We start from the raw sequence: 72,089 nt of genomic DNA on the forward strand, positions 1-72,089 counted from the left end.
TCATTAATCGATAACTAAAACTTGAAATGTAGCTCTTCTTCCTGGCCGATTGCATCAACGTAGATTCTTATTCTGTGTTCTAGTGTGCTGCTTGTACTGTGTCTGCATACCGCATCACGCGACAAGGGCTTGCAGACGATAAATGTAACCGTTTCAGAGAGAAAAGCGACCACTGTGACGATCTGGCGTTATGTCGATTCGATAGTAAATGACGGAAACGGGAGATTTTCTTAGGTTTTTACTACATATTAACACTTTACACAATTTCTCGTGTTACCCGGCTGCCAGTCCTCGGTTCATGCAAAATCTTAAGGTCCTCGGTCTGGTCCAAGGCTCCAAACCACCCAATAATTCATTAATCGATAACTAAAACTTGAAATGTAGCTCTTCTTCCTGGCCGATTTCATCAACGTAGATTCTTATTCTGTGCTCTAGTGTGCTGCTTGTACTGTGTCTGCATACCGCATCACGCGACAAGGGCTTGCAGACTATAAATGTAACCGTTTCAGAGAGAAAAGCGACCATTGTGACGATCTGGCGTTATGTCAATTCGATAGTAAATGAAGGAAACGGGAGATTTTCTTAGGTTTTTACTACATATTAACACTTTACACAATTTCTCGTGTTACCTGGCTGCCAGTCCTCGGTTCATGCAAAATCTTAAGGTCCTCGGTATGGTCCAAGGCACCAAACCGCCCAATAATTCATTAATCGATAACTAAAACTTGAAATGTAGCTCTTCTTCCTGGCCGATTGCATCAACGTAGATTCTTATTCTGTGTTCTAGTGTGCTGCTTGTACTGTGTCTGCATACCGCATCACGCGACAAGGGCTTGCAGACGATAAATGTAACCGTTTCAGAGAGAAAAGCGACCACTGTGACGATCTGGCGTTATGTCGATTCGATAGTAAATGACGGAAACGGGAGATTTTCTTAGGTTTTTACTACATATTAACACTTTACACAATTTCTCGTGTTACCTGGCTGCCAGTCCTCGGTTCATGCAAAATCTTAAGATCCTCGGTCTGGTCCAAGGCACCAAACCGCCCAATAATTCATTAATCGATAACTAAAACTTGAAATGTAGCTCTTCTTACTGGCCGATTGCATCAACGTAGATTCTTATTCTGTGTTCTAGTGTGCTGCTTGTACTGTGTCTGCATACCGCATCACGCGACAAGGGCTTGCAGACGATAAATGTAACCGTTTCAGAGAGAAAAACGACCACTGTGACGATCTGGCGTTATGTCGATTCGATAGTAAATGACGGAAACGGGATATTTTCTTAGGTTTTTACTACATATTAACACTTTACACAATTTCTCGTGTTACCTGGCTGCCAGTCCTCGGTTCATGCAAAATCTTAAGGTCCTCGGTCTGGTCCAAGGCACCAAACCGCCCAATAATTCATTAATCGATAACTAAAACTTGAAATGTAGCTCTTCTTACTGGGCGATTGCATAAACTTAGGTGCTTCTTCAGTGTTCTACTTTGCCGCTTGTAGTTACTCTGCATACCGCATCACGCGACAAGGGCTTGCAGACGATAAATGTAACCGTTTCAGAGAGAAAAGCGACCACTGTGACGATCTGGCGTTATGTCGATTCGATAGTAAATGACGGAAACGGGAGATTTTCTTAGGTTTTTACTACATATTAACACTTTACACAATTTCTCGTGTTACCTGGCTGCCAGTCCTTGGTTCATGCAAAATCTTAAGGTCCTCGGTCTGGTCCAAGGCACCAAACCGCCCAATAATTCATTAATCGATAACTAAAACTTGAAATGTAGCTCTTCTTACTGGGCGATTGCATAAACTTAGATGCTTCTTCAGTGTTCTACTATGCCGCTTGTAGTGACTCTGCATACCGCATCACGCGACAAGGGCTTGCAGACGATAAATGTAACCGTTTCAGAGAGAAAAGCGACCAATGTTACGATCTGGCGTTATGTCCATTCGATAGTAAATGACGGAAACGGGAGATTTTCTTAGGTTTTTACTACATATTAACACTTTACACAATTTCTCGTGTTACCTGGCTGCCAGTCCTCGGTTCATGCAAAATCTTAAGGTCCTCGGTCTGGTCCAAGGCACCAAACCGCCCAATAATTCATTAATCGATAACTAAAACTTGAAATGTAGCTCTTCTTCCTGGCCGATTGCATCAACGTAGATTCTTATTCTGTGTTCTAGTGTGCTGCTTGTACTGTGTCTGCATACCGCATCACGCGACACGGGCTTGCAGACGATAAATGTAACCGTTTCAGAGAGAAAAGCGACCACTGTGACGATCTGGCGTTATGTCGATTCGATAGTAAATGACGGAAACGGGAGATTTTCTTAGGTTTTTACTACATATTAACACTTAACACAATTTCTCGTGTTACCTGGCTGCCAGTCCTCGGTTCATGCAAAATCTTAAGGTCCTCGGTCTGGTCCAAGGCACCAAACCGCCCAATAATTCATTAATCGATAACCAAAACTTGAAATGTAGCTCTTCTTACTGGGCGATTGCATAAACTTAGATGCTTCTTCAGTGTTCTACTATGCCGCTTGTAGTGACTCTGCATACCGCATCACGCGACAAGGGCTTGCAGACGATAAATGTAACCGTTTCAGAGAGAAAAGCGACCACTGTGACGATCTGGCGTTATGTCGATTCGATAGTAAATGACGGAAACGGGAGATTTTCTTAGGTTTTTACTACATATTAACACTTTACACAATTTCTCGTGTTACCTGGCTGCCAGTCCTCGGTTCATGCAAAATCTTAAGGTCCTCGGTCTGGTCCAAGGCACCAAACCGCCCAATAATTCATTAATCGATAGCTAAAACTTGAAATGTAGCTCTTCTTACTGGCCGATTGCATCAACGTAGATTCTTATTCTGTGTTCTAGTGTGCTGCTTGTACTGTGTCTGCATACCGCATCACGCGACAAGGGCTTGCAGACGATAAATGTAACCGTTTCAGAGAGAAAAGCGACCACTGTGACGATCTGGCGTTATGTCGATTCGATAGTAAATGACGGAAACGGGAGATTTTCTTAGGTTTTTACTACATATTAACACTTTACACAATTTCTCGTGTTACCTGGCTGCCAGTCCTCGGTTCATGCAAAATCTTAAGGTCCTCGGTCTGGTCCAAGGCACCAAACCGCCCAATAATTCATTAATCGATAACTAAAACTTGAAATGTAGCTCTTCTTCCTGGCCGATTGCATCAACGTAGATTCTTATTCTGTGTTCTAGTGTGCTGCTTGTACTGTGTCTGCATACCGCATCACGCGACACGGGCTTGCAGACGATAAATGTAACCGTTTCAGAGAGAAAAGCGACCACTGTGACGATCTGGCGTTATGTCGATTCGATAGTAAATGACGGAAACGGGGATTTTCTTAGGTTTTTACTACATATTAACACTTAACACAATTTCTCGTGTTACCTGGCTGCCAGTCCTCGGTTCATGCAAAATCTTAAGGTCCTCGGTCTGGTCCAAGGCACCAAACCGCCCAATAATTCATTAATCGATAACTAAAACTTGAAATGTAGCTCTTCTTACTGGGCGATTGCATAAACTTAGATGCTTCTTCAGTGTTCTACTATGCCGCTTGTAGTGACTCTGCATACCGCATCACGCGACAAGGGCTTGCAGACGATAAATGTAACCGTTTCAGAGAGAAAAGCGACCACTGTGACGATCTGGCGTTATGTCGATTCGATAGTAAATGACGGAAACGGGAGATTTTCTTAGGTTTTTACTACATATTAACACTTTACACAATTTCTCGTGTTACCTGGCTGCCAGTCCTCGGTTCATGCAAAATCTTAAGGTCCTCGGTCTGGTCCAAGGCACCAAACCGCCCAATAATTCATTAATCGATAACTAAAACTTGAAATGTAGCTCTTCTTACTGGCCGATTGCATCAACGTAGATTCTTATTCTGTGTTCTAGTGTGCTGCTTGTACTGTGGTTGCATACCGCATCACGCGACAAGGGCTTGCAGACGATAAATGTAACCGTTTCAGAGAGAAAAACGACCACTGTGACGATCTGGCGTTATGTCGATTCGATAGTAAATGACGGAAACGGGAGATTTTCTTAGGTTTTTACTACATATTAACACTTTACACAATTTCTCGTGTTACCTGGCTGCCAGTCCTCGGTTCATGCAAAATCTTAAGGTCCTCGGTCTGGTCCAAGGCACCAAACCGCCCAATAATTCATTAATCGATAACTAAAACTTGAAATGTAGCTCTTCTTACTGGGCGATTGCATAAACTTAGGTGCTTCTTCAGTGTTCTACTTTGCCGCTTGTAGTTACTCTGCATACCGCATCACGCGACAAGGGCTTGCAGACGATAAATGTAACCGTTTCAGAGAGAAAAGCGACCACTGTGACGATCTGGCGTTATGTCGATTCGATAGTAAATGACGGAAACGGGAGATTTTCTTAGGTTTTTACTACATATTAACACTTTACACAATTTCTCGTGTTACCTGGCTGCCAGTCCTTGGTTCATGCAAAATCTTAAGGTCCTCGGTCTGGTCCAAGGCACCAAACCGCCCAATAATTCATTAATCGATAACTAAAACTTGAAATGTAGCTCTTCTTACTGGGCGATTGCATAAACTTAGATGCTTCTTCAGTGTTCTACTATGCCGCTTGTAGTGACTCTGCATACCGCATCACGCGACAAGGGCTTGCAGACGATAAATGTAACCGTTTCAGAGAGAAAAGCGACCAATGTTACGATCTGGCGTTATGTCGATTCGATAGTAAATGACGGAAACGGGAGATTTTCTTAGGTTTTTACTACATATTAACACTTTACACAATTTCTCGTGTTACCTGGCTGCCAGTCCTCGGTTCATGCAAAATCTTAAGGTCCTCGGTCTGGTCCAAGGCACCAAACCGCCCAATAATTCATTAATCGATAACTAAAACTTGAAATGTAGCTCTTCTTCCTGGCCGATTGCATCAACGTAGATTCTTATTCTGTGTTCTAGTGTGCTGCTTGTACTGTGTCTGCATACCGCATCACGCGACACGGGCTTGCAGACGATAAATGTAACCGTTTCAGAGAGAAAAGCGACCACTGTGACGATCTGGCGTTATGTCGATTCGATAGTAAATGACGGAAACGGGAGATTTTCTTAGGTTTTTACTACATATTAACACTTAACACAATTTCTCGTGTTACCTGGCTGCCAGTCCTCGGTTCATGCAAAATCTTAAGGTCCTCGGTCTGGTCCAAGGCACCAAACCGCCCAATAATTCATTAATCGATAACTAAAACTTGAAATGTAGCTCTTCTTACTGGGCGATTGCATAAACTTAGATGCTTCTTCAGTGTTCTACTATGCCGCTTGTAGTGACTCTGCATACCGCATCACGCGACAAGGGCTTGCAGACGATAAATGTAACCGTTTCAGAGAGAAAAGCGACCACTGTGACGATCTGGCGTTATGTCGATTCGATAGTAAATGACGGAAACGGGAGATTTTCTTAGGTTTTTACTACATATTAACACTTTACACAATTTCTCGTGTTACCTGGCTGCCAGTCCTCGGTTCATGCAAAATCTTAAGGTCCTCGGTCTGGTCCAAGGCACCAAACCGCCCAATAATTCATTAATCGATAGCTAAAACTTGAAATGTAGCTCTTCTTACTGGCCGATTGCATCAACGTAGATTCTTATTCTGTGTTCTAGTGTGCTGCTTGTACTGTGTCTGCATACCGCATCACGCGACAAGGGCTTGCAGACGATAAATGTAACCGTTTCAGAGAGAAAAGCGACCACTGTTACGATCTGGCGTTATGTCGATTCGATAGTGAATGACGGAAACGGGAGATTTTCTTAGGTTTTTACTACATATTAACACTTTACACAATTTCTCGTGTTACCTGGCTGCCAGTCCTCGGTTCATGCAAAATCTTAAGGTCCTCGGTCTGGTCCAAGGCACCAAACCGCCCAATAATTCATTAATCGATAACTAAAACTTGAAATGTAGCTCTTCTTCCTGGCCGATTGCATCAACGTAGATTCTTATTCTGTGTTCTAGTGTGCTGCTTGTACTGTGTCTGCATACCGCATCACGCGACACGGGCTTGCAGACGATAAATGTAACCGTTTCAGAGAGAAAAGCGACCACTGTGACGATCTGGCGTTATGTCGATTCGATAGTAAATGACGGAAACGGGAGATTTTCTTAGGTTTTTACTACATATTAACACTTTACACAATTTCTCGTCTTACCTGGCTGCCAGTCCTCGGTTCATGCAAAATCTTAAGGTCCTCGGTCTGGTCCAAGGCACCAAACCGCCCAATAATTCATTAATCGATAACTAAAACTTGAAATGTAGCTCTTCTTACTGGGCGAGTGCATAAACTTAGATGCTTCTTCAGTGTTCTACTATGCCGCTTGTAGTGACTCTGCATACCGTATCATGCGACAAGGGCTTGCAGACGATAAATGTAACCGTTTCAGAGAGAAAAGCGACCACTGTGACGATCTGGCGTTATGTCGATTCGATAGTAAATGAGGGAAACGGGAGATTTTCTTAGGTTTTTACTACATATTAACACTTTACACAATTTCTCGTGTTACCTGGCTGCCAGTCCTCGGTTCATGCAAAATCTTAAGGTCCTCGGTCTGGTCCAAGGCACCAAACCGCCCAATTATTCATTAATCGATAACTAAAACTTGAAATGTAGCTCTTCTTACTGGCCGATTGCATCAACGTAGATTCTTATTCTGTGTTCTAGTGTGCTGCTTGTACTGTGTCTGCATACCGCATCACGCGACAAGGGCTTGCAGACGATAAATGTAACCGTTTCAGAGAGAAAAACGACCACTGTGACGATCTGGCGTTATGTCGATTCGATAGTAAATGACGGAAACGGGAGATTTTCTTAGGTTTTTACTACATATTAACACTTTACACAATTTCTCGTGTTACCTGGCTGCCAGTCCTTGGTTCATGCAAAATCTTAAGGTCCTCGGTCTGGTCCAAGGCACCAAACCGCCCAATATTTCATTATTCGATAACCAAAACTTGAAATGTAGCTCTTCTTCCTGGCCGATTGCATCAACGTAGATTCTTATTCTGTGTTCTAGTGTGCTGCTTGTACTGTGTCTGCATACCGCATCACGCGACAAGGGCTTGCAGACGATAAATGTAACCGTTTCAGAAAGAAAAGCGACCACTGTGACAATCTGGCGTTATGTCGATTCGATAGTAAATGACGGAAACGGGAGATTTTCTTAGGTTTTTACTACATATTAACACTTTACACAATTTCTCGTGTTACCTGGCTGCCAGTCCTCGGTTCATGCAAAATCTTAAGGTCCTCGGTCTGGTCCAAGGCACCAAACCGCCCAATAATTCATTAATCGATAACTAAAACTTGAAATGTAGCTCTTCTTACTGGGCGATTGCATAAACTTAGGTGCTTCTTCAGTGTTCTACTATGCCGCTTGTAGTGACTCTGCATACCGCATCACGCGACAAGGGCTTGCAGACGATAAATGTAACCGTTTCAGAGAGAAAAGCGACCACTGTGACGATCTGGCGTTATGTCGATTCGATAGTAATTGACGGAAACGGGAGATTTTCTTAGGTTTTTACTACATATTAACACTTTACACAATTTCTCGTGTTACCTGGCTGCCAGTCCTCGGTTCATGCAAAATCTTAAGGTCCTCGGTCTGGTCCAAGGCACCAAACCGCCCAATAATTCATTAATCGATAACTAAAACTTGATATGTAGCTATTCTTACTGGCCGATTGCATCAACGTAGATTCTTATTCTGTGTTCTAGTGTGCTGCTTGTACTGTGTCTGCATACCGCATCACGCGACAAGGGCTTGCAGACGATAAATGTAACCGTTACAGAGAGAAAAGCGACCACTGTGACGATCTGGCGTTATGTCGATTCGATAGTAAATGACGGAAACGGGAGATTTTCTTAGGTTTTTACTACATATTAACACTTTACACAATTTCTCGTGTCACCTGGCTGCCAGTCCTCGGTTCATGCAAAATCTTAAGGTCCTCGGTCTGGTCCAAGGCACCAAACGGCCCAATAATTCATTAATCGATAACTAAAACTTGAAATGTAGCTCTTCTTACTGGCCGATTGCATCAACGTATATTCTTATTCTGTGTTCTAGTGTGCTGCTTGTACTGTGTCTGCATACCGCATCACGCGACAAGGGCTTGCAGACGATAAATGTAACCGTTTCAGAGAGAAAAACGACCACTGTGACGATCTGGCGTTATGTCGATTCGATAGTAAATGACGGAAACGGGAGATTTTCTTAGGTTTTTACTACATATTAACACTTTACACAATTTCTCGTGTTACCTGGCTGCCAGTCCTCGGTTCATGCAAAATCTTAAGGTCCTCGGTCTGGTCCAAGGCACCATACCGCCCAATAATTCATTAATCGATAACTAAAACTTGAAATGTAGCTCTTCTTACTGGCCGATTGCATCAACGTAAATTCTTATTTTGTGGTCTAGTGTGCTGCTTGTACTGTGTCTGCATACCGCATCACGCGACAAGGGCTTGCAGACGATAAATGTAACCGTTTCAGAGAGAAAAGCGACCACTGTGACGATCTGGCGTTATGTCGATTCGATAGTAAATGACGGAAACGGGAGATTTTCTTAGGTTTTTACTACATATTAACACTTTACACAATTTCTCGTGTTACCTGGCTGCCAGTCCTCGGTTCATGCAAAATCTTAAGGTCCTCGGTCTGGTCCAAGGCACCAAACCGCCCAATAATTCATTAATCGATAACTAAAACTTGAAATGTAGCTCTTCTTACTGGCCGATTGCATCAACGTAGATTCTTATTCTGTGTTCCAGTGTGCTGCTTGTACTGTGTCTGCATACCGCATCACGCGACAAAGGCTTGCAGACAATAAATGTAACCGTTTCAGAGAGAAAAGCGACCACTGTGACGATCTGGCGTTATGTCGATTCGATAGTAAATGACGGAAACGGGAGATTTTCTTAGGTTTTTACTACATATTAACACTTTACTCAATTTCTCGTGTTACCTGGCTGCCAGTCCTCGGTTCATGCAAAATCTTAAGGTCCTCGGTCTTTTCCAAGGCACCAAACCGCCCAATAATTCATTAATCGATAACTAAAACTTGAAATGTAGCTCTTCTTACTGGGCGATTGCATAAACTTAGATGCTTCTTCAGTGTTCTACTATGCCGCTTGTAGTGACTCTGCATACCGCATCACGCGACAAGGGCTTGCAGACGATAAATGTAACCGTTTCAGAGAGAAAAGCGACCACTGTGACGATCTGGCGTTATGTCGATTCGATAGTAAATGACGGAAACGGGAGATTTTCTTAGGTTTTTACTACATATTAACACTTAACACAATTTCTCGTGTTACCTGGCTGCCAGTCCTCGGTTCATGCAAAATCTTAAGGTCCTCGGTCTGGTCCAAGGCACCAAACCGCCCAATAATTCATTAATCGATAACTAAAACTTGAAATGTAGCTCTTCTTCCTGGCCGATTGCATCAACGTAGATTCTTATTCTGTGTTCTAGTGTGCTGCTTGTACTGTGTCTGCATACCGCATCACGCGACAAGGGCTTGCAGACGATAAATGTAACCGTTTCAGAGAGAAAAGCGACCACTGTGACGATCTGGCGTTATGTCGATTCGATAGTAAATGACGGAAACGGGAGATTTTCTTAGGTTTTTACTACATATTAACACTTTACACAATTTCTCGTGTTACCTGGCTGCCAGTCCTCGGTTCATGCAAAATCTTAAGGTCCTCGGTCTGGTCCAAGGCACCAAACCGCCCAATAATTCATTAATCGATAACTAAAACTTGAAATGTAGCTCTTCTTCCTGGCCGATTGCATCAACGTAGATTCTTATTCTGTGTTCTAGTGTGCTGCTTGTACTGTGTCTGCATACCGCATCAGGCGACAAGGGCTTGCAGACGATAAATGTAACCGTTTCAGAGAGAAAAGCGACCACTGTGACGATCTGGCGTTATGTCGATTCGATAGTAAATGACGGAAACGGGAGATTTTCTTAGGTTTTTATACATATTAACACTTTACACAATTTCTCGTGTTACCTGGCTGCCAGTCCTCGGTTCATGCAAAATCTTAAGGTCCTCGGTCCGGTCCAAGGCACCAAACCGCCCAATAATTCATTAATCGATAACTAAAACTTGAAATGTAGCTCTTCTTACTGGGCGATTGCATAAACTTAGATGCTTCTTCAGTGTTCTACTATGCCGCTTGTAGTGACTCTGCATACCGCATCACGCGACAAGGGCTTGCAGACGATAAATGTAACCGTTTCAGAGAGAAAAGCGACCACTGTGACGATCTGGCGTTATGTCGATTCGATAGTAAATGACGGAAACGGGAGATTTTCTTAGGTTTTTACTACATATTAACACTTTACACAATTTCTCGTGTTACCTGGCTGCCAGTCCTCGGTTCATGCAAAATCTTAAGGTCCTCGGTCTGGTCCAAGGCACCAAACCGCCCAATAATTCATTAATCGATAACTAAAACTTGAAATGTAGCTCTTCTTACTGGCCGATTGCATCAACGTAGATTCTTATTCTGTGTTCCAGTGTGCTGCTTGTACTGTGTCTGCATACCGCATCACGCGACAAAGGCTTGCAGACAATAAATGTAACCGTTTCAGAGAGAAAAGCGACCACTGTGACGATCTGGCGTTATGTCGATTCGATAGTAAATGACGGAAACGGGAGATTTTCTTAGGTTTTTACTACATATTAACACTTTACTCAATTTCTCGTGTTACCTGGCTGCCAGTCCTCGGTTCATGCAAAATCTTAAGGTCCTCGGTCTTTTCCAAGGCACCAAACCGCCCAATAATTCATTAATCGATAACTAAAACTTGAAATGTAGCTCTTCTTACTGGGCGATTGCATAAACTTAGATGCTTCTTCAGTGTTCTACTATGCCGCTTGTAGTGACTCTGCATACCGCATCACGCGACAAGGGCTTGCAGACGATAAATGTAACCGTTTCAGAGAGAAAAGCGACCACTGTGACGATCTGGCGTTATGTCGATTCGATAGTAAATGACGGAAACGGGAGATTTTCTTAGGTTTTTACTACATATTAACACTTTACACAATTTCTCGTGTTACCTGGCTGCCAGTCCTCGGTTCATGCAAAATCTTAAGGTCCTCGGTCTGGTCCAAGGCACCAAACCGCCCAATAATTCATTAATCGATAACTAAAACTTGAAATGTAGCTCTTCTTCCTGGCCGATTGCATCAACGTAGATTCTTATTCTGTGTTCTAGTGTGCTGCTTGTACTGTGTCTGCATACCGCATCACGCGACAAGGGCTTGCAGACGATAAATGTAACCGTTTCAGAGAGAAAAGCGACCACTGTGACGATCTGGCGTTATGTCGATTCGATAGTAAATGAGGGAAACGGGAGATTTTCTTAGGTTTTTACTACATATTAACACTTTACACAATTTCTCGTGTTACCTGGCTGCCAGTCCTCGGTTCATGCAAAATCTTAAGGTCCTCGGTCTGGTCCAAGGCACCAAACCGCCCAATAATTCATTAATCGATAACTAAAACTTGAAATGTAGCTCTTCTTACTGGCCGATTGCATCAACGTAGATTCTTATTCTGTGTTCTAGTGTGCTGCTTGTACTGTGTCTGCATACCGCATCACGCGACAAGGGCTTGCAGACGATAAATGTAACCGTTTCAGAGAGAAAAGCGACCACTGTGACGATCTGGCGTTATGTCGATTCGATAGTAAATGACGGAAACGGGAGATTTTCTTAGGTTTTTACTACATATTAACACTTTACACAATTTCTCGTGTTACCTGGCTGCCAGTCCTCGGTTCATGCAAAATCTTAAGGTCCTCGGTCTGGTCCAAGGCACCAAACCGCCCAATAATTCATTAATCGATAACTAAAACTTGAAATGTAGCTCTTCTTCCTGGCCGATTGCATCAACGTAGATTCTTATTCTGTGTTCTAGTGTGCTGCTTGTACTGTGTCTGCATACCGCATCAGGCGACAAGGGCTTGCAGACGATAAATGTAACCGTTTCAGAGAGAAAATCGACCACTGTGACGATCTGGCGTTATGTCGATTCGATAGTAAATGACGGAAACGGGAGATTTTCTTAGGTTTTTATACATATTAACACTTTACACAATTTCTCGTGTTACCTGGCTGCCAGTCCTCGGTTCATGCAAAATCTTAAGGTCCTCGGTCCGGTCCAAGGCACCAAACCGCCCAATAATTCATTAATCGATAACTAAAACTTGAAATGTAGCTCTTCTTACTGGGCGATTGCATAAACTTAGATGCTTCTTCAGTGTTCTACTATGCCGCTTGTAGTGACTCTGCATACCGCATCACGCGACAAGGGCTTGCAGACGATAAATGTAACCGTTTCAGAGAGAAAAGCGACCACTGTGACGATCTGGCGTTATGTCGATTCGATAGTAAATGACGGAAACGGGAGATTTTCTTAGGTTTTTACTACATATTAACACTTTACACAATTTCTCGTGTTACCTGGCTGCCAGTCCTCGGTTCATGCAAAATCTTAAGGTCCTCGGTCTGGTCCAAGGCACCATACCGCCCAATAATTCATTAACCGATAACTAAAACTTGAAATGTAGCTCTTCTTACTGGCCGGTTGCATCAACGTAGATTCTTATTTTGTGTTCTAGTGTGCTGCTTGTACTGTGTCTGCATACCGCATCACGCGACAAGGGCTTGCAGACGATAAATGTAACCGTTTCAGAGAGAAAAGCGACCACTGTGACGATCTGGCGTTATGTCGATTCGATAGTAAATGACGGAAACGGGAGATTTTCTTAGGTTTTTACTACATATTAACACTTAACACAATTTCTCGTGTTACCTGGCTGCCAGTCCTCGGTTCATGCAAAATCTTAAGGTCCTCGGTCTGGTCCAAGGCACCAAACCGCCCAATAATTCATTAATCGATAACTAAAACTTGAAATGTAGCTCTTCTTACTGGCCGATTGCATCAACGTAGATTCTTATTCTGTGATCCAGTGTGCTGCTTGTACTGTGTCTGTATACCGCATCACGCGACAAAGGCTTGCAGACGACAAATTAAACCGTTTCAGAGAGAAAAGCGACCACTGTGACGATCTGGCGTAATGTCGATTCGATAGTAAATGACGGAAACGGGACATTTTCTTGGGTTTTTACTACATATTAACACTTTACACAATTTCTCGTGTTACCTGGCTGCCAGTCCTCGGTTCATGCAAAATCTTAAGGTCCTCGGTCTGGTCCAAGGCACCAAACCGCCCAATAATTCATTAATCGATAACTAAAACTTGAAATGTAGCTCTTCTTACTGGGCGATTGCATAAACTTAGATGCTTCTTCAGTGTTCTACTATGCCGCTTGTAGTGACTCTGCATACCGCTTCACGCGACAAGGGCTTGCAGACGATAAATGTAACCGTTTCAGAGAGAAAAGCGACCACTGTGACGATCTGGCGTTATGTCGATTCGATAGTAAATGACGGAAACGGGAGATTTTCTTAGGTTTTTACTACATATTAACACTTTACACAATCTCTCGTGTTACCTGGCTGCCAGTCCTCGGTTCATGCAAAATCTTAAGGTCCTCGGTCTGGTCCAAGGCACCAAACCGCCCAATAATTCATTAATCGATAACTAAAACTTGAAATGTAGCTCTTCTTCCTGGCCGATTGCATCAACGTAGATTCTTATTCTGTGTTCTAGTGTGCTGCTTGTACTGTGTCTGCATACCGCATCACGCGACAAGGGCTTGCAGACGATAAATGTAACCGTTTCAGAGAGAAAAGCGACCACTGTGACGATCTGGCGTTATGTCGATTCGATAGTAAATGACGGAAACGGGAGATTTTCTTAGGTTTTTACTACATATTAACACTTTACACAATTTCTCGTGTTACCTGGCTGCCAGTCCTCGGTTCATGCAAAATCTTAAGGTCCTCGGTCTGGTCCAAGGCACCAAACCGCCCAATAATTCATTAATCGATAACTAAAACTTGAAATGTAGCTCTTCTTCCTGGCCGATTGCATCAACGTAGATTCTTATTCTGTGTTCTAGTGTGCTGCTTGTACTGTGTCTGCATACCGCATCAGGCGACAAGGGCTTGCAGACGATAAATGTAACCGTTTCAGAGAGAAAAGCGACCACTGTGACGATCTGGCGTTATGTCGATTCGATAGTAAATGACGGAAACGGGAGATTTTCTTAGGTTTTTACTACATATTAACACTTAACACAATTTCTCGTGTTACCTGGCTGCCAGTCCTCGGTTCATGCAAAATCTTAAGGTCCTCGGTCTGGTCCAAGGCACCAAACCGCCCAATAATTCATTAATCGATAACTAAAACTTGAAATGTAGCTCTTCGTACTGGCCGATTGCATCAACGTAGATTTTTATTCTGTGTTCTAGTGTGCTGCTTGTACTGTGTCTGCATACCGCATCACGCGACAAGGGCTTGCAGACGATAAATGTAACCGTTTCAGAGAGAAAAACGACCACTGTGACGATCTGGCGTTATGTCGATTCGATAGTAAATGACGGAAACGGGAGATTTTCTTAGGTTTTTACTACATATTAACACTTTACACAATTTCTCGTGTTACCTGGCTGCCAGTCCTCGGTTCATGCAAAATCTTAAGGTCCTCGGTCTGGTCCAAGGCACCAAACCGCCCAATAATTCATTAATCGATAACTAAAACTTGAAATGTAGCTCTTCTTACTGGCCGATTGCATCAACGTAGATTCTTATTTTGTGTTCTAGTGTGCTGCTTGTACTGTGTCTGCATACCGCATCACGCGACAAGGGCTTGCAGACGATAAATGTAACCGTTTCAGAGAGAAAAACGACCACTGTGACGATCTGGCGTTATGTCGATTCGATAGTAAATGACGGAAACGGGAGATTTTCTTAGGTTTTTACTACATATTAACACTTTACACAATTTCTCGTGTTACCTGGCTGCCAGTCCTCGGTTCATGCAAAATCTTAAGGTCCTCGGTCTGGTCCAAGGCACCAAACCGCCCAATAATTCATTAATCGATAACTAAAACTTGAAATGTAGCTCTTCTTACTGGCCGATTGCATCAACGTAGATTCTTATTTTGTGTTCTAGTGTGCTGCTTGTACTGTGTCTGCATACCGCATCACGCGACAAGGGCTTGCAGACGATAAATGTAACCGTTTCAGAGAGAAAAGCGACCACTGTGACGATCTGGCGTTATGTCGATTCGATAGTAAATGACGGAAACGGTAGATTTTCTTAGGTTTTTACTACATATTAACACTTAACACAATTTCTCGTGTTACCTGGCTGCCAGTCCTCGGTTCATGCAAAATCTGAAGGTCCTCGGTCTGGTCCAAGGCACCAAACCGCCCAATTATTCATTAATCGATAACTAAAACTTGAAATGTAGCTCTTCTTCCTGGCCGATTGCATCAACGTAGATTCTTATTCTGTGTTCTAGTGTGCTGCTTGTACTGTGTCTGCATACCGCATCACGCGACAAGGGCTTGCAGACGATAAATGTAACCGTTTCAGAGAGAAAAACGACCACTGTGACGATCTGGCGTTATGTCGATTCGATAGTAAATGACGGAAACGGGAGATTTTCTTAGGTTTTTACTACATATTAACACTTTACACAATTTCTCGTGTTACCTGGCTGCCAGTCCTCGGTTCATGCAAAATCTTAAGGTCCTCGGTCTGGTCCAAGGCACCATACCGCCCAATAATTCATTAATCGATAACTAAAACTTGAAATGTAGCTCTTCTTACTGGCCGATTGCATCAACGTAGATTCTTATTTTGTGTTCTAGTGTGCTGCTTGTACTGTGTCTGCATACCGCATCACGCGACAAGGGCTTGCAGACGATAAATGTAACCGTTTCAGAGAGAAAAGCGACCACTGTGACGATCTGGCGTTATGTCGATTCGATAGTAAATGACGGAAACGGGAGATTTTCTTAGGTTTTTACTACATATTAACACTTAACACAATTTCTCGTGTTACCTGGCTGCCAGTCCTCGGTTCATGCAAAATCTTAAGGTCCTCGGTCTGGTCCAAGGCACCAAACCGCCCAATAATTCATTAATCGATAACTAAAACTTGAAATGTAGCTCTTCTTACTGGGCGATTGCATAAACTTAGATGCTTCTTCAGTGTTCTACTATGCCGCTTGTAGTGACTCTGCATACCGCATCACGCGACAAGGGCTTGCAGACGATAAATGTAACCGTTTCAGAGAGAAAAGCGACCACTGTGACGATCTGGCGTTATGTCGATTCGATAGTAAATGACGGAAACGGGAGATTTTCTTAGGTTTTTACTACATATTAACACTTTACACAAATTCTCGTGTTACCTGGCTGCCAGTCCTCGGTTCATGCAAAATCTTAAGGTCCTCGGTCTGGTCCAAGGCACCAAACCGCCCAATAATTCATTAATCGATAACTAAAACTTGAAATGTAGCTCTTCTTCCTGGCCGATTGCATCAACGTAGATTCTTATTCTGTGTTCTAGTGTGCTGCTTGTACTGTGTCTGCATACCGCATCACGCGACAAGGGCTTGCAGACGATAAATGTAACCGTTTCAGAGAGAAAAACGACCACTGTGACGATCTGGCGTTATGTCGATTCGATAGTAAATGACGGAAACGGGAGATTTTCTTAGGTTTTTACTACATATTAACACTTTACACAATTTCTCGTGTTACCTGGCTGCCAGTCCTCGGTTCATGCAAAATCTTAAGGTCCTCGGTCTGGTCCAAGGCACCAAACCGCCCAATAATTCATTAATCGATAACTAAAACTTGAAATGTAGCTCTTCTTACTGGCCGATTGCATCAACGTAGATTCTTATTTTGTGTTCTAGTGTGCTGCTTGTACTGTGTCTGCATACCGCATCACGCGACAAGGGCTTGCAGACGATAAATGTAACCGTTTCAGAGAGAAAAGCGACCACTGTGACGATCTGGCGTTATGTCGATTCGATAGTAAATGACGGAAACGGTAGATTTTCTTAGGTTTTTACTACATATTAACACTTAACACAATTTCTCGTGTTACCTGGCTGCCAGTCCTCGGTTCATGCAAAATCTGAAGGTCCTCGGTCTGGTCCAAGGCACCAAACCGCCCAATTATTCATTAATCGATAACTAAAACTTGAAATGTAGCTCTTCTTCCTGGCCGATTGCATCAACGTAGATTCTTATTCTGTGTTCTAGTGTGCTGCTTGTACTGTGTCTGCATACCGCATCACGCGACAAGGGCTTGCAGACGATAAATGTAACCGTTTCAGAGAGAAAAACGACCACTGTGACGATCTGGCGTTATGTCGATTCGATAGTAAATGACGGAAACGGGAGATTTTCTTAGGTTTTTACTACATATTAACACTTTACACAATTTCTCGTGTTACCTGGCTGCCAGTCCTCGGTTCATGCAAAATCTTAAGGTCCTCGGTCTGGTCCAAGGCACCATACCGCCCAATAATTCATTAATCGATAACTAAAACTTGAAATGTAGCTCTTCTTACTGGCCGATTGCATCAACGTAGATTCTTATTTTGTGTTCTAGTGTGCTGCTTGTACTGTGTCTGCATACCGCATCACGCGACAAGGGCTTGCAGACGATAAATGTAACCGTTTCAGAGAGAAAAGCGACCACTGTGACGATCTGGCGTTATGTCGATTCGATAGTAAATGACGGAAACGGGAGATTTTCTTAGGTTTTTACTACATATTAACACTTAACACAATTTCTCGTGTTACCTGGCTGCCAGTCCTCGGTTCATGCAAAATCTTAAGGTCCTCGGTCTGGTCCAAGGCACCAAACCGCCCAATAATTCATTAATCGATAACTAAAACTTGAAATGTAGCTCTTCTTACTGGGCGATTGCATAAACTTAGATGCTTCTTCAGTGTTCTACTATGCCGCTTGTAGTGACTCTGCATACCGCATCACGCGACAAGGGCTTGCAGACGATAAATGTAACCGTTTCAGAGAGAAAAGCGACCACTGTGACGATCTGGCGTTATGTCGATTCGATAGTAAATGACGGAAACGGGAGATTTTCTTAGGTTTTTACTACATATTAACACTTTACACAAATTCTCGTGTTACCTGGCTGCCAGTCCTCGGTTCATGCAAAATCTTAAGGTCCTCGGTCTGGTCCAAGGCACCAAACCGCCCAATAATTCATTAATCGATAACTAAAACTTGAAATGTAGCTCTTCTTCCTGGCCGATTGCATCAACGTAGATTCTTATTCTGTGTTCTAGTGTGCTGCTTGTACTGTGTCTGCATACCGCATCACGCGACAAGGGCTTGCAGACGATAAATGTAACCGTTTCAGAGAGAAAAGCGACCACTGTGACGATCTGGCGTTATGTCGATTCGATAGTAAATGACGGAAACGGGAGATTTTCTTAGGTTTTTACTACATATTAACACTTTACACAATTTCTCGTGTTACCTGGCTGCCAGTCCTCGGTTCATGCAAAATCTTAAGGTCCTCGGTCTGGTCCAAGGCACCAAACCGCCCAATAATTCATTAATCGATAACTAAAACTTGAAATGTAGCTCTTCTTACTGGTCGATTGCATCAACGTAGATTCTTATTCTGTGTTCTAGTGTGCTGCTTGTACTGTGTCTGCATACCGCATCACGCGACAAGGGCTTGCAGACGATAAATGTAACCGTTTCAGAGAGAAAAACGACCACTGTGACGATCTGGCGTTATGTCGATTCGATAGTAAATGACGGAAACGGGAGATTTTCTTAGGTTTTTACTACATATTAACACTTTACACAATTTCTCGTGTTACCTGGCTGCCAGTCCTCGGTTCATGCAAAATCTTAAGGTCCTCGGTCATGTCAAAGGCATTAAACCGGCCAATAATTCAATTTTCGATAACTAAAATTTGAAGTGTAGCTCTCCTTTTTGGCCGATTGCATCAACGTAGATTCTTATTCTGTGTTCTAGTGTGCTGCTTGTACTGTGTCTGCATACCGCATCACGCGACAAGGGCTTGCAGACGATAAATGTAACCGTTTCAGAGAGAAAAGCGACCACTGTGACGATCTGGTGTTATGTCGATTCAATAGTAAATGACGAAAACGGGAGATTTTCTTAGGTTTTTACTACATATTAACACTTTACACAATTTCTCGTGTTACCTGGCGGCCAGTCCTCGGTTCATGCAAAATCTTAAGGTCCTCGGTCTGGTCCAAGGCACCATACCGCCCAATAATTCATTAATCGATAACTAAAACTTGAAATGTAGCTCTTCTTACTGGCCGATTGCATCAACGTAGATTCTTATTTTGTGTTCTAGTGTGCTGCTTGTACTGTGTCTGCATACCGCATCACGCGACAAGGGCTTGCAGACGATAAATGTAACCGTTTCAGAGAGAAAAGCGACCACTGTGACGATCTGGCGTTATGTCGATTCGATAGTAAATGACGGAAACGGGAGATTTTCTTAGGTTTTTACTACATATTAACACTTAACACAATTTCTCGTGTTACCTGGCTGCCAGTCCTCGGTTCATGCAAAATCTTAAGGTCCTCGGTCTGGTCCAAGGCACCAAACCGCCCAATAATTCATTAATCGATAACTAAAACTTGAAATGTAGCTCTTCTTACTGGCCGATTGCATCAACGTAGATTCTTATTCTGTGATCCAGTGTGCTGCTTGTACTGTGTCTGTATACCGCATCACGCGACAAAGGCTTGCAGACGATAAATGTAACCGTTTCAGAGAGAAAAGCGACCACTGTGACGATCTGGCGTAATGTCGATTCGATAGTAAATGACGGAAACGGGACATTTTCTTGGGTTTTTACTACATATTAACACTTTACACAATTTCTCGTGTTACCTGGCGGCCAGTCCTCGGTTCATGCAAAATCTTAAGGTCCTCGGTCTGGTCCAAGGCACCAAACCGCCCAATAATTCATTAATCGATAACTAAAACTTGAAATGTAGCTCTTCTTACTGGGCGATTGCATAAACTTAGATGCTTCTTCAGTGTTCTACTATGCCGCTTGTAGTGACTCTGCATACCGCATCACGCGACAAGGGCTTGCAGACGATAAATGTAACCGTTTCAGAGAGAAAAGCGACCACTGTGACGATCTGGCGTTATGTCGATTCGATAGTAAATGACGGAAACGGGAGATTTTCTTAGGTTTTTACTACATATTAACACTTTACACAATTTCTCGTGTTACCTGGCTGCCAGTCCTCGGTTCATGCAAAATCTTAAGGTCCTCGGTCTGGTCCAAGGCACCAAACCGCCCAATAATTCATTAATCGATAACTAAAACTTGAAATGTAGCTCTTCTTCCTGGCCGATTGCATCAACGTAGATTCTTATTCTGTGTTCTAGTGTGCTGCTTGTACTGTGTCTGCATACCGCATCACGCGACAAGGGCTTGCAGACGATAAATGTAACCGTTTCAGAGAGAAAAGCGACCACTGTGACGATCTGGCGTTATGTCGATTCGATAGTAAATGCAGGAAACGGGAGATTTTCTTAGGTTTTTACTACATATTAACACTTTACACAATTTCTCGTGTTACCTGGCTGCCAGTCCTCGGTTCATGCAAAATCTTAAGGTCCTCGGTCTGGTCCAAGGCACCAAACCGCCCAATAATTCATTAATCGGTAACTAAAACTTGAAATGTAGCTCTTCTTCCTGGCCGATTGCATCAACGTAGATTCTTATTCTGTGTTCTAGTGTGCTGCTTGTAGTGACTCTGCATACCGCATCAGGCGACAAGGGCTTGCAGACGATAAATGTAACCGTTTCAGAGAGAAAAGCGACCACTGTGACGATCTGGCGTTATGTCGATTCGATAGTAAATGACGGAAACGGGAGATTTTCTTAGGTTTTTACTACATATTAACACTTTACACAATTTCTCGTGTTACCTGGCTGCCAGTCCTCGGTTCATGCAAAATCTTAAGGTCCTCGGTCTGGTCCAAGGCACCAAACCGCCCAATAATTCATTAATCGATAACTAAAACTTGAAATGTAGCTCTTCTTACTGGGCGATTGCATAAACTTAGGTGCTTCTTCAGTGTTCTACTATGACGCTTGTAGTGACTCTGCATACCGCATCACGCGACAAGGGCTTGCAGACGGTAAATGTAACCGTTGCAGAGAGAAAAGCGACCACTGTGACGATCTGGCGTTATGTCGATTCGATAGTAAATGACGGAAACGGGAGATTTTCTTAGGTTTTTGCTACATATTAACACTTTACACAATTTCTCGTGTCACCTGGCTGGCAGTCCTCGGTTCATGCAAAATCTTAAGGTCCTCGGTCTGGTCCAAGGCACCAAACCGCCCAATAATTCATTAATCGATAACAAAACTTGAAATGTAGCTCTTCTTACTGGCCGATTGCATCAACGTAGATTCTTATTCTGTGTTCTAGTGTGCTGCTTGTACTGTGTCTGCATACCGCATCACGCGACAAGGGCTTGCAGACGATAAATGTAACCGTTTCAGAGAGAAAAGCGACCACTGTGACGATCTGGCGTTATGTCGATTCGATAGTAAATGACGGAAACGGGAGATATTCTTAGGTTTTTACTACATATTAACACTTTACACAATATCTCGTGTTACCTGGCTGCCAGTCCTCGGTTCATGCAAAATCTTAAGGTCCTCGGTCTGGTCCAAGGCACCAAACCGCCCAATAATTCATTAATCGATAACTAAAACTTGAAATGTAGCTCTTCTTACTGGCCGATTGCATCAACGTAGATTCTTATTTTGTGTTCTAGTGTGCTGCTTGTACTGTGTCTGCATACCGCATCACGCGACAAGGGCTTGCAGACGATAAATGTAACCGTTTCAGAGAGAAAAGCGACCACTGTGACGATCTGGCGTTATGTCGATTCGATAGTAAATGACGGAAACGGTAGATTTTCTTAGGTTTTTACTACATATTAACACTTAACACAATTTCTCGTGTTACCTGGCTGCCAGTCCTCGGTTCATGCAAAATCTGAAGGTCCTCGGTCTGGTCCAAGGCACCAAACCGCCCAATTATTCATTAATCGATAACTAAAACTTGAAATGTAGCTCTTCTTCCTGGCCGATTGCATCAACGTAGATTCTTATTCTGTGTTCTAGTGTGCTGCTTGTACTGTGTCTGCATACCGCATCACGCGACAAGGGCTTGCAGACGATAAATGTAACCGTTTCAGAGAGAAAAACGACCACTGTGACGATCTGGCGTTATGTCGATTCGATAGTAAATGACGGAAACGGGAGATTTTCTTAGGTTTTTACTACATATTAACACTTTACACAATTTCTCGTGTTACCTGGCTGCCAGTCCTCGGTTCATGCAAAATCTTAAGGTCCTCGGTCTGGTCCAAGGCACCATACCGCCCAATAATTCATTAATCGATAACTAAAACTTGAAATGTAGCTCTTCTTACTGGCCGATTGCATCAACGTAGATTCTTATTTTGTGTTCTAGTGTGCTGCTTGTACTGTGTCTGCATACCGCATCACGCGACAAGGGCTTGCAGACGATAAATGTAACCGTTTCAGAGAGAAAAGCGACCACTGTGACGATCTGGCGTTATGTCGATTCGATAGTAAATGACGGAAACGGGAGATTTTCTTAGGTTTTTACTACATATTAACACTTAACACAATTTCTCGTGTTACCTGGCTGCCAGTCCTCGGTTCATGCAAAATCTTAAGGTCCTCGGTCTGGTCCAAGGCACCAAACCGCCCAATAATTCATTAATCGATAACTAAAACTTGAAATGTAGCTCTTCTTACTGGGCGATTGCATAAACTTAGATGCTTCTTCAGTGTTCTACTATGCCGCTTGTAGTGACTCTGCATACCGCATCACGCGACAAGGGCTTGCAGACGATAAATGTAACCGTTTCAGAGAGAAAAGCGACCACTGTGACGATCTGGCGTTATGTCGATTCGATAGTAAATGACGGAAACGGGAGATTTTCTTAGGTTTTTACTACATATTAACACTTTACACAAATTCTCGTGTTACCTGGCTGCCAGTCCTCGGTTCATGCAAAATCTTAAGGTCCTCGGTCTGGTCCAAGGCACCAAACCGCCCAATAATTCATTAATCGATAACTAAAACTTGAAATGTAGCTCTTCTTCCTGGCCGATTGCATCAACGTAGATTCTTATTCTGTGTTCTAGTGTGCTGCTTGTACTGTGTCTGCATACCGCATCACGCGACAAGGGCTTGCAGACGATAAATGTAACCGTTTCAGAGAGAAAAGCGACCACTGTGACGATCTGGCGTTATGTCGATTCGATAGTAAATGACGGAAACGGGAGATTTTCTTAGGTTTTTACTACATATTAACACTTTACACAATTTCTCGTGTTACCTGGCTGCCAGTCCTCGGTTCATGCAAAATCTTAAGGTCCTCGGTCTGGTCCAAGGCACCAAACCGCCCAATAATTCATTAATCGATAACTAAAACTTGAAATGTAGCTCTTCTTACTGGTCGATTGCATCAACGTAGATTCTTATTCTGTGTTCTAGTGTGCTGCTTGTACTGTGTCTGCATACCGCATCACGCGACAAGGGCTTGCAGACGATAAATGTAACCGTTTCAGAGAGAAAAACGACCACTGTGACGATCTGGCGTTATGTCGATTCGATAGTAAATGACGGAAACGGGAGATTTTCTTAGGTTTTTACTACATATTAACACTTTACACAATTTCTCGTGTTACCTGGCTGCCAGTCCTCGGTTCATGCAAAATCTTAAGGTCCTCGGTCATGTCAAAGGCATTAAACCGGCCAATAATTCAATTTTCGATAACTAAAATTTGAAGTGTAGCTCTCCTTTTTGGCCGATTGCATCAACGTAGATTCTTATTCTGTGTTCTAGTGTGCTGCTTGTACTGTGTCTGCATACCGCATCACGCGACAAGGGCTTGCAGACGATAAATGTAACCGTTTCAGAGAGAAAAGCGACCACTGTGACGATCTGGTGTTATGTCGATTCAATAGTAAATGACGAAAACGGGAGATTTTCTTAGGTTTTTACTACATATTAACACTTTACACAATTTCTCGTGTTACCTGGCGGCCAGTCCTCGGTTCATGCAAAATCTTAAGGTCCTCGGTCTGGTCCAAGGCACCATACCGCCCAATAATTCATTAATCGATAACTAAAACTTGAAATGTAGCTCTTCTTACTGGCCGATTGCATCAACGTAGATTCTTATTTTGTGTTCTAGTGTGCTGCTTGTACTGTGTCTGCATACCGCATCACGCGACAAGGGCTTGCAGACGATAAATGTAACCGTTTCAGAGAGAAAAGCGACCACTGTGACGATCTGGCGTTATGTCGATTCGATAGTAAATGACGGAAACGGGAGATTTTCTTAGGTTTTTACTACATATTAACACTTAACACAATTTCTCGTGTTACCTGGCTGCCAGTCCTCGGTTCATGCAAAATCTTAAGGTCCTCGGTCTGGTCCAAGGCACCAAACCGCCCAATAATTCATTAATCGATAACTAAAACTTGAAATGTAGCTCTTCTTACTGGCCGATTGCATCAACGTAGATTCTTATTCTGTGATCCAGTGTGCTGCTTGTACTGTGTCTGTATACCGCATCACGCGACAAAGGCTTGCAGACGATAAATGTAACCGTTTCAGAGAGAAAAGCGACCACTGTGACGATCTGGCGTAATGTCGATTCGATAGTAAATGACGGAAACGGGACATTTTCTTGGGTTTTTACTACATATTAACACTTTACACAATTTCTCGTGTTACCTGGCGGCCAGTCCTCGGTTCATGCAAAATCTTAAGGTCCTCGGTCTGGTCCAAGGCACCAAACCGCCCAATAATTCATTAATCGATAACTAAAACTTGAAATGTAGCTCTTCTTACTGGGCGATTGCATAAACTTAGATGCTTCTTCAGTGTTCTACTATGCCGCTTGTAGTGACTCTGCATACCGCATCACGCGACAAGGGCTTGCAGACGATAAATGAAACCGTTTCAGAGAGAAAAGCGACCACTGTGACGATCTGGCGTTATGTCGATTCGATAGTAAATGACGGAAACGGGAGATTTTCTTAGGTTTTTACTACATATTAACACTTTACACAATTTCTCGTGTTACCTGGCTGCCAGTCCTCGGTTCATGCAAAATCTTAAGGTCCTCGGTCTGGTCCAAGGCACCAAACCGCCCAATAATTCATTAATCGATAACTAAAACTTGAAATGTAGCTCTTCTTCCTGGCCGATTGCATCAACGTAGATTCTTATTCTGTGTTCTAGTGTGCTGCTTGTACTGTGTCTGCATACCGCATCACGCGACAAGGGCTTGCAGACGATAAATGTAACCGTTTCAGAGAGAAAAGCGACCACTGTGACGATCTGGCGTTATGTCGATTCGATAGTAAATGCAGGAAACGGGAGATTTTCTTAGGTTTTTACTACATATTAACACTTTACACAATTTCTCGTGTTACCTGGCTGCCAGTCCTCGGTTCATGCAAAATCTTAAGGTCCTCGGTCTGGTCCAAGGCACCAAACCGCCCAATAATTCATTAATCGGTAACTAAAACTTGAAATGTAGCTCTTCTTCCTGGCCGATTGCATCAACGTAGATTCTTATTCTGTGTTCTAGTGTGCTGCTTGTAGTGACTCTGCATACCGCATCAGGCGACAAGGGCTTGCAGACGATAAATGTAACCGTTTCAGAGAGAAAAGCGACCACTGTGACGATCTGGCGTTATGTCGATTCGATAGTAAATGACGGAAACGGGAGATTTTCTTAGGTTTTTACTACATATTAACACTTTACACAATTTCTCGTGTTACCTGGCTGCCAGTCCTCGGTTCATGCAAAATCTTAAGGTCCTCGGTCTGGTCCAAGGCACCAAACCGCCCAATAATTCATTAATCGATAACTAAAACTTGAAATGTAGCTCTTCTTACTGGGCGATTGCATAAACTTAGGTGCTTCTTCAGTGTTCTACTATGACGCTTGTAGTGACTCTGCATACCGCATCACGCGACAAGGGCTTGCAGACGGTAAATGTAACCGTTGCAGAGAGAAAAGCGACCACTGTGACGATCTGGCGTTATGTCGATTCGATAGTAAATGACGGAAACGGGAGATTTTCTTAGGTTTTTGCTACATATTAACACTTTACACAATTTCTCGTGTCACCTGGCTGGCAGTCCTCGGTTCATGCAAAATCTTAAGGTCCTCGGTCTGGTCCAAGGCACCAAACCGCCCAATAATTCATTAATCGATAACAAAACTTGAAATGTAGCTCTTCTTACTGGCCGATTGCATCAACGTAGATTCTTATTCTGTGTTCTAGTGTGCTGCTTGTACTGTGTCTGCATACCGCATCACGCGACAAGGGCTTGCAGACGATAAATGTAACCGTTTCAGAGAGAAAAGCGACCACTGTGACGATCTGGCGTTATGTCGATTCGATAGTAAATGACGGAAACGGGAGATATTCTTAGGTTTTTACTACATATTAACACTTTACACAATATCTCGTGTTACCTGGCTGCCAGTCCTCGGTTCATGCAAAATCTTAAGGTCCTCGGTCTGGTCCAAGGCACCATACCGCCCAATAATTCGTTAATCGATAACTAAAACTTGAAATGTAGCTCTTCTTACTGGCCGATTGCATCAACGTAGATTCTTATTCTGTGTTCTAGTGTGCTGCTTGTACTGTGTCTGCATACCGCATCACGCGACAAGGGCTTGCAGACGATAAATGTAACCGTTTCAGAGAGAAAAGCGACCACTGTGACGATCTGGCGTTATGTCGATTCGATAGTAAATGACGGAAACGGGAGATTTTCTTAGGTTTTTACACCATATTAACACTTTACACAATTTCTCGTGTTACCTGGCTGCCAGTCCTCGGTTCATGCAAAATCTTAAGGTCCTCGGTCTGGTCCAAGGCACCAAACCGCCCAATAATTCATTAATCGATAACTAAAACTTGAAATCTAGCTCTTCTTACTGGCCGATTGCATCAACGTAGATTCTTATTCTGTGTTCTAGTGTGCTGCTTGTACTGTGTCTGCATACCGCATCACGCGACAAGGGCTTGCAGACGATAAATGTAACCGTTTCAGAGAGAAAAGCGACCACTGTGACGATCTGGCGTTATGTCGATTCGATAGTAAATGACGGAAACGGGAGATTTTCTTAGATTTTTACTACATATTAACACTTTACACAATTTCTCGTGTTACCTGGCTGCCAGTCCTCGGTTCATGCAAAATCTTAAGGTCCTCGGTCTGGTCCAAGGCACCAAACCGCCCAATAATTCATTAATCGATAACTAAAACTTGAAATGTAGCTCTTCTTACTGGCCGATTGCATCAACGTAGATTCTTATTCTGTGTTCTAGTGTGCTGCTTGTACTGTGTCTGCATACCGCATCACGCGACAAGGGCTTGCAGACGATAAATGTAACCGTTTCAGAGAGAAAAGCGACCACTGTGACGATCTGGCGTTATGTCGATTCGATAGTAAATGACGGAAACGGGAGATTTTCTTAGGTTTTTACTACATATTAACACTTTACACAATTTCTCGTGTTACCTGGCTGCCAGTCCTCGGTTCATGCAAAATCTTAAGGTCCTCGGTCTGGTCCAAGGCACCAAACCGCCCAATAATTCATTAATCGATAACTAAAACTTGAAATGTAGCTCTTCTTACTGGCCGATTGCATCAACGTAGATTCTTATTCTGTGTTCTAGTGTGCTGCTTGTACTGTGTCTGCATACCGCATCACGCGACAAGGGCTTGCAGACGATAAATGTAACCGTTTCAGAGAGAAAAACGACCACTGTGACGATCTGGCGTTATGTCGATTCGATAGTAAATGACGGAAACGGGAGATTTTCTTAGGTTTTTACTACATATTAACACTTTACACAATTTCTCGTGTTACCTGGCTGCCAGTCCTCGGTTCATGCAAAATCTTAAGGTCCTCGGTCTGGTCCAAGGCACCAAACCGCCCAATAATTCATTAATCGATAACTAAAACTTGAAATGTAGCTCTTCTTCCTGGCCGATTGCATCAACGTAGATTCTTATTCTGTGTTCTAGTGTGCTGCTTGTACTGTGTCTGCATAACGCATCACGCGACAAGGGCTTGCAGACGATAAATGTAACCGTTTCAGAGAGAAAAGCGACCACTGTGACGATCTGGCGTTATGTCGATTCGATAGTAAATGACGGAAACGGGAGATTTTCTTAGGTTTTTACTACATATTAACACTTTACACAATTTCTCGTGTTACCTGGCTGCCAGTCCTCGGTTCATGCAAAATCTTAAGGTCCTCGGTCTGGTCCAAGGCACCAAACCGCCCAATAATTCATTAATCGATAACTAAAACTTGAAATGTAGCTCTTCTTACTGGCCGATTGCATCAACGTAGATTCTTATTCTGTGTTCTAGTGTGCTGCTTGTACTGTGTCTGCATACCGCATCACGCGACAAGGGCTTGCAGACGATAAATGTAACCGTTTCAGAGAGAAAAACGACCACTGTGACGATCTGGCGTTATGTCGATTCGATAGTAAATGACGGAAACGGGAGATTTTCTTAGGTTTTTAGTACATATTAACACTTTACACAATTTCTCGTGTTACCTGGCTGCCAGTCCTCGGTTCATGCAAAATCTTAAGGTCCTCGGTCTGGTCCAAGGCACCAAACCGCCCAATAATTCATTAATCGATAACTAAAACTTGAAATGTAGCTCTTCTTCCTGGCCGATTGCATTAACGTAGATTCTTATTCTGTGTTCAAGTGTGCTGCTTGTACTGTGTCTGCATACCGCATCACGCGACAAGGGCTTGCAGACGATAAATGTAACCGTTTCAGAGAGAAAAGCGACCACTGTGACGATCTGGCGTTATGTCGATTCGATAGTAAATGACGGAAACGGGAGATGTTCTTAGGTTTTTACTACATATTAACACTTTACACAATTTCTCGTGTTACCTGGCTGCCAGTCCTCGGTTCATGCAAAATCTTAAGGTCCTCGGTCTGGTCCAAGGCACCAAACCGCCCAATAATTCATTAATCGATAACTAAAACTTGAAATGTAGCTGTTCTTACTGGGCGATTGCATAAACTTAGATGCTTCTTCAGTGTTCTACTATGCCGCTTGTAGTGACTCTGCATACCGCATCACGCGACAAGGGCTTGCAGACGATAAATGTAACCGTTTCAGAGAGAAAAGCGACCACTGTGACGATCTGGCGTTATGTCGATTCGATAGTAAATGACGGAAACGGGAGATTTTCTTAGGTTTTTACTACATATTAACACTTTACACAATTTCTCGTGTTACCTGGCTGCCAGTCCTCGGTTCATGCAAAATCTTAAGGTCCTCGGTCTGGTCCAAGGCACCAAACCGCCCAATAATTCATTAATCGATAACTAAAACTTGAAATGTAGCTCTTCTTACTGGGCGATTGCATAAACTTAGATGCTTCTTCAGTGTTCTGCTATGCCGCTTGTAGAGACTCTGCATACCGCATCACGCGACAAGGGCTTGCAGACGATAAATGTAACCGTTTCAGAGAGAAAAGCGACCACTGTGACGATCTGGCGTTATGTCGATTCGATAGTAAATGACGGAAACGGGAGATTTTCTTAGGTTTTTACTACATATTAACACTTTACACAATTGCTCGTGTTACCTGGCTGCCAGTCCTCGGTTCATGCAAAATCTTAAGGTCCTCGGTCTGGTCCAAGGCACCATACCGCCCAATAATTCATTAATCGATAACTAAAACTTGAAATGTAGCTCTTCTTACTGGCCGATTGCATCAACGTAGATTCTTATTCTGTGTTCTAGTGTGCTGCTTGTACTGTGTCTGCATACCGCATCACGCGACAAGGGCTTGCAGACGATAAATGTAACCGTTTCAGAGAGAAAAGCGACCAATGTGACGATCTGGCGTTATGTCGATTCGATAGTAAATGACGGAAACGGGAGATTTTCTTAGGTTTTTACTACATATTAACACTTTACACAATTTCTCGTGTTACCTGGCTGCCAGTCCTCGGTTCATGCAAAATCTTAAGGTCCTCGGTCTGGTCCAAGGCACCAAACCGCCCAATAATTCATTAATCGATAACTATAACTTGAAATGTAGCTCTTCTTACTGGCCGATTGCATCAACGTAGATTCTTATTCTGTGTTCTAGTGTGCTGCTTGTACTGTGTCTGCATACCGCATCACGCGACAAGGTCTTGCAGACGATAAATGTAACCGTTTCAGAGAGAAAAGCGACCACTGTGACGATCTGGCGTTATGTCGATTCGATAGTAAATGACGGAAACGGGAGATTTTCTTAGGTTTTTACTACATATTAACACTTTACACAATTTCTCGTGTTACCTGGCTGCCAGTCCTCGGTTCATGCAAAATCTTAAGGTCCTCGGTCTGGTCCAAGGCACCAAACCGCCCAATAATTCATTAATCGATAACTAAAACTTGAAATTTAGCTCTTCTTACTGGCCGATTGCATCAACGTAGAATCTTATTCTGTGTTCTAGTGTGCTGCTTGTACTGTGTCTGCATACCGCATCACGCGACAAGGGCTTGCAGACGATAAATGTAACCGTTTCAGAGAGAAAAGCGACCACTGTGACGATCTGGCGTTATGTCGATTCGATAGTAAATGACGGAAACGGAGGATTTTCTTAGGTTTTTACTCCATATTAACACTTTACACAATTTCTCGTGTTACCTGGCTGCCAGTCCTCGGTTCATGCAAAATCTTAAGGTCCTCGGTCTGGTCCAAGGCACCAAACCGCCCAATAATTCATTAATCGATAACTAAAACTTGAAATGTAGCTCTTCTTACTGGCCGATTGCATCAACGTAGATTCTTATTCTGTGTTCTAGTGTGCTGCTTGTACTGTGTCTGCATACCGCAACACGCGACAAGGGCTTGCAGACGATAAATGTAACCGTTTCAGAGAGAAAAGCGACCACTGTGACGATCTGGCGTTATGTCGATTCGATAGTAAATGACGGAAACGGGAGATTTTCTTAGGTTTTTACTACATATTAACACTTTACACAATTTCTCGTGTTACCTGGCTGCCAGTCCTCGGTTCATGCAAAATCTTAAGGTCCTCGGTCTGGTCCAAGGCACCAAACCGCCCAATAATTCATTAATCGATAACTAAAACTTGAAATGTAGCTCTTCTTCCTGGCCGGTTGCATCAACGTAGATTCTTATTCTGTGTTCTAGTGTGCTGCTTGTACTGTGTCTGCATACCGCATCACGCGACAAGGGCTTGCAGACGATAAATGTAACCGTTTCAGAGAGAAAAGCGACCACTGTGACGATCTGGCGTTATGTCGATTCGATAGTAAATGACGGAAACGGGAGATTTTCTTAGGTTTTTACTACATATTAACACTTTACACAATTTCTCGTGTTACCTGGCTGCCAGTCCTCGGTTCATGCAAAATCTTAAGGTCCTCGGTCTGGTCCAAGGCACCAAACCGCCCAATAATTCATTAATCGATAACTTAAACTTGAAATGTAGCTCTTCTTACTGGGCGATTGCATAAACTTAGATGCTTCTTCAGTGTTCTACTATGCCGCTTGTAGTGACTCTGCATACCGCATCACGCGACAAGGGCTTGCAGACGATAAATGTAACCGTTTCAGAGAGAAAAGCGACCACTGTGACGATCTGGCGTTATGTCGATTCGATAGTAAATGACGGAAACGGGTGATTTTCGTAGGTTTTTACTACATATTAACACTTTACACAATTTCTCGTGTTACCTGGCTGCCAGTCCTCGGTTCATGCAAAATCTTAAGGTCCTCGGTCTGTTCCAAGGCACCAAACCGCCCAATAATTCATTAATCGATAACTAAAACTTGAAATGTAGCTCTTTTTACTGGGCGATTGCATAAACTTAGATGCTTCTTCAGTGTTCTACTATGCCGCTTGTAGTGACTCTGCATACCGCATCACGCGACAAGGGCTTGCAGACGATAAATGTAACCGTTTCAGAGAGAAAAGCGACCACTGTGACGATCTGGCGTTATGTCGATTCGATAGTAAATGACGGAAACGGGAGATTTTCTTAGGTTTTTACTACATATTAAAACTTTACACAATTTCTCGTGTTACCTGGCTGCCAGTCCTCGGTTCATGCAAAATCTTAAGGTCCTCGGTCTGGTCCAAGGCACCAAACCGCCCAATAATTCATTAATCGATAACTATAACTTGAAATGTAGCTCTTCTTACTGGCCGATTGCATCAACGTAGATTCTTATTCTGTGTTCTAGTGTGCTGCTTGTACTGTGTCTGCATACCGCATCACGCGACAAGGGCTTGCAGACGATAAATGTAACCGTTTCAGAGAGAAAAGCGACCACTGTGACGATCTGGCGTTATGTCGATTCGATAGTAAATGACGGAAACGGGAGATTTTCTTAGGTTTTTACTACATATTAACACTTTACACAATTTCTCGTGTTACCTGGCTGCCAGTCCTCGGTTCATGCAAAATCTTAAGGTCCTCGGTCTGGTCCAAGGCACCAAACCGCCCAATAATTCATTAATCGATAACTAAAACTTGAAATGTAGCTCTTCTTACTGGCCGATTGCATCAACGTAGATTCTTATTCTGTGTTCTAGTGTGCTGCTTGTACTGTGTCTGCATACCGCATCACGCGACAAGGGCTTGCAGACGATAAATGTAACCGTTTCAGAGAGAAAAACGACCACTGTGACGATCTGGCGTTATGTCGATTCGATAGTAAATGACGGAAACGGGAGATTTTCTTAGGTTTTTACTACATATTAACACTTTACACAATTTCTCGTGTTACCTGGCTGCCAGTCCTCGGTTCATGCAAAATCTTAAGGTCCTCGGTCTGGTCCAAGGCACCAAACCGCCCAATAATTCATTAATCGATAACTAAAACTTGAAATGTAGCTCTTCTTCCTGGCCGATTGCATCAACGTAGATTCTTATTCTGTGTTCTAGTGTGCTGCTTGTACTGTGTCTGCATAACGCATCACGCGACAAGGGCTTGCAGACGATAAATGTAACCGTTTCAGAGAGAAAAGCGACCACTGTGACGATCTGGCGTTATGTCGATTCGATAGTAAATGACGGAAACGGGAGATTTTCTTAGGTTTTTACTACATATTAACACTTTACACAATTTCTCGTGTTACCTGGCTGCCAGTCCTCGGTTCATGCAAAATCTTAAGGTCCTCGGTCTGGTCCAAGGCACCAAACCGCCCAATAATTCATTAATCGATAACTAAAACTTGAAATGTAGCTCTTCTTACTGGCCGATTGCATCAACGTAGATTCTTATTCTGTGTTCTAGTGTGCTGCTTGTACTGTGTCTGCATACCGCATCACGCGACAAGGGCTTGCAGACGATAAATGTAACCGTTTCAGAGAGAAAAACGACCACTGTGACGATCTGGCGTTATGTCGATTCGATAGTAAATGACGGAAACGGGAGATTTTCTTAGGTTTTTAGTACATATTAACACTTTACACAATTTCTCGTGTTACCTGGCTGCCAGTCCTCGGTTCATGCAAAATCTTAAGGTCCTCGGTCTGGTCCAAGGCACCAAACCGCCCAATAATTCATTAATCGATAACTAAAACTTGAAATGTAGCTCTTCTTCCTGGCCGATTGCATTAACGTAGATTCTTATTCTGTGTTCAAGTGTGCTGCTTGTACTGTGTCTGCATACCGCATCACGCGACAAGGGCTTGCAGACGATAAATGTAACCGTTTCAGAGAGAAAAGCGACCACTGTGACGATCTGGCGTTATGTCGATTCGATAGTAAATGACGGAAACGGGAGATGTTCTTAGGTTTTTACTACATATTAACACTTTACACAATTTCTCGTGTTACCTGGCTGCCAGTCCTCGGTTCATGCAAAATCTTAAGGTCCTCGGTCTGGTCCAAGGCACCAAACCGCCCAATAATTCATTAATCGATAACTAAAACTTGAAATGTAGCTGTTCTTACTGGGCGATTGCATAAACTTAGATGCTTCTTCAGTGTTCTACTATGCCGCTTGTAGTGACTCTGCATACCGCATCACGCGACAAGGGCTTGCAGACGATAAATGTAACCGTTTCAGAGAGAAAAGCGACCACTGTGACGATCTGGCGTTATGTCGATTCGATAGTAAATGACGGAAACGGGAGATTTTCTTAGGTTTTTACTACATATTAACACTTTACACAATTTCTCGTGTTACCTGGCTGCCAGTCCTCGGTTCATGCAAAATCTTAAGGTCCTCGGTCTGGTCCAAGGCACCAAACCGCCCAATAATTCATTAATCGATAACTAAAACTTGAAATGTAGCTCTTCTTACTGGGCGATTGCATAAACTTAGATGCTTCTTCAGTGTTCTGCTATGCCGCTTGTAGAGACTCTGCATACCGCATCACGCGACAAGGGCTTGCAGACGATAAATGTAACCGTTTCAGAGAGAAAAGCGACCACTGTGACGATCTGGCGTTATGTCGATTCGATAGTAAATGACGGAAACGGGAGATTTTCTTAGGTTTTTACTACATATTAACACTTTACACAATTGCTCGTGTTACCTGGCTGCCAGTCCTCGGTTCATGCAAAATCTTAAGGTCCTCGGTCTGGTCCAAGGCACCATACCGCCCAATAATTCATTAATCGATAACTAAAACTTGAAATGTAGCTCTTCTTACTGGCCGATTGCATCAACGTAGATTCTTATTCTGTGTTCTAGTGTGCTGCTTGTACTGTGTCTGCATACCGCATCACGCGACAAGGGCTTGCAGACGATAAATGTAACCGTTTCAGAGAGAAAAGCGACCAATGTGACGATCTGGCGTTATGTCGATTCGATAGTAAATGACGGAAACGGGAGATTTTCTTAGGTTTTTACTACATATTAACACTTTACACAATTTCTCGTGTTACCTGGCTGCCAGTCCTCGGTTCATGCAAAATCTTAAGGTCCTCGGTCTGGTCCAAGGCACCAAACCGCCCAATAATTCATTAATCGATAACTATAACTTGAAATGTAGCTCTTCTTACTGGCCGATTGCATCAACGTAGATTCTTATTCTGTGTTCTAGTGTGCTGCTTGTACTGTGTCTGCATACCGCATCACGCGACAAGGTCTTGCAGACGATAAATGTAACCGTTTCAGAGAGAAAAGCGACCACTGTGACGATCTGGCGTTATGTCGATTCGATAGTAAATGACGGAAACGGGAGATTTTCTTAGGTTTTTACTACATATTAACACTTTACACAATTTCTCGTGTTACCTGGCTGCCAGTCCTCGGTTCATGCAAAATCTTAAGGTCCTCGGTCTGGTCCAAGGCACCAAACCGCCCAATAATTCATTAATCGATAACTAAAACTTGAAATTTAGCTCTTCTTACTGGCCGATTGCATCAACGTAGAATCTTATTCTGTGTTCTAGTGTGCTGCTTGTACTGTGTCTGCATACCGCATCACGCGACAAGGGCTTGCAGACGATAAATGTAACCGTTTCAGAGAGAAAAGCGACCACTGTGACGATCTGGCGTTATGTCGATTCGATAGTAAATGACGGAAACGGAGGATTTTCTTAGGTTTTTACTCCATATTAACACTTTACACAATTTCTCGTGTTACCTGGCTGCCAGTCCTCGGTTCATGCAAAATCTTAAGGTCCTCGGTCTGGTCCAAGGCACCAAACCGCCCAATAATTCATTAATCGATAACTAAAACTTGAAATGTAGCTCTTCTTACTGGCCGATTGCATCAACGTAGATTCTTATTCTGTGTTCTAGTGTGCTGCTTGTACTGTGTCTGCATACCGCAACACGCGACAAGGGCTTGCAGACGATAAATGTAACCGTTTCAGAGAGAAAAGCGACCACTGTGACGATCTGGCGTTATGTCGATTCGATAGTAAATGACGGAAACGGGAGATTTTCTTAGGTTTTTACTACATATTAACACTTTACACAATTTCTCGTGTTACCTGGCTGCCAGTCCTCGGTTCATGCAAAATCTTAAGGTCCTCGGTCTGGTCCAAGGCACCAAACCGCCCAATAATTCATTAATCGATAACTAAAACTTGAAATGTAGCTCTTCTTCCTGGCCGGTTGCATCAACGTAGATTCTTATTCTGTGTTCTAGTGTGCTGCTTGTACTGTGTCTGCATACCGCATCACGCGACAAGGGCTTGCAGACGATAAATGTAACCGTTTCAGAGAGAAAAGCGACCACTGTGACGATCTGGCGTTATGTCGATTCGATAGTAAATGACGGAAACGGGAGATTTTCTTAGGTTTTTACTACATATTAACACTTTACACAATTTCTCGTGTTACCTGGCTGCCAGTCCTCGGTTCATGCAAAATCTTAAGGTCCTCGGTCTGGTCCAAGGCACCAAACCGCCCAATAATTCATTAATCGATAACTTAAACTTGAAATGTAGCTCTTCTTACTGGGCGATTGCATAAACTTAGATGCTTCTTCAGTGTTCTACTATGCCGCTTGTAGTGACTCTGCATACCGCATCACGCGACAAGGGCTTGCAGACGATAAATGTAACCGTTTCAGAGAGAAAAGCGACCACTGTGACGATCTGGCGTTATGTCGATTCGATAGTAAATGACGGAAACGGGTGATTTTCGTAGGTTTTTACTACATATTAACACTTTACACAATTTCTCGTGTTACCTGGCTGCCAGTCCTCGGTTCATGCAAAATCTTAAGGTCCTCGGTCTGTTCCAAGGCACCAAACCGCCCAATAATTCATTAATCGATAACTAAAACTTGAAATGTAGCTCTTTTTACTGGGCGATTGCATAAACTTAGATGCTTCTTCAGTGTTCTACTATGCCGCTTGTAGTGACTCTGCATACCGCATCACGCGACAAGGGCTTGCAGACGATAAATGTAACCGTTTCAGAGAGAAAAGCGACCACTGTGACGATCTGGCGTTATGTCGATTCGATAGTAAATGACGGAAACGGGAGATTTTCTTAGGTTTTTACTACATATTAAAACTTTACACAATTTCTCGTGTTACCTGGCTGCCAGTCCTCGGTTCATGCAAAATCTTAAGGTCCTCGGTCTGGTCCAAGGCACCAAACCGCCCAATAATTCATTAATCGATAACTATAACTTGAAATGTAGCTCTTCTTACTGGCCGATTGCATCAACGTAGATTCTTATTCTGTGTTCTAGTGTGCTGCTTGTACTGTGTCTGCATACCGCATCACGCGACAAGGTCTTGCAGACGATAAATGTAACCGTTTCAGAGAGAAAAGCGACCACTGTGACGATCTGGCGTTATGTCGATTCGATAGTAAATGACGGAAACGGGAGATTTTCTTAGGTTTTTACTACATATTAACACTTTACACAATTTCTCGTGTTACCTGGCTGCCAGTCCTCGGTTCATGCAAAATCTTAAGGTCCTCGGTCTGGTCCAAGGCACCAAACCGCCCAATAATTCATTAATCGATAACTAAAACTTGAAATTTAGCTCTTCTTACTGGCCGATTGCATCAACGTAGAATCTTATTCTGTGTTCTAGTGTGCTGCTTGTACTGTGTCTGCATACCGCATCACGCGACAAGGGCTTGCAGACGATAAATGTAACCGTTTCAGAGAGAAAAGCGACCACTGTGACGATCTGGCGTTATGTCGATTCGATAGTAAATGACGGAAACGGAGGATTTTCTTAGGTTTTTACTCCATATTAACACTTTACACAATTTCTCGTGTTACCTGGCTGCCAGTCCTCGGTTCATGCAAAATCTTAAGGTCCTCGGTCTGGTCCAAGGCACCAAACCGCCCAATAATTCATTAATCGATAACTAAAACTTGAAATGTAGCTCTTCTTACTGGCCGATTGCATCAACGTAGATTCTTATTCTGTGTTCTAGTGTGCTGCTTGTACTGTGTCTGCATACCGCAACACGCGACAAGGGCTTGCAGACGATAAATGTAACCGTTTCAGAGAGAAAAGCGACCACTGTGACGATCTGGCGTTATGTCGATTCGATAGTAAATGACGGAAACGGGAGATTTTCTTAGGTTTTTACTACATATTAACACTTTACACAATTTCTCGTGTTACCTGGCTGCCAGTCCTCGGTTCATGCAAAATCTTAAGGTCCTCGGTCTGGACCAAGGCACCAAACCGCCCAATAATTCATTAATCGATAACTAAAACTTGAAATGTAGCTCTTCTTCCTGGCCGGTTGCATCAACGTAGATTCTTATTCTGTGTTCTAGTGTGCTGCTTGTACTGTGTCTGCATACCGCATCACGCGACAAGGGCTTGCAGACGATAAATGTAACCGTTTCAGAGAGAAAAGCGACCACTGTGACGATCTGGCGTTATGTCGATTCGATAGTAAATGACGGAAACGGGAGATTTTCTTAGGTTTTTACTACATATTAACACTTTACACAATTTCTCGTGTTACCTGGCTGCCAGTCCTCGGTTCATGCAAAATCTTAAGGTCCTCGGTCTGGTCCAAGGCACCAAACCGCCCAATAATTCATTAATCGATAACTAAAACTTGAAATGTAGCTCTTCTTACTGGGCGATTGCATAAACTTAGATGCTTCTTCAGTGTTCTACTATGCCGCTTGTAGTGACTCTGCATACCGCATCACGCGACAAGGGCTTGCAGACGATAAATGTAACCGTTTCAGAGAGAAAAGCGACCACTGTGACGATCTGGCGTTATGTCGATTCGATAGTAAATGACGGAAACGGGAGATTTTCTTAGGTTTTTACTACATATTAACACTTTACACAATTTCTCGTGTTACCTGGCTGCCAGTCCTCGGTTCATGCAAAATCTTAAGGTCCTCGGTCTGGTCCAAGGCACCAAACCGCCCAATAATTCATTAATCGATAACTTAAACTTGAAGTTTAGCTCTTCTTACTGGGCGATTGCATAAACTTAGATGCTTCTTCAGTGTTCTACTATGCCGCTTGTAGTGACTCTGCATACCGCATCACGCGACAAGGGCTTGCAGACGATAAATGTAACCGTTTCAGAGAGAAAAGCGACCACTGTGACGATCTGGCGTTATGTCGATTCGATAGTAAATGACGGAAACGGGTGATTTTCTTAGGTTTTTACTACATATTAACACTTTACACAATTTCTCGTGTTACCTGGCTGCCAGTCCTCGGTTCATGCAAAATCTTAAGGTCCTCAGTCTGGTCCAAGGCACCAAACCGCCCAATAATTCATTAATCGATAACTAAAACTTGAAATGTAGCTCTTTTTACTGGGCGATTGCATAAACTTAGATGCTTCTTCAGTGTTCTACTATGCCGCTTGTAGTGACTCTGCATACCGCATCACGCGACAAGGGCTTGCAGACGATAAATGTAACCGTTTCAGAGAGAAAAGCGACCACTGTGACGATCTGGCGTTATGTCGATTCGATAGTAAATGACGGAAACGGGAGATTTTCTTAGGTTTTTACTACATATTAACACTTTACACAATTTCTCGTGTTACCTGGCTGCCAGTCCTCGGTTCATGCAAAATCTTAAGGTCCTCGGTCTGGTCCAAGGCACCATACCGCCCAATAATTCATTAATCGATAACTAAAACTTGAAATGTAGCTCTTCTTACTGGCCGATTGCATCAACGTAGATTCTTATTCTGTGTTCTAGTGTGCTGCTTGTACTGTGTCTGCATACCGCATCACGCGACAAGGGCTTGCAGACGATAAATGTAACCGTTTCAGAGAGAAAAGCGACCACTGTGACGATCTGGCGTTATGTCGATTCGATAGTAAATGACGGAAACGGAGGATTTTCTTAGGTTTTTACTCCATATTAACACTTTACACAATTTCTCGTGTTACCTGGCTGCCAGTCCTCGGTTCATGCAAAATCTTAAGGTCCTCGGTCTGGTCCAAGGCACCAAACCGCCCAATAATTCATTAATCGATAACTAAAACTTGAAATGTAGCTCTTCTTACTGGCCGATTGCATCAACGTAGATTCTTATTCTGTGTTCTAGTGTGCTGCTTGTACTGTGTCTGCATACCGCAACACGCGACAAGGGCTTGCAGACGATAAATGTAACCGTTTCAGAGAGAAAAGCGACCACTGTGACGATCTGGCGTTATGTCGATTCGATAGTAAATGACGGAAACGGGAGATTTTCTTAGGTTTTTACTACATATTAACACTTTACACAATTTCTCGTGTTACCTGGCTGCCAGTCCTCGGTTCATGCAAAATCTTAAGGTCCTCGGTCTGGTCCAAGGCACCAAACCGCCCAATAATTCATTAATCGATAACTAAAACTTGAAATGTAGCTCTTCTTCCTGGCCGATTGCATCAACGTAGATTCTTATTCTGTGTTCTAGTGTGCTGCTTGTACTGTGTCTGCATACCGCATCACGCGACAAGGGCTTGCAGACGATAAATGTAACCGTTTCAGAGAGAAAAGCGACCACTGTGACGATCTGGCGTTATGTCGATTCGATAGTAAATGACGGAAACGGGAGATTTTCTTAGGTTTTTACTACATATTAACACTTTACACAATTTCTCGTGTTACCTGGCTGCCAGTCTTCGGTTCATGCAAAATCTTAAGGTCCTCGGTCTGGTCCAAGGCACCAAACCGCCCAATAATTCATTAATCGATAACTAAAACTTGAAATGTAGCTCTTCTTACTGGCCGATTGCATCAACGTAGATTCTTATTCTGTGTTCTAGTGTGCTGCTTGTACTGTGTCTGCATACCGCATCACGCGACAAGGGCTTGCAGACGATAAATGTAACCGTTTCAGAGAGAAAAGCGACCACTGTGACGATCTGGCGTTATGTCGATTCGATAGTAAATGACGGAAACGGGAGATTTTCTTAGGTTTTTACTACATATTAACACTTCACACAATTTCTCGTGTTACCTGGCTGCCAGTCCTCGGTTCATGCAAAATCTTAAGGTCCTCGGTCTGGTCCAAGGCACCAAACCGCCCAATAATTCATTAATCGATAACTAAAACTTGAAATGTAGCTCTTCTTACTGGCCGATTGCATCAACGTAGATTCTTATTCTGTGTTCTAGTGTGCTGCTTGTACTGTGTCTGCATACCGCAACACGCGACAAGGGCTTGCAGACGATAAATGTAACCGTTTCAGAGAGAAAAGCGACCACTGTGACGATCTGGCGTTATGTCGATTCGATAGTAAATGACGGAAACGGGAGATTTTCTTAGGTTTTTACTACATATTAACACTTTACACAATTTCTCGTGTTACCTGGCTGCCAGTCCTCGGTTCATGCAAAATCTTAAGGTCCTCGGTCTGGTCCAAGGCACCAAACCGCCCAATAATTCATTAATCGATAACTAAAACTTGAAATGTAGCTCTTTTTACTGGGCGATTGCATAAACATAGATGCTTCTTCAGTGTTCTACTATGCCGCTTGTAGTGACTCTGCATATCGCATCACGCGACAAGGGCTTGCAGACGATAAATGTAACCGTTTCAGAGAGAAAAGCGACCACTGTGACGATCTGGCGTTATGTCGATTCGATAGTAAATGACGGAAACGGAGGATTTTCTTAGGTTTTTACTCCATATTAACACTTTACACAATTTCTCGTGTTACCTGGCTGCCAGTCCTCGGTTCATGCAAAATCTTAAGGTCCTCGGTCTGGTCCAAGGCACCAAACCGCCCAATAATTCATTAATCGATAACTAAATCTTGAAATGTAGCTCTTCTTACTGGCCGATTGCATCAATGTAGATTCTTATTCTGTGTTCTAGTGTGCTGCTTGTACTGTGTCTGCATACCGCAACACGCGACAAGGGCTTGCAGACGATAAATGTAACCGTTTCAGAGAGAAAAGCGACCACTGTGACGATCTGGCGTTATGTCGATTCGATAGTAAATGACGGAAACGGAGGATTTTCTTAGGTTTTTACTCCATATTAACACTTTACACAATTTCTCGTGTTACCTGGCTGCCAGTCCTCGGTTCATGCAAAATCTTAAGGTCCTCGGTCTGGTCCAAGGCACCAAACCGCCCAATAATTCATTAATCGATAACTAAATCTTGAAATGTAGCTCTTCTTACTGGCCGATTGCATCAATGTAGATTCTTATTCTGTGTTCTAGTGTGCTGCTTGTACTGTGTCTGCATACCGCAACACGCGACAAGGGCTTGCAGACGATAAATGTAACCGTTTCAGAGAGAAAAGCGACCAATGTGACGATCTGGAGTTATGTCGATTCGATAGTAAATGACGGAAACGGAGGATTTTCTTAGGTTTTTACTCCATATTAACACTTTACACAATTTCTCGTGTTACCTGGCTGCCAGTCCTCGGTTCATGCAAAATCTTAAGGTCCTCGGTCTGGTCCAAGGCACCAAACCGCCCAATAATTCATTAATCGATAACTAAAACTTGAAATGTAGCTCTTCTTACTGGGCGATTGCATAAACTTAGATGCTTCTTCAGTGTTCTACTATGCCGCTTGTAGTGACTCTGCATACCGCATCACGCGACAAGTGCTTGCAGACGATAAATGTAACCGTTTCAGAGAGAAAAGCGACCACTGTGACGATCTGGCGTTATGTCGATTCGATAGTAAATGACGGAAACGGGAGATTTTCTTAGGTTTTTACTACATATTAACACTTTACACAATTTCTCGTGTTACCTGGCTGCCAGTCCTCGGTTCATGCAAAATCTTAAGGTCCTCGGTCTGGTCCAAGGCACCAAACCGCCCAATAATTCATTAATCGATAACTAAAACTTGAAATGTAGCTCTTCTTACTGGCCGATTGCATCAACGTAGATTCTTATTCTGTGTTCTAGTGCGCTGCTTGTACTGTGTCCGCATACCGCATCACGCGACAAGGGCTTGCAGACGATAAATGTAACCGTTTCAGAGAGAAAAGCGACCACTGTGACAATCTGGCGTTATGTCGATTCGATAGTAAATGACGGAAACGGGAGATTTTCTTAGGTTTTTACTACATATTAACACTTTACACAATTTCTCGTGTTACCTGGCTGCCAGTCCTCGGTTCATGCAAAATCTTAAGGTCCTCGGTCTGGTCCAAGGCACCAAACCGCCCAATAATTCATTAATCGATAACTAAAACTTGAAATGTAGCTCTTCTTACTGGGCGATTGCATAAACTTAGATGCTTCTTCAGTGTTCTACTATGCCGCTTGTAGTGACTCTGCATACCGCATCACGCGACAAGGGCTTGCAGACGATAAATGTAACCGTTTCAGAGAGAAAAGCGACCACTGTGACGATCTGGCGTTATGTCGATTCGATAGTAAATGACGGAAACGGGAGATTTTCTTAGGTTTTTACTACATATTAACACTTTACACAATTTCTCGTGTTACCTGGCTGCCAGTCCTCGGTTCATGCAAAATCTTAAGGTCCTCGGTCTGGTCCAAGGCACCAAACCGCCCAATAATTCATTAATCGATAACTAAAACTTGAAATGTAGCTCTTCTTACTGGCCGATTGCATCAACGTAGATGCTTCTTCAGTGTTCTACTATGCCGGTTGTAGTGACTCTGCATACCGCATCACGCGACAAGGGCTTGCAGACGATAAATGTAACCGTTTCAGAGAGAAAAGCGACCACTGTGACGATCTGGCGTTATGTCGATTCGATAGTAAATGACGGAAACGGGAGATTTTCTTAGGTTTTTACTACATATTAACACTTTACACAATTTCTCGTGTTACCTGGCTGCCAGTACTCGGTTCATGCAAAATCTTAAGGTCCTCGGTCTGGTCCAAGGCACCAAACCGCCCAATAATTCATTAATCGATAACTAAAACTTGAAATGTAGCTATGCTTACTGGCCGATTGCATCAACGTAGATTCTTATTCTGTGTTCTAGTGTGCTGCTTGTACTGTGTCTGCATACCGCATCACGCGACAAGGGCTTGCAGACGATAAATGTAACCGTTTCAGAGAGAAAAGCGACCACTGTGACGATCTGGCGTTATGTCGATTCGATAGTAAATGACGGAAACGGGAGATTTTCTTAGGTTTTTACTACATATTAACACTTTACACAATTTCTCGTGTTACCTGGCTGCCAGTCCTCGGTTCATGCAAAATCTTAAGGTCCTCGGTCTGATCCAAGGCACCAAACCGCCCAATAATTCATTAATCGATAACTAAAACTTGAAATGTAGCTCTTCTTACTGGCCGATTGCATCAACGTAGATTCTTATTCTGTGTTCTAGTGTGCTGCTTGTACTGTGTCTGCATACCGCAACACGCGACAAGGGCTTGCAGACGATAAATGTAACCGTTTCAGAGAGAAAAGCGACCACTGTGACGATCTGACGTTATGTCGATTCGATAGTAAATGACGGAAACGGGAGATTTTCTTAGGTTTTTACTACATATTAACACTTTACACAATTTCTCGTGTTACCTGGCTGCCAGTCCTCGGTTCATGCAAAATCTTAAGGTCCTCGGTCTGGTCCAAGGCACCAAACCGCCCAATAATTCATTAATCGATAACTAAAACTTGAAATGTAGCTATTCTTACTGGCCGATTGCATCAACGTAGATTCTTATTCTGTGTTCTAGTGTGCTGCTTGTACTGTGTCTGCATACCGCATCACGCGACAAGGGCTTGCAGACGATAAATGTAACCGTTTCAGAGAGAAAAGCGACCACTGTGACGATCTGGCGTTATGTCGATTCGATAGTAAATGACGGAAACGGGAGATTTTCTTAGGTTTTTACTACATATTAACACTTTACACAATTTCTCGTGTTACCTGGCTGCCAGTCCTCGGTTCATGCAAAATCTTAAGGTCCTCGGTCTGGTCCAAGGCACCAAACCGCCCAATAATTCATTAATCGATAACTAAAACTTGATATGTAGCTCTTCTTACTGGCCGATTGCATCAACGTAGATTCTTATTCTGTGTTCTAGTGTGCTGCTTGTACTGTGTCTGCATACCGCATCACGCGACAAGGGCTTGCAGACGATAAATGTAACCGTTTCAGAGAGAAAAGCGACCACTGTGACGATCTGGCGTTATGTCGATTCGATAGTAAATGACGGAAACGGAGGATTTTCTTAGGTTTTTACTCCATATTAACACTTTACACAATTTCTCGTGTTACCTGGCTGCCAGTCCTCGGTTCATGCAAAATCTTAAGGTCCTCGGTCTGGTCCAAGGCACCAAACCGCCCAATAATTCATTAATCGATAACTAAATCTTGAAATGTAGCTCTTCTTACTGGCCGATTGCATCAATGTAGATTCTTATTCTGTGTTCTAGTGTGCTGCTTGTACTGTGTCTGCATACCGCAACACGCGACAAGGGCTTGCAGACGATAAATGTAACCGTTTCAGAGAGAAAAGCGACCACTGTGACGATCTGGCGTTATGTCGATTCGATAGTAAATGACGGAAACGGAGGTTTTTCTTAGGTTTTTACTCCATATTAACACTTTACACAATTTCTCGTGTTACCTGGCTGCCAGTCCTCGGTTCATGCAAAATCTTAAGGTCCTCGGTCTGGTCCAAGGCACCAAACCGCCCAATAATTCATTAATCGATAACTAAATCTTGAAATGTAGCTCTTCTTACTGGCCGATTGCATCAATGTAGATTCTTATTCTGTGTTCTAGTGTGCTGCTTGTACTGTGTCTGCATACCGCAACACGCGACAAGGGCTTGCAGACGATAAATGTAACCGTTTCAGAGAGAAAAGCGACCAATGTGACGATCTGGAGTTATGTCGATTCGATAGTAAATGACGGAAACGGAGGATTTTCTTAGGTTTTTACTCCATATTAACACTTTACACAATTTCTCGTGTTACCTGGCTGCCAGTCCTCGGTTCATGCAAAATCTTAAGGTCCTCGGTCTGGTCCAAGGCACCAAACCGCCCAATAATTCATTAATCGATAACTAAAACTTGAAATGTAGCTCTTCTTACTGGGCGATTGCATAAACTTAGATGCTTCTTCAGTGTTCTACTATGCCGCTTGTAGTGACTCTGCATACCGCATCACGCGACAAGTGCTTGCAGACGATAAATGTAACCGTTTCAGAGAGAAAAGCGACCACTGTGACGATCTGGCGTTATGTCGATTCGATAGTAAATGACGGAAACGGGAGATTTTCTTAGGTTTTTACTCCATATTAACACTTTACACAATTTCTCGTGTTACCTGGCTGCCAGTCCTCGGTTCATGCAAAATCTTAAGGTCCTCGGTCTGGTCCAAGGCACCAAACCGCCCAATAATTCATTAATCGATAACTAAAACTTGAAATGTAGCTCTTCTTACTGGCCGATTGCATCAACGTAGATTCTTATTCTGTGTTCTAGTGTGCTGCTTGTACTGTGTCTGCATACCGCATCACGCGACAAGGGCTTGCAGACGATAAATGTAACCGTTTCAGAGAGAAAAGCGACCACTGTGACAATCTGGCGTTATGTCGATTCGATAGTAAATGACGGAAACGGGAGATTTTCTTAGGTTTTTACTACATATTAACACTTTACACAATTTCTCGTGTTACCTGGCTGCCAGTCCTCGGTTCATGCAAAATCTTAAGGTCCTCGGTCTGGTCCAAGGCACCAAACCGCCCAATAATTCATTAATCGATAACTAAAACTTGAAATGTAGCTCTTCTTACTGGGCGATTGCATAAACTTAGATGCTTCTTCAGTGTTCTACTATGCCGCTTGTAGTGACTCTGCATACCGCATCACGCGACAAGGGCTTGCAGACGATAAATGTAACCGTTTCAGAGAGAAAAGCGACCACTGTGACGATCTGGCGTTATGTCGATTCGATAGTAAATGACGGAAACGGGAGATTTTCTTAGGTTTTTACTACATATTAACACTTTACACAATTTCTCGTGTTACCTGGCTGCCAGTCCTCGGTTCATGCAAAATCTTAAGGTCCTCGGTCTGGTCCAAGGCACCAAACCGCCCAATAATTCATTAATCGATAACTAAAACTTGATATGTAGCTCTTCTTACTGGCCGATTGCATCAACGTAGATTCTTATTCTGTGTTCTAGTGTGCTGCTTGTACTGTGTCTGCATACCGCATCACGCGACAAGGGCTTGCAGACGATAAATGTAACCGTTTCAGAGAGAAAAGCGACCACTGTGACGATCTGGCGTTATGTCGATTCGATAGTAAATGACGGAAACGGAGGATTTTCTTAGGTTTTTACTCCATATTAACACTTTACACAATTTCTCGTGTTACCTGGCTGCCAGTCCTCGGTTCATGCAAAATCTTAAGGTCCTCGGTCTGGTCCAAGGCACCAAACCGCCCAATAATTCATTAATCGATAACTAAATCTTGAAATGTAGCTCTTCTTACTGGCCGATTGCATCAATGTAGATTCTTATTCTGTGTTCTAGTGTGCTGCTTGTACTGTGTCTGCATACCGCAACACGCGACAAGGGCTTGCAGACGATAAATGTAACCGTTTCAGAGAGAAAAGCGACCACTGTGACGATCTGGCGTTATGTCGATTCGATAGTAAATGACGGAAACGGAGGTTTTTCTTAGGTTTTTACTCCATATTAACACTTTACACAATTTCTCGTGTTACCTGGCTGCCAGTCCTCGGTTCATGCAAAATCTTAAGGTCCTCGGTCTGGTCCAAGGCACCAAACCGCCCAATAATTCATTAATCGATAACTAAATCTTGAAATGTAGCTCTTCTTACTGGCCGATTGCATCAATGTAGATTCTTATTCTGTGTTCTAGTGTGCTGCTTGTACTGTGTCTGCATACCGCAACACGCGACAAGGGCTTGCAGACGATAAATGTAACCGTTTCAGAGAGAAAAGCGACCAATGTGACGATCTGGAGTTATGTCGATTCGATAGTAAATGACGGAAACGGAGGATTTTCTTAGGTTTTTACTCCATATTAACACTTTACACAATTTCTCGTGTTACCTGGCTGCCAGTCCTCGGTTCATGCAAAATCTTAAGGTCCTCGGTCTGGTCCAAGGCACCAAACCGCCCAATAATTCATTAATCGATAACTAAAACTTGAAATGTAGCTCTTCTTACTGGGCGATTGCATAAACTTAGATGCTTCTTCAGTGTTCTACTATGCCGCTTGTAGTGACTCTGCATACCGCATCACGCGACAAGTGCTTGCAGACGATAAATGTAACCGTTTCAGAGAGAAAAGCGACCACTGTGACGATCTGGCGTTATGTCGATTCGATAGTAAATGACGGAAACGGGAGATTTTCTTAGGTTTTTACTCCATATTAACACTTTACACAATTTCTCGTGTTACCTGGCTGCCAGTCCTCGGTTCATGCAAAATCTTAAGGTCCTCGGTCTGGTCCAAGGCACCAAACCGCCCAATAATTCATTAATCGATAACTAAAACTTGAAATGTAGCTCTTCTTACTGGCCGATTGCATCAACGTAGATTCTTATTCTGTGTTCTAGTGTGCTGCTTGTACTGTGTCTGCATACCGCATCACGCGACAAGGGCTTGCAGACGATAAATGTAACCGTTTCAGAGAGAAAAGCGACCACTGTGACAATCTGGCGTTATGTCGATTCGATAGTAAATGACGGAAACGGGAGATTTTCTTAGGTTTTTACTACATATTAACACTTTACACAATTTCTCGTGTTACCTGGCTGCCAGTCCTCGGTTCATGCAAAATCTTAAGGTCCTCGGTCTGGTCCAAGGCACCAAACCGCCCAATAATTCATTAATCGATAACTAAAACTTGAAATGTAGCTCTTCTTACTGGGCGATTGCATAAACTTAGATGCTTCTTCAGTGTTCTACTATGCCGCTTGTAGTGACTCTGCATACCGCATCACGCGACAAGGGCTTGCAGACGATAAATGTAACCGTTTCAGAGAGAAAAGCGACCACTGTGACGATCTGGCGTTATGTCGATTCGATAGTAAATGACGGAAACGGGAGATTTTCTTAGGTTTTTACTACATATTAACACTTTACACAATTTCTCGTGTTACCTGGCTGCCAGTCCTCGGTTCATGCAAAATCTTAAGGTCCTCGGTCTGGTCCAAGGCACCAAACCGCCCAATAATTCATTAATCGATAACTAAAACTTGAAATGTAGCTCTTCTTACTGGCCGATTGCATCAACGTAGATGCTTCTTCAGTGTTCTACTATGCCGGTTGTAGTGACTCTGCATACCGCATCACGCGACAAGGGCTTGCAGACGATAAATGTAACCGTTTCAGAGAGAAAAGCGACCACTGTGACGATCTGGCGTTATGTCGATTCGATAGTAAATGACGGAAACGGGAGATTTTCTTAGGTTTTTACTACATATTAACACTTTACACAATTTCTCGTGTTACCTGGCTGCCAGTCCTCGGTTCATGCAAAATCTTAAGGTCCTCGGTCTGGTCCAAGGCACCAAACCGCCCAATAATTCATTAATCGATAACTAAAACTTGAAATGTAGCTATTCTTACTGGCCGATTGCATCAACGTAGATTCTTATTCTGTGTTCTAGTGTGCTGCTTGTACTGTGTCTGCATACCGCATCACGCGACAAGGGCTTGCAGACGATAAATGTAACCGTTTCAGAGAGAAAAGCGACCACTGTGACGATCTGGCGTTATGTCGATTCGATAGTAAATGACGGAAACGGGAGATTTTCTTAGGTTTTTACTACATATTAACACTTTACACAATTTCTCGTGTTACCTGGCTGCCAGTCCTCGGTTCATGCAAAATCTTAAGGTCCTCGGTCTGATCCAAGGCACCAAACCGCCCAATAATTCATTAATCGATAACTAAAACTTGAAATGTAGCTCTTCTTACTGGCCGATTGCATCAACGTAGATTCTTATTCTGTGTTCTAGTGTGCTGCTTGTACTGTGTCTGCATACCGCAACACGCGACAAGGGCTTGCAGACGATAAATGTAACCGTTTCAGAGAGAAAAGCGACCACTGTGACGATCTGGCGTTATGTCGATTCGATAGTAAATGACGGAAACGGGAGATTTTCTTAGGTTTTTACTACATATTAACACTTTACACAATTTCTCGTGTTACCTGGCTGCCAGTCCTCGGTTCATGCAAAATCTTAAGGTCCTCGGTCTGGTCCAAGGCACCAAACCGCCCAATAATTCATTAATCGATAACTAAATCTTGAAATGTAGCTCTTCTTCCTGGCCGATTGCATCAACGTAGATTCTTATTCTGTGTTCTAGTGTGCTGCTTGTACTGTGTCTGCATACCGCATCACGCGACAAGGGCTTGCAGACGATAAATGTAACCGTTTCAGAGAGAAAAGCGACCACTGTGACGATCTGGCGTTATGTCGATTCGATAGTAAATGACGGAAACGGGAGATTTTCTTAGGTTTTTACTACATATTAACACTTTACACAATTTCTCGTGTTACCTGGCTGCCAGTCCTCGGTTCATGCAAAATCTTAAGGTCCTCGGTCTGGTCCAAGGCACCAAACCGCCAATAATTCATTAATCGATAACTAAAACTTGAAATGTAGCTCTTCTTCCTGGCCGATTGCATCAACGTAGATTCTTATTCTGTGTTCTAGTGTGCTGCTTGTACTGTGTCTGCATACCGCATCACGCGACAAGGGCTTGCAGACGATAAATGTAACCGTTTCAGAGAGAAAAGCGACCACTGTGACGATCTGGCGTTATGACGATTCGATAGTAAATGACGGAAACGGGAGATTTTCTTAGGTTTTTACTCCATATTAACACTTTACACAATTTCTCGTGTTACCTGGCTGCCAGTCCTCGGTTCATGCAAAATCTTAAGGTCCTCGGTCTAGTCCAAGGCACCAAACCGCCCAATAATTCATTAATCGATAACTAAAACTTGAAATGTAGCTCTTCTTACTGGCCGATTGCATCAACGTAGATGCTTCTTCAGTGTTCTACTATGCCGCTTCTAGTGACTCTGCATACCGCATCACGCGACAAGGGCTTGCAGACGATAAATGTAACCGTTTCAGAGAGAAAAGCGACCACTGTGACGATCTGGCGTTATGTCGATTCGATAGTAAATGACGGAAAAGGGAGATTTTCTTAGGTTTTTACTACATATTAACACTTTACACAATTTCTCGTGTTACCTGGCTGCCAGTCCTCGGTTCATGCAAAATCTTAAGGTCCTCGGTCTGGTCCAAGGCACCAAACCGCCCAATAATTCGTTAATCGATAACTAAAACTTGAAATGTAGCTCTTCTTACTGGGCGATTGCATAAACTTAGATGCTTCTTCAGTGTTCTACTATGCCGCTTGTAGTGACTCTGCATACCGCATCACGCGACAAGGGCTTGCAGACGATAAATGTAACCGTTTCAGAGAGAAAAGCGACCACTGTGACGATCTGGCGTTATGTCGATTCGATAGTAAATGATGGAAACGGAGGATTTTCTTAGGTTTTTACTCCATATTAACACTTTACACTATTTCTCGTGTTACCTGGCTGCCAGTCCTCGGTTCATGCAAAATCTTAAGGTCCTCGGTCTGGTCCAAGGCACCAAACCGCCCAATAATTCATTAATCGATAACTAAAACTTGAAATGTAGCTCTTCTTACTGGCCGATTGCATCAACGTAGATTCTTATTCTGTGTTCTAGTGTGCTGCGTGTACTGTGTCTGCATACCGCATCACGCGACAAGGGCTTGCAGACGATAAATGTAACCGTTTCAGAGAGAAAACCGACCACTGTGACGATCTGGCGTTATGTCGATTCGATAGTAAATGACGGAAACGGGAGATTTTCTTTGGTTTTTACTACATATTAACACTTTACACAATTTCTCGTGTTACCTGGCTGCCAGTCCTCGGTTCATGCAAAATCTTAAGGTCCTCGGTCTGGTCCAAGGCACCATACCGCCCAATAATTCATTAATCGATAACTAAAACTTGAAATGTAGCTCTTCTTACTGGCCGATTGCATCAACGTAGATTCTTATTCTGTGTTCTAGTGTGCTGCTTGTACTGTGTCTGCATACCGCAACACGCGACAAGGGCTTGCAGACGATAAATGTAACCGTTTCAGAGAGAAAAGCGACCACTGTGACGATCTGGCGTTATGACGATTCGATAGTAAATGACGGAAACGGAGGATTTTCTTAGGTTTTTACTCCATATTAACACTTTACACAATTTCTCGTGTTACCTGGATGCCAGTCCTCGGTTCATGCAAAATCTTTAGGTCCTCGGTCTGGTCCAAGGCACCAAACCGGCCAATAATTCATTAATCGATAATTAAAACTTGAAATGTAGCTCTTCTTACTGGGCGATTGCATAAACTTAGATGCTTCTTCAGTGTTCTACTATGCCGCTTGTAGTGACTCTGCATACCGCATCACGCGACAAGGGCTTGCAGACGATAAATGTAACCGTTTCAGAGAGAAAAGCGACCACTGTGACGATCTGGCGTTATGTCGATTCGATAGTAAATGACGGAAACGGGAGATTTTCTTAGGTTTTTACTACATATTAACACTTTACACAATTTCTCGTGTTACCTGGCTGCCAGTCCTCGGTTCATGCAAAATCTTAAGGTCCTCGGTCTGGTCCAAGGCACCAAACCGCCCAATAATTCATTAATCGATAACTAAATCTTGAAATGTAGCTCTTCTTCCTGGCCGATTGCATCAACGCAGAATCTTATTCTGTGTTCTAGTGTGCTGCTTGTACTGTGTCTGCATACCGCATCACGCGACAAGGGCTTGCAGACGATAAATGTAACCGTTTCAGAGAGAAAAGCGACCACTGTGACGATCTGGCGTTATGTCGATTCGATAGTAAATGACGGAAACGGGAGATTTTCTTAGGTTTTTACTACATATTAACACTTTACACAATTTCTCGTGTTACCTGGCTGCCAGTCCTCGGTTCATGCAAAATCTTAAGGTCCTCGGTCTGGTCCAAGGCACCAAACCGCCCAATAATTCATTAATCGATAACTAAAACTTGAAATGTAACTCTTCTTACTGGCCGATTGCATCAACGTAGATTCTTATTCTGTGTTCTAGTGTGCTGCTTGTACTGTGTCTGCATACCGCATCACGCGACAAGGGCTTGCAGACGATAAATGTAACCGTTTCAGAGAGAAAAGCGACCAATGTGACGATCTGGCGTTATGTCGATTCGATAGTAAATGACGGAAACGGGAGATTTTCTTAGGTTTTTACTCCATATTAACACTTTACAAATTTCTCGTGTTACCTGGCTGCCAGTCCTCGGTTCATGCTAAATCTTAAGGTCCTCGGTCTAGTCCAAGGCACCAAACCGCCCAATAATTCATTAATCGATAACTAAAACTTGAAATGTAGCTCTTCTTACTGGCCGATTGCATCAACGTAGATGCTTCTTCAGTGTTCTACTATGCCGCTTGTAGTGACTCTGCATACCGCATCACGCGACAAGGGCTTGCAGACGATAAATGTAACCGTTTCAGAGAGAAAAGCGACCACTGTGACGATCTGGCGTTATGTCGATTCGATAGTAAATGACGGAAACGGGAGATTTTCTTAGGTTTTTACTACATATTAACTCTTTACACAATTTCTCGTGTTACCTGGCTGCCAGTCCTCGGTTCATGCAAAATCTTAAGGTCCTCGGTCTGGTCCAAGGCACCATACCGCCCAATAATTCATTAATCGATAACTAAAACTTGAAATGTAGCTCTTCTTACTGGCCGATTGCATCAACGTAGATTCTTATTCTGTGTTCTAGTGTGCTGCTTGTACTGTGTCTGCATACCGCATCACGCGACAAGGGCTTGCAGACGATAAATGTAACCGTTTCAGAGAGAAAAGCGACCACTGTGACGATCTGGCGTTATGTCGATTCGATAGTAAATGACGGAAACGGAGGATTTTCTTAGGTTTTTACTCCATATTAACACTTTACTCAATTTCTCGTGTTACCTGGCTGCCAGTCCTCGGTTCATGCAAAATCTTAAGGCCCTCGGTCTGGTCCAAGGCACCAAACCGCCCAATAATTCATTAAACGATAACTAAAACTTGAAATGTAGCTCTTCTTACTGGCCGATTGCATCAACGTAGATTCTTATTCTGTGTTCTAGTGTGCTGCTTGTACTGTGTCTGCATACCGCAACACGCGACAAGGGCTTGCAGACGATAAATGTAACCGTTTCAGAGAGAAAAGCGACCACTGTGACGATCTGGCGTTATGTGGATTCGATAGTAAATGACGGAAACGGGAGATTTTCTTAGGTTTTTACTACATATTAACACTTTACACAATTTCTCGTGTTACCTGGCTGCCAGTCCTCGGTTCATGCAAAATCTTAAGGTCCTCGGTCTGGTCCAAGGCACCAAACCGCCCAATAATTCATTAATCGATAACTAAAACTTGAAATGTAGCTATTCTTACTGGCCGATTGCATCAACGTAGATTCTTATTCTGTGTTCTAGTGTGCTGCTTGTACTGTGTCTGCATACCGCATCACGCGACAAGGGCTTGCAGACGATAAATGTAACCGTTTCAGAGAGAAAAGCGACCACTGTGACGATCTGGCGTTATGTCGATTCGATAGTAAATGACGGAAACGGGAGATTTTCTTAGGTTTTTACTACATATTAACACTTTACACAATTTCTCGTGTTACCTGGCTGCCAGTCCTCGGTTCATGCAAAATCTTAAGGTCCTCGGTCTGGTCCAAGGCACCAAACCGCCCAATAATTCATTAATCGATAACTAAAACTTGAAATGTAGCTCTTCTTACTGTGCGATTGCATAAACTTAGATGCTTCTTCAGTGTTCTACTATGCCGCTTGTAGTGACTCTGCATACCGCATCACGCGACAAGGGCTTGCAGACGATAAATGTAACCGTTTCAGAGAGAAAAGCGACCACTGTGACGATCTGGCGTTATGTCGATTCGATAGTAAATGAGGGAAACGGGAGATTTTCTTAGGTTTTTACTACATATTAACACTTTACACAATTTCTCGTGTTACCTGGCTGCCAGTCCTCGGTTCATGCAAAATCTTAAGGTCCTCGGTCTGGTCCAAGGCACCAAACCGCCCAATAATTCATTAATCGATAACTAAAACTTGAAATGTAGCTCTTCTTACTGGCCGATTGCATCAACGTAGATGCTTCTTCAGTGTTCTACTATGCCGCTTGTAGTGACTCTGCATACCGCATCACGCGACAAGGGCTTGCAGACGATAAATGTAACCGTTTCAGAGAGAAAAGCGACCACTGTGACGATCTGGCGTTATGTCGATTCGATAGTAAATGACGGAAACGGGAGATTTTCTTAGGTTTTTACTACATATTAACACTTTACACAATTTCTCGTGTTACCTGGCTGCCAGTCCTCGGTTCATGCAAAATCTTAAGGTCCTCGGTCTGGTCCAAGGCACCATACCGCCCAATAATTCATTAATCGATAACTAAAACTTGAAATGTAGCTCTTCTTACTGGCCGATTGCATCAACGTAGATTCTTATTCTGTGTTCTAGTGTGCTGCTTGTACTGTGTCTGCATACCGCATCACGCGACAAGGGCTTGCAGACGATAAATGTAACCGTTTCAGAGAGAAAAGCGACCACTGTGACGATCAGGCGTTATGTCGATTCGATAGTAAATGACGGAAACGGGAGATTTTCTTAGGTTTTTACTACATATTAACACTTTACACAATTTCTCGTGTTACCTGGCTGCCAGTCCTCGGTTCATATAAAATCTTAAGGTCCTCGGTCTGGTCCAAGGCACCAAACCGCCCAATAATTCATTAATCGATAACTAAAACTTGAAATGTAGCTCTTCTTACTGGCCGATTGCATCAACGTAGATTCTTAATCTGTGTTCTACTGTGCTGCTTGTACTGTGTCTGCATACCGCATCACGCGACAAGGGCTTGCAGACGATAAATGTAACCGTTTCAGAGAGAAAAGCGACCACTGTGACGATCTGGCATTATGTCGATTCGATAGTAAATGACGGAAACGGGAGATTTTCTTAGGTTTTTACTACATATTAACACTTTACACAATTTCTCGTGTTACCTGGCTGCCAGTCCTCGGTTCATGCAAAATCTTAAGGTCCTCGGTCTGGTCCAAGGCACCAAACCGCCCAATAATTCATTAATCGATAACTAAAACTTGAAATGTAGCTCTTCTTACTGGGCGATTGCATAAACTTAGATGCTTCTTCAGTGTTCTACTATGCCGCTTGTAGTGACTCTGCATACCGCATCACGCGACAAGGGCTTGCAGACGATAAATGTAACCGTTTCAGAGAGAAAAGCGACCACTGTGACGATCTGGCGTTATGTCGATTCGATAGTAAATGACGGAAACGGGAGATTTTCTTAGGTTTTTACTACATATTAACATTTTACACATTTTCTCGTGTTACCTGGCTGCCAGTCCTCGGTTCATGCAAAATCTTAAGATCCTCGGTCTGGTCCAAGGCACCAAACCGCCCAATAATTCATTAATCGATAACTAAAACTTGAAATGTAGCTCTTCTTACTGGCCGATTGCATCAACGTAGATTCTTATTCTGTGTTCTAGTGTGCTGCTTGTACTGTGTCTGCATACCGCATCACGCGACAAGGGCTTGCAGACGATAAATGTAACCGTTTCAGAGAGAAAAACGACCACTGTGACGATCTGGCGCTATGTCGATTCGATAGTAAATGACGGAAACGGGAGATTTTCTTAGGTTTTTACTACATATTAACACTTTACACAATTTCTCGTGTTACCTGGCTGCCAGTCCTCGGTTCATGCAAAATCTTAAGGTCCTCGGTCTGGTCCAAGGCACCAAACCGCCCAATAATTCATTAATCGATAACTAATACTTGAAATGTAGCTCTTCTTCCTGGCCGATCGCATCAACGTAGATTCTTATTCTGTGTTCTAGTGTGCTGCTTGTACTGTGTCTGCATACCGCATCACGCGACAAGGGCTTGCAGACGATAAATGTAACCGTTTCCGAGAGAAAAGCGACCACTGTGACGATCTGGCGTTATGTCGATTCGATAGTAAATGACGGAAACGGGAGATTTTCTTAGGTTTTTACTACATATTAACACTTTACACAATTTCTCGTGTTACCTGGCTGCCAGTCCTCGGTTCATGCAAAATCTTAAGGTCCTCGGTCTGGTCCAAGGCACCAAACCGCCCAATAATTCATTAATCGATAACTAAAACTTGAAATGTAGCTCTTCTTACTGGCCGATTGCATAAACTTAGATGCTTCTTCAGTGTTCTACTATGCCGCTTGTAGTGACTCTGCATACCGCATCACGCGACAAGGGCTTGCAGACGATAAATGTAACCGTTTCAGAGAGAAAAGCGACCACTGTGACGATCTGGCGTTATGTCGATTCGATAGTAAATGACGGAAACGGGAGATTTTCTTAGGTTTTTACTACATATTAACACTTTACACAATTTCTCGTGTTACCTGGCTGCCAGTCCTCGGTTCATGCAAAATCTTAAGGTCCTCGGTCTGGTCCAAGGCACCAAACCGCCCAATAATTCATTAATCGATAACTAAAACTTGAAATGTAGCTCTTCTTACTGGCCGATTGCATCAACATAGATTCTTATTCTGTGTTCTAGTGTGCTGCTTGTACTGTGTCTGCATACCGCATCACGCGACAAGGGCTTGCAGACGATAAATGTAACCGTTTCAGAGAGAAAAGCGACCACTGTGACGATCTGGCGTTATGTCGATTCGATAGTAAATGACGGAAACGGGAGATTTTCTTAGGTTTTTACTACATATTAACACTTTACACAATTTCTCGTGTTACCTGGCTGCCAGTCCTCGGTTCATGCAAAATCTTAAGGTCCTCGGTCTGGTCCAAGGCACCAAGCCGCCCAAAAATTCATTAATCGATAACTAAAACTTGAAATGTAGCTCTTCTTCCTGGTCGATTGCATCAACGTAGATTCTTATTCTGTGTTCTAGTGTGCTGCTTGTACTGTGTCTGCATACCGCATCACGCGACAAGGGCTTGCAGACGATAAATGTAACCGTTTCAGAGAGAAAAGCGACCACTGTGACGATCTGGCGTTATGTCGATTCGATAGTAAATGACGGAAACGGGAGATTTTCTTAGGTTTTTACTACATATTAACACTTTACACAATTTCTCGTGTTACCTGGCTGCCAGTCCTCGGTCCATGCAAAATCTTAAGGTCCTCGGTCTGGTCCAAGGCATCAAACCGCCCAATAATTCATTAATCGATAACTAAAACTTGAAATTTAGCTGTTCTTACTGGCCGATTGCATCAACGTAGATTCTTATTCCGTGTTCTAGTGTGCTGCTTGTACTGTGTCTGCATACCGCATCACGCGACAAGGGCTTGCAGACGATAAATGTAACCGTTTCAGAGAGAAAAACGACCACTGTGACGTTCTGGCGTTATGTCGATTCGATAGTAAATGACGGAAACGGGAGATTTTCTTAGGTTTTTACTACATATTAACACTTTACACAATTTCTCGTGTTACCTGGCTTCCAGTCCTCGGTTCATGCAAAATCTTAAGGTCCTCGGTCTGGTCCAAGGCACCATACCGCCCAATAATTCATTAATCGATAACTAAAACTTGAAATGTAGCTCTTCTTACTGGCCGATTGCATCAACGTAGATTCTTATTCTGTGTTCTAGTGTGCTGCTTGTACTGTGTCTGCATACCGCATCACGCGACAAGGGCTTGCAGACGATAAATGTAACCGTTTCAGAGAGAAAAGCGACCACTCTGACGATCTGGCATTATGTCGATTCGATAGTAAATGACGGAAACGGGAGATATTCTTAGGTTTTTACTACATATTAACACTTTACACAATTTCTCGTGTTAGCTGGCTGCCAGTCCTCGGTTCATGCAAAATCTTAAGGTCCTCGGTCTGGTCCTAGGCACCAAACCGCCCAATAATTCATTAATCGATAACTAAAACTTGAAATGTAGCTCTTCTTACTGGGCGATTGCATAAACTTAGATGCTTCTTCAGTGTTCTACTATGCCGCTTGTAGTGACTCTGCATACCGCATCACGCGACAAGGGCTTGCAGACGATAAATGTAACCGTTTCAGAGAGAAAAGCGACCACTGTGACGATCTGGCGTTATGTCGATTCGACAGTAAATGACGGAAACGGGAGATTTTCTTAGGTTTTTACTACATATTAACACTTTACACAATTTCTCGTGTTACCTGGCTGCCAGTCCTCGGTTCATGCAAAATCTTAAGGTCCTCGGTCTGGTCCAAGGCACCAAACCGCCCAATAATTCATTAATCGATAACTAAAACTTGAAATGTAGCTCTTCTTACTGGCCGATTGCATCAACGTAGATTCTTATTCTGTGTTCTAGTGTGCTGCTTGTACTGTGTCTGCATACCGCATCACGCGACAAGGGCTTGCAGACGATAAATGTAACCGTTTCAGAGAGAAAAGCGACCACTGTGACGATCTGGCGTTATGTCGATTCGATAGTAAATGACGGAAACGGGAGATTTTCTTAGGTTTTTACTACATATTAACACTTTACACAATTTCTCGTGTTACCTGGCTGCCAGTCCTCGGTTCATGCAAAATCTTAAGGTCCTCGGTCTGGTCCAAGGCACCAAACCGCCCAATAATTCATTAATCGTTAACTAAAACTTGAAATTTAGCTGTTCTTACTGGCCGATTGCATCAACGTAGATTCTTATTCTGTGTTCTAGTGTGCTGCTTGTACTGTGTCTGCATACCGCATCACGCGACAAGGGCTTGCAGACGATAAATGTAACCGTTTCAGAGAGAAAAACGACCACTGTGACGATCTGGCGTTATGTCGATTCGATAGTAAATGACGGAAACGGGAGATTTTCTTAGGTTTTTACTACATATTAACACTTTACACAATTTCTCGTGTTACCTGGCTTCCAGTCCTCGGTTCATGCAAAATCTTAAGGTCCTCGGTCTGGTCCAAGGCACCATACCGCCCAATAATTCATTAATCGATAACTAAAACTTGAAATGTAGCTCTTCTTACTGGCCGATTGCATCAACGTAGATTCTTATTCTGTGTTCTAGTGTGCTGCTTGTACTGTGTCTGCATACCGCATCACGCGACAAGGGCTTGCAGACGTTAAATGTAACCGTTTCAGAGAGAAAAGCGACCACTGTGACGATCTGGCGTTATGTCGATTCGATAGTAAATGACGGAAACGGAGGATTTTCTTAGGTTTTTCCTCCATATTAACACTTTACACAATTTCTCGTGTTACCTGGCTGCCAGTCCTCGGTTCATACAAAATCTTAAGGTCCTCGGTCTGGTCCAAGGCACCAAACCGCCCAATAATTCATTAATCGATAACTAAAAATTGAAATGTAGCTCTTCTTACTGGCCGATTGCATCAACGTAGATTCTTATTCTGTGTTCTAGTGTGCTGCTTGTACTGTGTCTGCATACCGCAACACGCGACAAGGGCTTGCAGACGATAAATGTAACCGTTTCAGAGAGAAAAGCGACCACTGTGACGATCTGGCGTTATGTCGATTCGATAGTAAATGACGGAAACGGGAGATTTTCTTAGGTTTTTACTACATATTAACACTTTACACATTTTCTCGTGTTACCTGGCTGCCAGTCCTCGGTTCATGCAAAATCTTAAGGTCCTCGGTCTGGTCCAAGGCACCAAACCGCCCAATAATTCATTAATCGATAACTAAAACTTGAAATGTAGCTCTTCTTACTGGCCGATTGCATCAACGTAGATTCTTATTCTGTGTTCTAGTGTGCTGCTTGTACTGTGTCTGCATACCGCATCACGCGACAAGGGCTTGCAGACGATAAATGTAACCGTTTCAGAGAGAAAAACGACCACTGTGACGATCTGGCGTTATGTCGATTCGATAGTAAATGACGGAAATGGGAGATTTTCTTAGGTTTTTACTACATATTAACACTTTACACAATTTCTCGTGTTACCTGGCTGCCAGTCCTCGGTTCATGCAAAATCTTAAGGTCCTCGGTCTGGTCCAAGGCACCAAACCGCCCAATAATTCATTAATCGATAACTAATACTTGAAATGTAGCTCTTCTTCCTGGCCGATTGCATCAACGTAGATTCTTATTCTGTGTTCTAGTGTGCTGCTTGTACTGTGTCTGCATACCGCATCACGCGACAAGGGCTTGCAGACGATAAATGTAACCGTTTCAGAGAGAAAAGCGACCACTGTGACGATCTGGCGTTATGTCGATTCGATAGTAAATGACGGAAACGGGAGATTTTCTTAGGTTTTTACTACATATTAACACTTACACATTTTCTCGTGTTACCTGGCTGCCAGTCCTCGGTTCATGCAAAATCTTAAGTTCCTCGGTCTGGTCCAAGGCACCAAACCGCCCAATAATTCATTAATCGATAACTAAAACTTGAAATGTAGCTCTTCTTACTGGGCGATTGCATAAACTTAGATGCTTCTTCAGTGTTCTACTATGCCGCTTGTAGTGACTCTGCATACCGCATCACGCGACAAGGGCTTGCAGACGATAAATGTAACCGTTTCAGAGAGAAAAACGACCACTGTGACGATCTGGCGTTATGTCGATTCGATAGTAAATGACGGAAACGGGAGATTTTCTTAGGTTTTTACTACATATTAACACTTTACACAATTTCTCGTGTTACCTGGCTGCCAGTCCTCGGTTCATGCAAAATCTTAAGGTCCTCGGTCTGGTCCAAGGCACCAAACCGCCCAATAATTCATTAATCGATAACTAATACTTGAAATGTAGCTCTTCGTACTGGCCGATCGCATCAACGTAGATTCTTATTCTGTGTTCTAGTGTGCTGCTTGTACTGTGTCTGCATACCGCATCACGCGACAAGGGCTTGCAGACGATAAACGTAACCGTTTCCGAGAGAAAAGCGACCACTGTGACGATCTGGCGTTATGTCGATTCGATAGTAAATGACGGAAACGGGAGATTTTCTTAGGTTTTTACTACATATTAACACTTTACACAATTTCTCGTGTTACCTGGCTGCCAGTCCTCGGTTCATGCAAAATCTTAAGGTCCTCGGTCTGGTCCAAGGCACCAAACCGCCCAATAATTCATTAATCGATAACTAAAACTTGAAATGTAGCTCTTCTTACTGGCCGATTGCATAAACTTAGATGCTTCTTCAGTGTTCTACTATGCCGCTTGTAGTGACTCTGCATACCGCATCACGCGACAAGGGCTTGCAGACGATAAATGTAACCGTTTCAGAGAGAAAAGCGACCACTGTGACGATCTGGCGTTATGTCGATTCGATAGTAAATGACGGAAACGGGAGATTTTCTTAGGTTTTTACTACATATTAACACTTTACACAATTTCTCGTGTTACCTGGCTGCCAGTCCTCGGTTCATGCAAAATCTTAAGGTCCTCGGTCTGGTCCAAGGCACCAAACCGCCCAATAATTCATTAATCGATAACTAAAACTTGAAATGTAGCTCTTCTTCCTGGCCGATTGCATCAACGTAGATTCTTATTCTGTGTTCTAGTGTGCTGCTTGTACTGTGTCTGCATACCGCATCACGCGACAAGGGCTTGCAGACGATAAATGTAACCGTTTCAGAGAGAAAAGCGACCACTGTGACGATCTGGCGTTATGTCGATTCGATAGAAATGACGGAAACGGGAGATTTTCTTAGGTTTTTACTACATATTAACACTTTACACAATTTCTCGTGTTACCTGGCTGCCAGTCCTCGGTCCATGCAAAATCTTAAGGTCCTCGGTCTGGTCCAAGGCACCAAACCGCCCAATAATTCATTAATCGATAACTAAAACTTGAAATTTAGCTGTTCTTACTGGCCGATTGCATCAACGTAGATTCTTATTCCGTGTTCTAGTGTGCTGCTTGTACTGTGTCTGCATACCGCATCACGCGACAAGGGCTTGCAGACGATAAATGTAACCGTTTCAGAGAGAAAAACGACCACTGTGACGTTCTGGCGTTATGTCGATTCGATAGTAAATGACGGAAACGGGAGATTTTCTTAGGTTTTTACTACATATTAACACTTTACACAATTTCTCGTGTTACCTGGCTTCCAGTCCTCGGTTCATGCAAAATCTTAAGGTCCTCGGTCTGGTCCAAGGCACCATACCGCCCAATAATTCATTAATCGATAACTAAAACTTGAAATGTAGCTCTTCTTACTGGCCGATTGCATCAACGTAGATTCTTATTCTGTGTTCTAGTGTGCTGCTTGTACTGTGTCTGCATACCGCATCACGCGACAAGGGCTTACAGACGATAAATGTAACCGTTTCAGAGAGAAAAGCGACCACTGTGACGATCTGGCGTTATGTCGATTCGATAGTAAATGACGGAAACGGAGGATTTTCTTAGGTTTTTACTCCATATTAACACTTTACACAATTTCTCGTGTTACCTGGCTGCCAGTCCTCGGTTCATGCAAAATCTTAAGGTCCTCGGTCTGGTCCAAGGCACCAAACCGCCCAATAATTCATTAATCGATAACTAAAACTTGAAATGTAGCTCTTCTTACTGGCCGATTGCATCAACGTAGATTCTTATTCTATGTTCTAGTGTGCTGCTTGTACTGTGTCTGCATACCGCAACACGCGACAAGGGCTTGCAGACGATAAATGTAACCGTTTCAGAGAGAAAAGCGACCACTGTGACGATCTGGCGTTATGTCGATTCGATAGTAAATGACGGAAACGGGAGATTTTCTTAGGTTTTTACTACATATTAACACTTTACACATTTTCTCGAGTTACCTGGCTGCCAGTCCTCGGTTCATGCAAAATCTTAAGGTCCTCGGTCTGGTCCAAGGCACCAAACCGCCCAATAATTCATTAATCGATAACTAAAACTTGAAATGTAGCTCTTCTTACTGGCCGATTGCATCAACGTAGATTCTTATTCTGTGTTCTAGTGTGCTGCTTGTACTGTGTCTGCATACCGCATCACGCGACAAGGGCTTGCAGACGATAAATGTAACCGTTTCAGAGAGAAAAACGACCACTGTGACGATCTGGCGTTATGTCGATTCGATAGTAAATGACGGAAACGGGAGATTTTCTTAGGTTTTTAATACATATTGACACTTTACACAATTTCTCGTTTTACCTGGCTGCCAGTCCTCGGTTCATGCAAAATCTTAAGGTCCTCGGTCTGGTCCAAGGCACCAAACCGCCCAATAATTCATTTATCGATAACTAATACTTGAAATGTAGCTCTTCTTCCTGGCCGATTGCATCAACGTAGATTCTTATTCTGTGTTCTAGTGTGCTGCTTGTACTGTGTCTGCATACGCATCACGCGACAAGGGCTTGCAGACGATAAATGTAACCGTTTCAGAGAGAAAAGCGACCACTGTGACGATCTGGCGTTATGTCGATTCGATAGTAAATGACGGAAACGGGAGATTTTCTTAGGTTTTTACTACATATTAACACTTTACACAATTTCTCGTGTTACCTGGCTGCCAGTCCTCGGTTCATGCAAAATCTTAAGGTCCTCGGTCTGGTCCAAGGCACCAAGCCGCCCAAAAATTCATTAATCGATAACTAAAACTTGAAATGTAGCTCTTCTTCCTGGTCGATTGCATCAACGTAGATTCTTATTCTGTGTTCTAGTGTGCTGCTTGTACTGTGTCTGCATACCGCATCACGCGACAAGGGCTTGCAGACGATAAATGTAACCGTTTCAGAGAGAAAAGCGACCACTGTGACGATCTGGCGTTATGTCGATTCGATAGTAAATGACGGAAACGGGAGATTTTCTTAGGTTTTTACTACATATTAACACTTTACACAATTTCTCGTGTTACCTGGCTGCCAGTCCTCGGTCCATGCAAAATCTTAAGGTCCTCGGTCTGGTCCAAGGCACCAAACCGCCCAATAATTCATTAATCGATAACTAAAACTTGAAATTTAGCTGTTCTTACTGGCCGATTGCATCAACGTAGATTCTTATTCCGTGTTCTAGTGTGCTGCTTGTACTGTGTCTGCATACCGCATCACGCGACAAGGGCTTGCAGACGATAAATGTAACCGTTTCAGAGAGAAAAACGACCACTGTGACGTTCTGGCGTTATGTCGATTCGATAGTAAATGACGGAAACGGGAGATTTTCTTAGGTTTTTACTACATATTAACACTTTACACAATTTCTCGTGTTACCTGGCTTCCAGTCCTCGGTTCATGCAAAATCTTAAGGTCCTCGGTCTGGTCCAAGGCACCATACCGCCCAATAATTCATTAATCGATAACTAAAACTTGAAATGTAGCTCTTCTTACTGGCCGATTGCATCAACGTAGATTCTTATTCTGTGTTCTAGTGTGCTGCTTGTACTGTGTCTGCATACCGCATCACGCGACAAGGGCTTGCAGACGATAAATGTAACCGTTTCAGAGAGAAAAGCGACCACTGTGACGATCTGGCATTATGTCGATTCGATAGTAAATGACGGAAACGGGAGATTTTCTTAGGTTTTTACTACATATTAACACTTTACACAATTTCTCGTGTTAGCTGGCTGCCAGTCCTCGGTTCATGCAAAATCTTAAGGTCCTCGGTCTGGTCCTAGGCACCAAACCGCCCAATAATTCATTAATCGATAACTAAAACTTGAAATGTAGCTCTTCTTACTGGGCGATTGCATAAACTTAGATGCTTCTTCAGTGTTCTACTATGCCGCTTGTAGTGACTCTGCATACCGCATCACGCGACAAGGGCTTGCAGACGATAAATGTAACCGTTTCAGAGAGAAAAGCGACCACTGTGACGATCTGGCGTTATGTCGATTCGACAGTAAATGACGGAAACGGGAGATTTTCTTAGGTTTTTACTACATATTAACACTTTACACAATTTCTCGTGTTACCTGGCTGCCAGTCCTCGGTTCATGCAAAATCTTAAGGTCCTCGGTCTGGTCCAAGGCACCAAACCGCCCAATAATTCATTAATCGATAACTAAAACTTGAAATGTAGCTCTTCTTACTGGCCGATTGCATCAACGTAGATTCTTATTCTGTGTTCTAGTGTGCTGCTTGTACTGTGTCTGCATACCGCATCACGCGACAAGGGCTTGCAGACGATAAATGTAACCGTTTCAGAGAGAAAAGCGACCACTGTGACGATCTGGCGTTATGTCGATTCGATAGTAAATGACGGAAACGGGAGATTTTCTTAGGTTTTTACTACTTATTAACACTTTACACAATTTCTCGTGTTACCTGGCTGCCAGTCCTCGGTTCATGCAAAATCTTAAAGTCCTCGGTCTGGTCCAAGGCACCAAACCGCCCAATAATTCATTAATCGTTAACTAAAACTTGAAATTTAGCTGTTCTTACTGGCCGATTGCATCAACGTAGATTCTTATTCTGTGTTCTAGTGTGCTGCTTGTACTGTGTCTGCATACCGCATCACGCGACAAGGGCTTGCAGACGATAAATGTAACCGTTTCAGAGAGAAAAACGACCACTGTGACGATCTGGCGTTATGTCGATTCGATAGTAAATGACGGAAACGGGAGATTTTCTTAGGTTTTTACTACATATTAACACTTTACACAATTTCTCGTGTTACCTGGCTTCCAGTCCTCGGTTCATGCAAAATCTTAAGGTCCTCGGTCTGGTCCAAGGCACCATACCGCCCAATAATTCATTAATCGATAACTAAAACTTGAAATGTAGCTCTTCTTACTGGCCGATTGCATCAACGTAGATTCTTATTCTGTGTTCTAGTGTGCTGCTTGTACTGTGTCTGCATACCGCATCACGCGACAAGGGCTTGCAGACGTTAAATGTAACCGTTTCAGAGAGAAAAGCGACCACTGTGACGATCTGGCGTTATGTCGATTCGATAGTAAATGACGGAAACGGAGGATTTTCTTAGGTTTTTCCTCCATATTAACACTTTACACAATTTCTCGTGTTACCTGGCTGCCAGTCCTCGGTTCATACAAAATCTTAAGGTCCTCGGTCTGGTCCAAGGCACCAAACCGCCCAATAATTCATTAATCGATAACTAAAAATTGAAATGTAGCTCTTCTTACTGGCCGATTGCATCAACGTAGATTCTTATTCTGTGTTCTAGTGTGCTGCTTGTACTGTGTCTGCATACCGCAACACGCGACAAGGGCTTGCAGACGATAAATGTAACCGTTTCAGAGAGAAAAGCGACCACTGTGACGATCTGGCGTTATGTCGATTCGATAGTAAATGACGGAAACGGGAGATTTTCTTAGGTTTTTACTACATATTAACACTTTACACATTTTCTCGTGTTACCTGGCTGCCAGTCCTCGGTTCATGCAAAATCTTAAGGTCCTCGGTCTGGTCCAAGGCACCAAACCGCCCAATAATTCATTAATCGATAACTAAAACTTGAAATGTAGCTCTTCTTACTGGCCGATTGCATCAACGTAGATTCTTATTCTGTGTTCTAGTGTGCTGCTTGTACTGTGTCTGCATACCGCATCACGCGACAAGGGCTTGCAGACGATAAATGTAACCGTTTCAGAGAGAAAAACGACCACTGTGACGATCTGGCGTTATGTCGATTCGATAGTAAATGACGGAAACGGGAGATTTTCTTAGGTTTTTACTACATATTAACACTTTACACAATTTCTCGTGTTACCTGGCTGCCAGTCCTCGGTTCATGCAAAATCTTAAGGTCCTCGGTCTGGTCCAAGGCACCAAACCGCCCAATAATTCATTAATCGATAACTAATACTTGAAATGTAGCTCTTCTTCCTGGCCGATTGCATCAACGTAGATTCTTATTCTGTGTTCTAGTGTGCTGCTTGTACTGTGTCTGCATACCGCATCACGCGACAAGGGCTTGCAGACGATAAATGTAACCGTTTCAGAGAGAAAAGCGACCACTGTGACGATCTGGCGTTATGTCGATTCGATAGTAAATGACGGAAACGGGAGATTTTCTTAGGTTTTTACTACATATTAACACTTACACATTTTCTCGTGTTACCTGGCTGCCAGTCCTCGGTTCATGCAAAATCTTAAGTTCCTCGGTCTGGTCCAAGGCACCAAACCGCCCAATAATTCATTAATCGATAACTAAAACTTGAAATGTAGCTCTTCTTACTGGGCGATTGCATAAACTTAGATGCTTCTTCAGTGTTCTACTATGCCGCTTGTAGTGACTCTGCATACCGCATCACGCGACAAGGGCTTGCAGACGATAAATGTAACCGTTTCAGAGAGAAAAACGACCACTGTGACGATCTGGCGTTATGTCGATTCGATAGTAAATGACGGAAACGGGAGATTTTCTTAGGTTTTTACTACATATTAACACTTTACACAATTTCTCGTGTTACCTGGCTGCCAGTCCTCGGTTCATGCAAAATCTTAAGGTCCTCGGTCTGGTCCAAGGCACCAAACCGCCCAATAATTCATTAATCGATAACTAATACTTGAAATGTAGCTCTTCTCCCTGGCCGATCGCATCAACGTAGATTCTTATTCTGTGTTCTAGTGTGCTGCTTGTACTGTGTCTGCATACCGCATCACGCGACAAGGGCTTGCAGACGATAAACGTAACCGTTTCCGAGAGAAAAGCGACCACTGTGACGATCTGGCGTTATGTCGATTCGATAGTAAATGACGGAAACGGGAGATTTTCTTAGGTTTTTACTACATATTAACACTTTACACAATTTCTCGTGTTACCTGGCTGCCAGTCCTCGGTTCATGCAAAATCTTAAGGTCCTCGGTCTGGTCCAAGGCACCAAACCGCCCAATAATTCATTAATCGATAACTAAAACTTGAAATGTAGCTCTTCTTACTGGCCGATTGCATAAACTTAGATGCTTCTTCAGTGTTCTACTATGCCGCTTGTAGTGACTCTGCATACCGCATCACGCGACAAGGGCTTGCAGACGATAAATGTAACCGTTTCAGAGAGAAAAGCGACCACTGTGACGATCTGGCGTTATGTCGATTCGATAGTAAATGACGGAAACGGGAGATTTTCTTAGGTTTTTACTACATATTAACACTTTACACAATTTCTCGTGTTACCTGGCTGCCAGTCCTCGGTTCATGCAAAATCTTAAGGTCCTCGGTCTGGTCCAAGGCACCAAACCGCCCAATAATTCATTAATCGATAACTAAAACTTGAAATGTAGCTCTTCTTCCTGGCCGATTGCATCAACGTAGATTCTTATTCTGTGTTCTAGTGTGCTGCTTGTACTGTGTCTGCATACCGCATCACGCGACAAGGGCTTGCAGACGATAAATGTAACCGTTTCAGAGAGAAAAGCGACCACTGTGACGATCTGGCGTTATGTCGATTCGATAGTAAATGACGGAAACGGGAGATTTTCTTAGGTTTTTACTACATATTAACACTTTACACAATTTCTCGTGTTACCTGGCTGCCAGTCCTCGGTTCATGCAAAATCTTAAGGTCCTCGGTCTGGTCCAAGGCACCAAACCGCCCAATAATTCATTAATCGATAACTAAAACTTGAAATTTAGCTGTTCTTACTGGCCGATTGCATCAACGTAGATTCTTATTCCGTGTTCTAGTGTGCTGCTTGTACTGTGTCTGCATACCGCATCACGCGACAAGGGCTTGCAGACGATAAATGTAACCGTTTCAGAGAGAAAAACGACCACCGTGACGATCTGGCGTTATGTCGATTCGATAGTAAATGACGGAAACGGGAGATTTTCTTAGGTTTTTACTACATATTAACACTTTACACAATTTCTCGTGTTACCTGGCTTCCAGTCCTCGGTTCATGCAAAATCTTAAGGTCCTCGGTCTGGTCCAAGGCACCATACCGCCCAATAATTCATTAATCGATAACTAAAACTTGAAATGTAGCTCTTCTTACTGGCCGATTGCATCAACGTAGATTCTTATTCTGTGTTCTAGTGTGCTGCTTGTACTGTGTCTGCATACCGCATCACGCGACAAGGGCTTACAGACGATAAATGTAACCGTTTCAGAGAGAAAAACGACCACTGTGACGATCTGGCGTTATGTCGATTCGATAGTAAATGACGGAAACGGAGGATTTTCTTAGGTTTTTACTCCATATTAACACTTTACACAATTTCTCGTGTTACCTGGCTGCCAGTCCTCGGTTCATGCAAAATCTTAAGGTCCTCGGTCTGGTCCAAGGCACCAAACCGCCCAATAATTCATTAATCGATAACTAAAACTTGAAATGTAGCTCTTCTTACTGGCCGATTGCATCAACGTAGATTCTTATTCTGTGTTCTAGTGTGCTGCTTGTACTGTGTCTGCATACCGCATCACGCGACAAGGGCTTACAGACGATAAATGTAACCGTTTCAGAGAGAAAAGCGACCACTGTGACGATCTGGCGTTATGTCGATTCGATAGTAAATGACGGAAACGGAGGATTTTCTTAGGTTTTTACTCCATATTAACACTTTACACAATTTCTCGTGTTACCTGGCTGCCAGTCCTCGGTTCATGCAAAATCTTAAGGTCCTCGGTCTGGTCCAAGGCACCAAACCGCCCAATAATTCATTAATCGATAACTAAAACTTGAAATGTAGCTCTTCTTACTGGCCGATTGCATCAACGTAGATTCTTATTCTATGTTCTAGTGTGCTGCTTGTACTGTGTCTGCATACCGCAACACGCGACAAGGGCTTGCAGACGATAAATGTAACCGTTTCAGAGAGAAAAGCGACCACTGTGACGATCTGGCGTTATGTCGATTCGATAGTAAATGACGGAAACGGGAGATTTTCTTAGGTTTTTACTACATATTAACACTTTACACATTTTCTCGAGTTACCTGGCTGCCAGTCCTCGGTTCATGCAAAATCTTAAGGTCCTCGGTCTGGTCCAAGGCACCAAACCGCCCAATAATTCATTAATCGATAACTAAAACTTGAAATGTAGCTCTTCTTACTGGCCGATTGCATCAACGTAGATTCTTATTCTGTGTTCTAGTGTGCTGCTTGTACTGTGTCTGCATACCGCATCACGCGACAAGGGCTTGCAGACGATAAATGTAACCGTTTCAGAGAGAAAAACGACCACTGTGACGATCTGGCGTTATGTCGATTCGATAGTAAATGACGGAAACGGGAGATTTTCTTAGGTTTTTAATACATATTGACACTTTACACAATTTCTCGTTTTACCTGGCTGCCAGTCCTCGGTTCATGCAAAATCTTAAGGTCCTCGGTCTGGTCCAAGGCACCAAACCGCCCGATAATTCATTTATCGATAACTAATACTTGAAATGTAGCTCTTCTTCCTGGCCGATTGCATCAACGTAGATTCTTATTCTGTGTTCTAGTGTGCTGCTTGTACTGTGTCTGCATACGCATCACGCGACAAGGGCTTGCAGACGATAAATGTAACCGTTTCAGAGAGAAAAGCGACCACTGTGACGATCTGGCGTTATGTCGATTCGATAGTAAATGACGGAAACGGGAGATTTTCTTAGGTTTTTACTACATTTTAATACTTTACACAATTTCTCGTGTTACCTGGCTGCCAGTCCTCGGTTAATGCAAAATCTTAAGGTCCTCGGTCTGGTCCAAGGCACCAAACCGCCCAATAATTCATTAATCGATAACTAAAACTTGAAATGTATCTCTTCTTACTGGGCGATTGCATAAACTTAGATGCTTCTTCAGTGTTCTACTATGCCGCTTGTAGTGACTCTGCATACCGCATCACGCGACAAGGGCTTGCAGACGATAAATGTAACCGTTTCAGAGAGAAAAACGACCACTGTGACGATCTGGCGTTATGTCGATTCGATAGTAAATGACGGAAACGGGAGATTTTCTTAGGTTTTTACTACATATTAACACTTTACAACACAATTTCTCGTGTTACCTGGATGCCAGTC

The sequence above is a fragment of the Schistocerca cancellata genome, unplaced genomic scaffold, assembly GCF_023864275.1.
Source record: "Schistocerca cancellata isolate TAMUIC-IGC-003103 unplaced genomic scaffold, iqSchCanc2.1 HiC_scaffold_1151, whole genome shotgun sequence".
Classification (NCBI taxonomy): Eukaryota; Metazoa; Arthropoda; class Insecta; order Orthoptera; family Acrididae; genus Schistocerca; species Schistocerca cancellata.